Source organism: Liolophura sinensis, chromosome 7 (assembly GCF_032854445.1).
Source record: "Liolophura sinensis isolate JHLJ2023 chromosome 7, CUHK_Ljap_v2, whole genome shotgun sequence".
Classification (NCBI taxonomy): Eukaryota; Metazoa; Mollusca; class Polyplacophora; order Chitonida; family Chitonidae; genus Liolophura; species Liolophura sinensis.
Genome location: NC_088301.1, coordinates 12,884,387 through 12,956,475, shown reverse-complemented (window position 1 = coordinate 12,956,475; position 72,089 = coordinate 12,884,387). Strand labels below are relative to the sequence as shown.

General features: G+C 40.0%; 2 protein-coding genes and 1 long non-coding RNA gene across 4 annotated transcripts; all 3 read left to right on the top strand.

The window, feature by feature from the left end:
- Nucleotides 1-21,523: 21,523 nt before the first annotated feature.
- Nucleotides 21,524-31,958, top strand: LOC135471570 (uncharacterized). 2 transcript variants are annotated; one of them, XM_064750851.1, is made up of 3 exons: nt 21,524-21,657; nt 30,648-30,880; nt 31,329-31,958. In XM_064750851.1, the coding sequence occupies exons 2-3, from the start codon at nt 30,791-30,793 to the stop codon at nt 31,812-31,814; spliced, it is 576 nt and encodes a 191-aa protein (XP_064606921.1). In that variant the 5' UTR covers nt 21,524-21,657; nt 30,648-30,790; the 3' UTR covers nt 31,815-31,958. The 2 variants fall into 2 exon arrangements, with proteins under 2 accessions (XP_064606921.1, XP_064606922.1); XM_064750852.1 differs by lacking the exon at nt 21,524-21,657 and adding an exon at nt 30,070-30,308.
- Nucleotides 31,959-52,315: 20,357 nt separating this feature from the next.
- Nucleotides 52,316-54,853, top strand: LOC135469627 (uncharacterized). Its single transcript, XR_010444343.1, has 3 exons — nt 52,316-52,405; nt 52,827-52,964; nt 54,644-54,853. It is a non-coding gene; the product is annotated as an uncharacterized LOC135469627 (long non-coding RNA).
- A 9,837-nt stretch (nt 54,854-64,690) lies between these two features.
- LOC135470655 (zinc finger protein 862-like) lies at nt 64,691-67,374 on the top strand. Its single transcript, XM_064749689.1, has 2 exons — nt 64,691-65,028; nt 65,280-67,374. The coding sequence occupies exons 1-2, from the start codon at nt 64,691-64,693 to the stop codon at nt 67,372-67,374; spliced, it is 2,433 nt and encodes an 810-aa protein (XP_064605759.1).
- Nucleotides 67,375-72,089: the final 4,715 nt, after the last annotated feature.

Sequence of the window (72,089 nt, the reverse complement as noted above, 5' to 3'; positions counted from 1 at the left end):
CAGCAATAACCCAATGGAACTATAATGGCTGTTCTCGCAAGTTCAAAACATTAACAATTTAGCAGTATTTTTCTCTCTTGTAATGTTAGTTTGCTTGGGATTGTAAACATTACCCTCATTTTATGTTGAAATATTTTCGATACAGAGACAGTTGTAACTATTGTTTTCTTTTCTTTAAATGTATTTCTTCCTCAGAGGAAAATGTATCCATCCTTTTTATGCAGTTATGCTTTTTATCCAGTTTTGTAGGGACACATTTTACACCCGTGGATATAGAACATGTGTTGTTCAGCTAGTTATAGTATGCCAATGAATTCCATAATAAAATTATCTCGAAGTATCAAAGTACTCACAAGTACTCTAATGACAATTAGACGTAGTAATTTAATGACAATTGAGTAAATCATTAATGTTTGTTTGGCGTTTCTTTGACTTTGCTGTCACAATCAAGTAAGTTTTGTTGTCTGGCAAAATCTCGCAAGAGTATCTGTTGGTGACTAATCGAAATCCTAAATATCCTCATCCGCTTTGGTGAAGCGTTTGTAATTGCTTACAAGTGTGGTTTAGAGAAAAAATAGTTCGTTAGCAGTGCCCAGAGGACATAACGTGTAACAGTGTACTAATTAAAATGCAAGGTATTAGCCTATATGCTTCAGCACACTGAACCAGATAAACCCCTGTTTTTCTTTACTAATGCGATAAAGGAATCTCTCAGCTGAAATGAATATTTAATTTTTCTGCTTGTAAGACACTTTTACTGCTGGTTTGACAGAATTGGGTTTGCCACACCGCAGTATTTATACCAGGGACGCCGAAATAATAATTTACGTGTAAAGACCAATAGAATTCACAAGTTAATCAAGACAAACTAAAATTAGGAGTAAACGTATATATGCGAGAAGATGCTCTATCATAAGTTTGATCGGATACACTCTGGTGTCGTCTTATTCGCAATACAAGATCACAAAATGGATTCACAGACAAGCAGACAGCGTGTATACAAGCTGGAACCAGCGCTCCAGAATGTGGCAGCGTAAAACGTGAATGTCATAAATTATCTAGAGACAGCTTTATCCTGGTGGGAGTAAAGTTTAACAGATATGGCTAATATGTAATATGTCTCGACGCCTGTCGTACCATACTTAAGCGCCGTAGCTTAACATGCACTCCTTGTCAACTTAGTGAAAAGTGGCTGATGTTATACACTTTACTACAGGGTGTGTTCCCATACACTTCTGGAAAGGGCCGGGAAAATGTGATACTGATGTAACAACCCATCATATATGACACTTCAAAGAGGCTAGTTTTTACCAGGATGTCTAACCGACGATGAAAAATGATAATGTTGTTTGTTTGTCAATAACATCTATTTATACGCATTCCGGTCAAAGGGGTCATTGCCATTTGCCTCGGCCACGTGATGTCGAGATGTAAGTGCGTTTCTCAAGGTATAGCTATCTAATAGTACTATCGAACAGGTGGAGATACTGTGAAGACCTTACGTTCCAAACTTATGGCCACAAGCAAGAATTTAGGTCTTCTCTTTGGCGTACAAAGGATACAAGCATAAAGAATAATACCAGAGCGACGTTAAGATAGTTGGCAGATGGTCACACGAAACTGAGGAAAATCTGGCCTCTTGTTAGTTTAGCTCATAGGCGCCCCCTTGACCTTTGGCATGAAGTTAAGCAGAATTAGGTAGGGAAAAATGCAGTGATGCTGGTTGCCATTTATCTGACCGCGTTGGTCCAGAATTACTCAAAAGGATGTGTTGTCACATGAAAACATCTCGGGAACCAGGCTTCGGGGATGCTAATCAACCAGCAAAATCAGCAGGTGTGTCTTGCACTTGTTGATCTTCGGGTTCTTGAAGTTTCCACCTCCTTACATTAAGTTCAATATTTTTTAAATTTTTAATATTTATTATAGGGATACAACTCAAAAAGCTTATTGCGCAATATAAGTAAATGATTAAGAGTTAACTTGACGTCAGAGATGTCTTTATTTCGAACACGTGTCAGGTTGGTTCCTGCCCGTTCTGGTGCGGTTTCTTGCTAGAAGAAAAAAATACAAGAAGACTTCATAAAACCTTTAACTTTATATATGTAATCAACATCTAATAAAGTGGCCCTACTGTGTCTGCGATCGTCATGTTTTGGATTTGCCGGAGACAAGACTATTTTTGTATCTCGCCACAAATTTTATTTACCAACTAGTCACAATGCATGTGACAGATAACTTTGCTTAAAATATCTTTAGCGTTATGTAGCCTTATTCTACCAAACAGCATATTGCTTGCTTGAAATAATGCCATAAAACTGCATGAAAAGCTACTATTTCAAAAAAAAAACCCCAAAGTAGCAAGCCTTTATTATGTTGGTTCTACTTCCATCCTGTCACTAATAAGGTAAGACTCTTTTGATACTCCGGTTTCTTCCACCACAAAAGTGGCAGCCATTGTATCAGTAAAAAATTCTTGACAGCAATCAAATAGATAAGAAACTACCTTACAACACTCTTCATAAGTATGACTCTTTTTCAGACATATTAAACACTTTTGCATATACTATAATCTGTTATAAATAAATACGTGTGAATAAGTTTGAACGCTCGGGTCCCTTGAAAGATATTGTTGGGAGAGAAACTCCTTTTGTATAACTTTATGAGGTAATAAAAAAGATCGTCATTGTCAAAGAAACTTGACAAATAATATACAACGGAAAAATATATACCGGATGAAAAATTGTGGAAAGATTTTAAGGCGACGTGATTGTTTAATCCGGGTAGAAAGAAAAATTCTAGTGGGATTATAAAAACAATGCATCAGGGCAAGATAACTGTCAAATTTTTACTTTAAGCAGATTGCTTACACACCCATAAGACCGGTTGCAAGCATTTTTTCACACCACAAGAAGAAGTTTTGAGGCATACGTTACGTGTATATGATAGGCACATATATTTATAGTAATTTTCATAGAATTTTGTGGTCGGGTAGAAAAGCAATCTTGTCAGGGGAAGACACGAATTGACAGATTTTATGTCTTCAAACGCTTGTAGCTGTCACAGTATTTCCTGTAGGAGGGACAAAATCCAGACAAGGTTAAAATGTCGGAGGTCTTTTAAGGAGGTGCCAATCATTTTATCTCCAAGGCAACTGGAACTTGCTCGGATTATTACGATATAATTAATAACCGGGCCATGTGTTACGTCTGCTGTGATAAATGTAAGCTACCACTGCAAATACCTTGTCATTTGCCAGGCAACTAGAAGAGATAAGATAAAAACAAGACGACAAAGGCTAACGCTGAAAATCTACACTTGGAAACTTTTGAAATGTTTATCTCGTCTGTCACTGACATTTGATTTTCTTTCAATGCAATTGCTAAGGTATCATTTCGGTGTGTATATGAAGTCAGTTTATGACAGTTTGGTTTCTCTGTTACCACTTAAAAACTTGATGTTACGGTGGACGTGAGCTTTTACTAATCCCCGTGTTTGCAGTTATCACTCTACCATCCCCTCTATCAAACTCATCCCGCCACTTTCAGCCCCTCATACAGGAGATACTTCCAAGTGCAGAGCAAGAATGCAACATTAATCTCCATAGAAATTCAGCGAGACGTATAACATAGGGATTAGCTTATTTGTCAGTATACATGACCTAGATGTCCTTAATCAGCTGCAGTGACACAGCACATCCCTAGGAATATCTAGGGATTAAATCAAGTGTCCAAAATCTCTACTCATTATCAGCAATAGTTACTCATGGTGACGTCCTTTTGTGCGTTGACATAGTCGATTTACGACACGGGAGTCCTCATCAGTGGTTTTGTAGATATAATAGTCTCCATAATCGATGGCTTTTCTAAAATAATTTAGTCGATTTTGTAGGTAATACAGTGAATTAAAATCATTTTTGCGGAAGATTTCCAATATTGTATACAACAGCTTATGTTATCTGGCCCTCACGTGCCGTAAAATGATGTGCCGTCAAGGAGCAAAGGAACGTCGTCATGATGACATAACGTCGAAACCCGACATTCCCGCATATTGGAGGCACTAAACAGGTAACCCGTCACACATTATAGCAGAATATATAAAACACCAACCTAACTGTGCTATCGCCGAGTGGTTTTTACAAAGGACATGCATTCGATTTTCGGCGTCTCCGTCGTTATACACGAGAACTGTCAACACGGCAAATCCATGACTCGATCAATTAAATCAGCCAAAACATGTGTCAGTTATATTAGTCGGGTCTTCCCCTCCCCTTCTCTAGAATCATGCACACGGACAGATTGGTGGAACATACGTCAGTAAGCGTTTACATATTCTAAGTAAGGGGCTTATTTATAAATATTTCAAATTCTCTTCCCACATATTTTTGTGATTTTTCGAACGAGCTAGACAGCTTATACACAACGCATTCACGACAGGACAAAGATTAAGCGCTGCTGCGCGTTGTTGCCTTTGTAAGCCTGCACAAAGGCCAGTGATCCTGCTATGTAACCATTATACGCCCTAAGTTTGAGCGACGTCCGCTGAATATTCCCGCAACTGTACATTACTGCGGTTGTGGTTATTATACTATGGGGACATACTACTTATGTAACATACGTATAGAGTGTATATGCGGTGTGGTTAAGGAGAGCCTGTTAAAATGACACACAAATCTGTGGGTACACAGGCTTACTGTGAACTTCCAGTAACCTGGGACTTTCTATATTCAGTCAATATAGGACAGGTCCTATGCATGGAGAGGTAGCCTGATTTGTCACCTTGATTCTATATCATATCGAGAAGAAGAAACTATCGCGACTTGTCACAGCTGCCCAAACACTGTATAAGAGCCATATCACCAGGTGTTCTGAGTAGCCCTTTTTCAAAAGCGTTCAAACACCTTTAGTGACAACAAGATTAAATGCTCAGTATTACGAGGCAAACGCGTCAGTAAATTATAACCCAGAGCCTTTTTGATGTATGCCCTCGGAATCATACTCCATATGTCTCACACAAACCGGTGTGTTACATTCCAAATGACCCCAGTTCTCTGCACATTGTCTGTTCGCGGAGATATTGGATGAAATACTGCTCTAGGTGACTGGGTGAGGTGCTACTCTCGCACTGATCGGAGATATACAACTGAATTATTTTGAACATACTATATGTAAAAAACAAATATGCTGATATCATGTTGACTGTGTTATATAGGCTGTCTGGATGTATAATAGACGTCAAAACAGACATTTGTATACCAATTATCAAAAACAGTGGACGTTCCGGGTCTATAATCGCATGCAACACGTATTTTCAACAAGGTTCGACACAAACAAGCTAACCACTAAGACAGTAAAGTGAGAGACCAGGAAGGATTGCGTGTAAAGAGAAGCAATGAGGGGGCCTCCGTGACCGAAGGGTTTATCACGCACGAGGCTTCTCACGAATGCGGCCGCTGTGAGTTCAAGTCCAGCTCATGCAGGCTTCCTCTCCGGCCGTACGTGGGAAGGCCCTCCAGCAACCTGCAAATGGTCTTGGGTTTTATCCAACCATTATCCTTGCAATGTCGTATAAGTGAAATGTTCTTGAGTACGGCGTAAAGCAACAGTAAAATAAATATTTGTATAAATAAGAAGCAATGAGCAGAATGAGGCAGGGAAATAACTGCTATAGTCTATTTCTTTTAGCGAGTTGTTTATATTCAGCTGTCTGTAAAACCAGTCATATTTGCTACCAAAATTGCCTTTAGTTAATGACGCGTAACAACACGAGCTCTTAAAGCCCATAAGCTATGTTTGGACGACAAGAACCGAAACCAGTGTCATGCTGTATATTGGGCGCAGTTCAACATGTTTTGAAGGAGAGCGACACCAGTCGACACTGAAATCGACTTACCTCTAAATCCTGTTACTGACGCCGGCATAATTGATATTGTTTACAGGTTTTAATGCAATATAACCTTAATAAACAAATTTCATTTTATCTCTTGTAGTATGTGATCTAACAGTAGTATAGATTTAGAGATGGGTGTCAGGAATTTAAAGCGACGAAGTTGTCCTGACCGATTGTCGGTGCAGCCATCGTAAAACATTACTTAAAAAAATTACTTTGCACGTCTATTGTTCAGGATGCAACTTGCTTTTTATAATAATTATGATGTCCCGGAGGCAATGAGTTCTTGGTGTCGAAACTAAGCTTATGGAGTTTAACATTATGAATTAGAAAAAGTATTCTAACTGCATTTTCTTTGTAGTAATATGGAATGAGTGAGCGCGCCATACTTAAAAATATGGACGTTCAACATATCAATGTGCAAAGCTTATGTCAGGTGTCATTGACTAAAGGCAATTTTGACTTTAGGCGACTCGCCTACAGGCTATAACGTCTAATGCAAGATGTTGAGCCCTGGGCGATATTTTAAAATCTGTCTGCCAGTATGGAACACACGTAACCTTGGCACTGTTTTCCCTATCCAGTAGGTCATTGCACACGTTTTCCATTTGTTTTTGAAATCTCGACATCGTGCATTACTCTCTATGATGTAAGTCTTTCATTATTGTGTATTCCTGCATAGACCAGACTTCTACTGGTGTACTGAGCATCCCTGAGGCCTGGTCGCTTTTCACTGTTTTATTGCTATTGTATGTTAAATGTTATGACAACACAGCATTGTGAGTAATTCTAGACCAGTGACGTCTAATAAATTGCAGTTAACGTCACTGTATATTGTTTTTTACCTAATTCTGCGCAGGTCGTGGTTCTAGGCGTGTAGCTTGCTACTATTTAAGCATTTATATGAACAGTTAGAATAAGACACTAACTGAGGTAGACTGACCAGAGGCTGTATTTCACTGGTTGCGTCTTTGCCAATTTGCCAGCTATCACACCGTCGTGGCTGCTCTGGTTTTACCCTCTTTGCTGTAAGTGTTTATATTACATTTATAACTGGGCCATTGTAGAACATACATGCTTCTTGTGATATACTATCATGGAATGTTTATGTCTACCTTGACATGCCTTAGAAAATACGATGCAAACATTTCAAATGTCATAGTAGTTGGGCTACAGAGGGCTTATTACTAAGTCCTTGATGTGGGACAGATGTAATGCCAATGTATTTCGAACTTAAAATCATGCCCATTGGCTACATTGCAAAGATAATTTGAGCAACACTAGGGTGGGTGTATGTATATGTGTCATGTACATGTGTGTTTTGTTTTATGGTACCCTTTTCATATTGTCTATTTGTGACTAAGCTGTTGATGCGGGGAGATCATAAGGACAGGTTTAGCTAAGTACATAGCTGCGATTATATCATCCTTACATACCTTGTGCGAGTTCTAACTATGTGCTAATAGCCCGAATACCTTCCAGCATGTAAAACTGCCCTGCTGTTTGTTACCGCTATCACCAGCTGCTTTAGCAAAGGATACTGGATGGGCGGACATGAATTGGGTTATCTTGTATGACTCGTTGAATTCTATGTAGTGTATACGCTTTTCTATACAAATTCGCGAGCTGGTCTTATAACTGAAAGTTTTATGGCATTTCTGTCATCGTCCTAGTTTAGTATATAAACCATAGTCGAGGTGAACGACATGGCATTGGAGTTACACACGCATCATACTTAAACCAATCAGAGAGCTTCGTTTTCACTGGGTTACCTTTGACCCTGTGACCTTTCTCAGAGTATTTTGCCAAACCCTTGCACTGAAGGTTAACTTTAGTAAGCTACTTTGCGTGGCAATAAATCAGAATAGTGTAAAGAGGAAAAAGAAAAGGAACACTGATCATATATTCATATATGTAAGTCATATTTATAGCGGGTGAATTTACACTGAACGGGCAAATAAGTGGTAAACACAAGCTGAACAGTTTTTGTTGAAAGCTGAGCGTATCAAATTTATATTTGTCTGCAATGCAGATTGATTTCTTAACCATTTTTTATAAGCTGAATGTTTTTGTCTAGCATTGGCAAAAATGCGTTACTTTTATGATGGCGAAATTCTACACTGAATTTTTCAAGTTTGAATTGATGCCCAAAATCAGTCTGTGAAAGGGAACCTTTTGAGGTTGTGAGAAATCTTTTAGCTTCATGTAATGTGTTATCCCGCAAAATTTCGTATTATCTCGCGTTACCCGGTATCCACCGGACAGCCCTGTTACGGAACAGTACAAATTTGAAACAGAAACCACAGCTTGAATATGACGTCAATGAACTTGACACTCAGACACTTTACTCCTGTCCAGTTGAAACAAACATAATTTATTTTCTTATCTGATTGTTGTTTTTTTACGCCGTACTCAAGAATATTTCACTTATATGACAGCGGTCAGCATTATGAAAAAAAGGAAGGTAAACAAAAATTCAACCAAACTCTACTATATTCTCGTTTAGTACTTAGTGCTGTTGATGTAATGTGAATACTTAACAGTTCCGTTACAAGGCTGAGCTCTAGACTCTATATTTAGCAGGCCACTCGCGTTTGCATGTTACGCGTGTCTGTGTTAACTCATCTATACGTTACGGGTTTCCATGTTACGCGTTTTGGCGCTTTTTTCGAATTGTGACAGATGTGTTCCACAAGAAAAACACTTATGCGACTTTCATTAAACCAAAGCCACTAAGAACATGCATGCTTAACAAGATTAATAAAATCGTGTCTGGTAATTCTCCATTTCTTCATATACTAAGCCACGGTAAAAGTTGATATTCATGACTATGTTATCTTACATAATGCCTTTCACACTCGCCCATTGCTTCAAAACTTTGCAGTGTGTGCCTCAATCAGTTTGACCATGATTGCCTACTTTGTGTATTTGCTGTCTCCTGATAAATTCTACATACATTCTACATACATAAATGAATGTGCAATTCGCGCAGTATTAAACTTATGAAACGTATTGGTATCGCAGATTTATAGGGAATTTCACACGATGCTGTTTAATACCGTCAACACTTTTTAAGGTGTATCCAGTTGACCAGAAAGTTTGTCCTATATTTCTTCTATAGAGTTCTTCTTAGGACGTCAACTCCAACATTTGACGTTCTGCACAGCACTAGGATCACTGCATATCACGCCTAGTGGAACATGTCTCGTGTTAATTCCGCTACATATGCTCGAGGATTTGTATTGTTTTAATGTTATTGTATGTGAAATCTGATGACAGTACAGCATTTTGAGTATTTCTAGACCATGCGAATTGTTACTATTTATGCATTTACATGAACAGTTAGAATAAAACCCTGACTGAGGTAAACCGACAAGAGAGCGGATATGTGTGACCATTTGCCAGTTATCACACTGGTCGTCACTGCTCTGGTTTTACTCTCTGTGCTGTACGTCTTTAATTATATCAGTTTGTGTCACAATGATTAATCGAGCACAACGAATATCGAGCGTACAAATATACGGAACGTTTCTTGTAAGTAACTTCGTATCTAAACCCAGCTTCATAAAAATATATAGGTACCTCAGGGTCTATACACATCACAGGATGTACACATATCGGAGGCTGTATAAGCTTTATGTGCTGTATGACTCTTACAGCTTGTATAAGTTTATACGCGCCATAGGCTACATAAGCATCAAGCATATATCGGCATCACTGATTAAAAGAAGTACACTGCATTAAGCTTTCTCTATCTTTAAGTACCAAGGGGTGCAAACCCCTCGCGCAATATTAGGAGCACAATGGTCCGAGCTCCTTAGTACAGAGTTGCAATTAAATACTTACCGAGATACATCTCCTCTGCATTTGACCTGGACGGTAATTTTGCTTCAGTGCTGTCCGGTCAGTTGGTGTTATTTTTTCTTTTGACTCGCTAATTGAGTAGATACACACGCAGGGTCTCAGTGTAATGGAGAGTGTATACATAGGGTTGGGTGTGGTTAGTAAGGGTCTGGGTGTGGCAATTTGCTTTCAGGGTTAGATTTTCCTAAGCCCCTGACATCCCTCTTGAGATATCCTCTTTTTCATTCTTAAACCGACAGACCTGTCAACTTCAGATTTTTGTCAAGTGATTCTTGTCCAGTTCTATATCACTGTGTTCGCCCACGCTTCAGAAAAGTGCTGCCATCTCACACACACAACAACAACAACAACGTTTTTTTCAGTTTTTCTGGAGGATTAGGTAGTCATGTCTCTTGATCTGCTTGACATTTTCATGACATTTTAAGTGCATCGTGTTGTATTCAAAATGCAATTGAGATACATACTTTTTATTATCAATAACTTACGAGCTAACATGGTACACGGTTTGAATACTGATTACATCCTAGCCCACTGGTACATGTGGGCTAAAACCATTTCTGCAAAGTCTTTGGACAATGAAAATAATTCTTTATTGACGTGGTGTGTTGTTTTTGATCTTATAACACTAAGTGAGTATGGCTTTGGTATTTGTGGCTCGGCTGACATTAGAAATGCAAAAATAGGCATTCCAAAGAAGCTATTAGACAATATTTGTGGGCTCGTATACGCCAAAACGTGAAAACATTGGCCATGTATTAGTAGATATCTTCTGACAGATGCCTGGTTTCCGTTGTCAGGCACAGTGATACACCAGTTGCCCTCCGTAGTTTAGGTTGCGTGTTTAAGGAGCCTATATTCTGGGTGGTAGTGCCACGTGCTCAAGGGAGGGCGGCTTGTCCCGACGTCGAGAGCATGGGACTTGAAAGCTTCAGCGCGTCCTTAACACCTTCACGCTAAATTTACCACAATTAAGTGGATTGTGAGCCAGATTAAGGATTTGGTGCCTCAGCAGGCTAAAATAGAACGTATACATGCGTCTACGTCAGCGCTATCCATTAAGTGGACATTGCGCATGCCTATACAAGAGTTCAACCCAGAACGTATACAAAGCCGGCAACCCAAAATAGAGTTACCATGGGGTTTCAAACAACTTAGAATACCTAAAGTATCAGAACAATTTCAACATTCTTGGTGTTGTATGGAAGACATTTGGTGACCGGGATAACGTTACCATTGGACAACAACAACGTAAAACACGATACCCATTTATCGTTTGTAGGTAGAAAGAAACAACTATTTCACAACATAGTTTGTAGCACTCATGTTACATTGGCCTACAGTTAAATATAGCCGTTCTGAATTCTAGTGGTCCTCTGCCGTAGTCATTTGAACCAGGATTAATTGGCGAGGAGATAAACATATTATAAACTTATTTGGAGGTTTCATAGCGAAGCTATATCGATACATTAAGGCCATGTCTGGTTTAAACTTGTTCGTCATGCTCCACGGTGCATCATACAACCATGCACTGCAAAAAAGAAAAATAAAACACTATGATCAAACATTCAAAAGGAACAATTTGCTATTTGGAAATAGAAGGTTTAAAGATCAGTAAAAATAATAATGTCTATTTTTTCCGGAATGTAAGCTTAAAGGTAATACTTCAACATTATATATTTCTGACAGCGGTTATACTACAGCTGTGCCAATTACCCCAAGGTAGTAAGTACTGCCAGGTATGAGGTAGGGAGTATAGGTTGACAGTAACAGACCTTCAACCCGGGCTGTAGACAGTCGCGTGTAGTTGTTTTCTCCCAGGCTCTAAAGCTATCAAAAACATGTCGTAGTAGTTGTTATGCGGTGAAATTCTTTTCTTAGTCAGTTTTTTTTCTTCTGCTGTATAAGGACGAAGAAGACAAGGTGTCAGCCCTTTATTTGATTGACAAGTGCTTCTTTCTTAGAAGTTGATGTTTCATTGGAAGATGATGTCGCGAAGGGTTGAACCTACCAGTTAAGAAGCCCATCTTTGCTCGAGTTGACATACCTGAAATACTTATGATCCTGCCCCAGGCACAACTCCAGTTTAGTCGACAGGGCTGAACGATTTTATTTGGCGAGTTTCAATGGTCATTCCGTAATTGATTGCCACAGTAGATCGTGTTGGTCACATGTTAGTGTGTGACGTTGCTCTATACTTACCCCGGACAAACCATATGTCTTCGATCTTAATACAGGGACTTCCATGCGCCCACCCCTTTTGACAGGTCAGATGTAAACAGATTAACCAGAAGTTTTGATAACCAGGGAGAGTTACGCGTGAACACTGCCTCTTCACTCACTGGAATCTACCGGGCTTACTTTCTTACCGCAGACGTCAAGATTGGACTGTAGCAGGTGGAGGTAATTCAGACACTAGTTTATCACACTTATTATTCAAGTTAATTCGGTAGAAACAGGCCGGACCTCTGTGATCTGCGAGTGTTGTGCGTGTGTGTATGTGGGTTTTTTTTATACATTCCATCATAAAGCTCTTAACACTGCTTCTCGGGTATCCAGTTTTATCGGCCTATTGAAATGGTTACCTTTTAGAGACAAAAATAGCCCATAACAGATCCTGTGATAAACCAGTGATTTGTTTTATAATACGTTGATGAAAATATAACAGAGCGGTGTCATGGCCTGCACGACTGTAAAAACTTTTGACAATTACATCTAGCTTATTTTAAGTTCAAAGCGTATTTTCCCCCGCTACAGTTAATAAAAACAAACTTTCTTATTTGTATTTTCTTCGTGTTTGATAATGTTTTGTTGTCAAGCTCTCATTATACACTTAAGTTGCGAAAACTTTGCAAACTATTTTGTAGAGGGCTGCTCGATAACTTGCGGTATGGAAAGGACGCCATGGCGTTCAAATGTCTCATTCAGCTCGTCTCACATACTTTTAAAGGTGAAGTGTTTGTGGAAGCAAAGATATAAGCCAAACGGGTCCTCTCTTACCGGGCCTCATCATTAGCTGGGAACAGGCGTCTTTCACTCTGTCCCCATCTCCTTATAGTGGATGAGCAGAGGCGGGCTTCTTGGGGACAAGTACACCCTATTTCTTTACCCAATGTTTGTGATCATTAATTCTCCTAGTGTGGTATTTAACGAGTGCGCTAGACGCATTATATACACATATATAGTCACGGCCAAGGTATTTGTGTCGATGAATAGGGAAAGTATTAGCCTGATATAGGATGCTATATAAAAGTCCCTACATTGGAGTATGCATGTATGCGCTTTGGATAGCAGATTTTCTGATATATATTTTTCTACTGCTATATCCCCCCAATACTGCCATCGTTTGCCACAAGAAACTGACTATGTCAAAATTTGTGGTCCAGTTGAAGCCAGATTTTGGGAGAGTCTAGAGACTCGAGGGCCCCTCCTGTGATCGCGCCTGTCTCAAGGGACCCGCTTTCTCGGGACACAGCGAGTTGGACTGAAAGTCGTATAAGTGCTCGTGTAGTCGGTTAGTAATCATAACGGGTTTAACATGGCTGTTATTTGTGGAATCTGAGAAAGTAGCAACTGCGATAGAACAGTCGGGGGCAATCGTCAACACCGGTTACTGGGGACTGATTCCTGAGAAATTTCAATTTAAACTGACATTGCACACGAGGGCTACGAGGTGGGGACACAGCAGCTCAGCTGATCTGGGTGCCTTTGGGTGTCAGTGGTCGTGTCAGGGAAACATACCGTCTCTTTACCCACACGGAAAGACCTATCATACCCAGCCTCACTCTTAACCTGGACGCCGCAGGATACTTAAACTACACGACAGGTGATTAATCAACACTAATTAAAAGAATTAATTAATTCAGAGGTAAGTGGTCATCCGCTAATTTAGCAACTGTTCTGTAAGAAAAATGTTTCGAAAATATGTTGCTTTTTGGATTTATGTGAAGTTTAATGGAACTATTTATAGCCTTCAGTGGCACAAAGGCTGTTGGAATTGGTTGATAGTGACTATGCTGATGAACGGTTCGTATTGAGAGATGAACATGTCTTGGCCGACATGTTTTAAGTGACATATATCATCGCAAGGTAGATCGGAGATTGTCACCTCACCGCACTGAGCCATGTCACCTTCTACTATCATGACTAGTAAACGTTAACTTGATACTTTAAACAGGAAACTGCTGAGGCTATAATTTTGTCACCGATCCCTCGGTACTCTTTTGAAAACGACAACTTTTACATTTGGTCATAGGATCTAGATATCTGTGGCAAATGAGATACAATCGCTCCTCCTATTCCAGGGCGAGAATCCTCCATTATTCGGAGTATTCTATTTCAATGTTAACCCGGTACAAAAGACCGTTTAGAGCGTATTACCATGTCACTATTCCAAGCCGCTGACTGCCACATTCCATCAACATTTCAGTTAAATCCGTTTGATTTGGAACACGCAAGTTGTTTGAGTTGTTAACGCCAAGAGCATTGACGCAATCAGGGGCAAATACAATAATATTCAGACAGTTCAGAACTGTGTTATTGTCCGTTTCCCGCCAAAATTCTCAATCAGTATTTAAACTTTTTGATGTATTTGGAAAATTAACTTCAGAAAAGAACAATTACCAATGCACAAAACTACTCAAGTAAAAGTGGTAACTTTAATTGTTATACTGATTCACCTGTGCTCTCATGACCTTTGTGGAAAAAGCTGTTTATGTAAAAAATTAAAATAGCTTTCTTGCCTGTCTTTTACTTGCGTTCATTGAAATATCATATTATCGATACTCATGTTTGTGATTTGGGGATCTGAAAATAACAAACTTCGTTTATTGTAAGCTAATGAATAGATTGTCAATATTTATGGGTACAGTACGTTTTCTCCCTGGGGTAGAGAAGAATACGAGGAAGTTTGGCGAGAACTTCAGATTAGGGACGTGTACTGCTCCAGTTCTGTGTGTATAACAGCGTCATACACCAGCTGTCTCAGTCACTAAAGCTTGAAGACTGGCCGGCCGTCACTAATACAGTTAAAGGGTCGGTGGTAAACTAGCTTACACCGATAAGACTAGGTGGCCTAGCTTTGAGACTGTTTTCAGTGAGTTTTCAAACTGTGTGGCAAGGTTTCTCACTATATTTTCCTGTCTCCTAGCTGGCTTATGTGACAGGGGCATTTTACATCAGTATTTCTGGCAGTAATAAGAACGTAATGATGAAGATAAATATTGCATTTCTAACAGTAAAACGGGTTTACGAGTGTCATGTGAAACAAGTGGCCATATAGTAATGCCAGATCAGTTTCAGGCGATAGTATGTTTAGCTATAAACAGAGAGGAGACTACAGGACGAGGCCAGCGACCTCTATGTGTGTAGTACATTACTTTATGTGGCATTTCCCGCGGGTCAGGAGGAATTGTATATTGGTTGGTACCGATCTTATGGACGATGATCTAACACTGATGAAACACACAGGAAAAGCGAGTTCGGTTTCTCCGTGATACGGGCCAGGGCGTTTCTGACTGTGAAGGTCGGCTCGTTTGCCTGACCCACGTAACACTGGCCTCTATGTCGTAACAAGTTCTTCCTCACGAAATAGCTTATCACCAGCGGACTATCGTGACACACACACTGCACGTTGGAATAACGGCCACAGCGCTGGGAGAATTCCCCCAAAACGGCATCCCGACTCCCACACATTATGATCACAGCCTGAAGAAAGAGAACGCTTCTTAGTGCATTTTTTTTTAAAAAAGGAAGAAAATGAAAAAACTTACCAAGTGAAAAAAATGAGAAGTCATGGATGGAAAGTACTTGACGTGCACATTCCTGGCTCAGTATTAAAGTAGATTAAATGTATGAACACAAAAAAGGGGTAGAGTGGTTCGTACACCTCCTCTTGTTTTCTGTTTTCATCTGACGTAAGTTCACAAGTGCAAACCCCATGTGGCAAATATATCCCGGTGAGTGACCCATGCAATTTTCGGAGTGGCCGATTCATCCCACTTCGTGGCCCATGTATTTCATGGAGTGACCTATATATATATATCCCGCCTAGTGACGCATGTGCGGAGTAGCCCTTGCATCCCACTGTCCAATGGATGTATTTCTTGAGTTGCCCTTAGATATCCCTTAGATAAGTTTACAAGTGCAAAACCCCATGTGGCAAATATATCCCGGTGAGTGACCCATGCAATTTTCGGAGTGGCCGATTCATCCCACTTCGTGGCCCATGTATTTCATGGAGTGATCTATATATATATATATATATATATATTCCGCCTAGTGACTCATGTGCGGAGTAGCCCTTGCATCCCTCTTTCCAATGGATGTATTTTCTTGAGTTTGCCCTTAGATATCCCTAAAGGCCCATGTTTTTTGCGGAGTAACCCTTGTATCACACTGAGTATATTTTCCTGAGGTGCCCTTAGATACCACTGGATGACCGATGTTTTTGCGGAGTAGCCCTTGTATTCCATTGACAAAGGGATGTATTTTTTAGATACCCACTGGACGACCGTTTGTATTTTGCGGAGTAGTCGTTCTATCCCATTGACCCGTGATGCATTTTGGCTTAGTGGTCCTTAAATGCCAGTGAATAACATGTGTATTACCGGAGTCCATCTGAAATTCAAGTAACTGTTGCATGACCTCGTTAATGGCGTGGTCATTTCAGAAAGGCTACTTGAAGAGATTGTTATATCCTACAGAGTAGCAAGTATCCTGTGAAGTGGTTACTGTACTTTACAGAGTGGCAAATGTATCCCTCGTAGTGGTTACAGAGTAGCAAGTGTATCCCGCGGGGGGGGGGGAGGGGGGGGGGGGGTTACTGTACCTTACAGAAATGCCATTTCATCCCTTACAGAGTGGTCAGTTTATCCCGCGGAGTGGTTACAGTGCCATACAGAAATGCCACCGTATCCCGCGGGGTGGTTACTGTATCTGTCAGAAATGTCATTGTACCTTACACAGTGGCCACTGTATCACTTTGAATTGTTACTGGATCCCACAGATTGGCCACTGTATCCAGCGAGCGTAAGTGATGCCTCTGACATTTGCATGGATATAAGACTAATTCCCTTAGAACAAAATGGACAATAAGTCAGATTTTACCGGTAACTGTCACTATTACCGGTAAGTATCGTTGCTGCTTTGGTTTTACTCTTCACTTTGTTGACGTTTATACTTAATTCATACGAAGTGATTCTGAGGTTCCATGTTTTTCTCATTGACAGTATAGAAGAGAAATCTGCACGACCAACATCTCATCCAAGTGATGGATGAACCAAGTGAATTGCTTTAATTGCCAAAAATGATTGCTTGAAACAATTACTGCATGAATCATTTGTGTAAATTAATGTGTTAAACATAGACAGACAGTAGATTTTGACAGCTAATGACATCCGTTCTGATCGTAAATGTGTGATAAACTTTTACTGCGTACCCGCTTTGTAGGTTATCGTGCCAAGCAGACAAACTTTACGATGATCTATGTATTAAATTTTATTCATGCTTACTGGGGATAGTTAAGTGCGCGATAACTGTCCTCAGTTACTTTGACTTTAGTAGTGTATTAGCTTAAGTGCCTGCCTTCCAACCGATGGGACACACAAAGCACTGGTTCAAAACCAGCCTTGGACACGAAATTTGTAGATTTTCCTCCCTCTGACTGCTGGTGGCGTTTGGTCAACGAACCTCGTATGACACTTTTTAACTTGTCTTCCACCAATGTGAAGCATGTGCATATAGGTACGGTCACACCTGGGAAATGTACTCATTAATATGCGAATGGTCAGTGATTTATCTGGGGCACGCTGGGTTTTTGTGTGCATAAAGTTGACCACCATCTTATCAGCGGAAACGTCTTGTGTTTGGCATTAAAAAGAATCAAATAAAATAAACAACTAAATACGCATTTAGTGTAAAGAAGAATATAAAATTTCAGAGCGCGAACCTCATCAGTTAAAAAATTAATTTATTTCTTTGATTGGTGTTTTTCTCCGTACTCAAGAATACTTCACATATACATACGATGGCGGCCAGCATTATGGTGGGAGGAAACCCATGACCATACTCACCTAGGACTGGAAAGGAAGACACCAGGAGCTGAACTTGAACTCACACGACCGCACTGGTGAGAGGCTGCGGATTCTTTGCGTGGCGCTGGCACGCTAACCACATCGACCATCACTATAACAATTTTAGTAACCGACAATTCTCATCATTGTGGGCAAGACGCTGTCTTAGAAGGGCATGCCACAATGGTATGTAATCATTTCCTAAATTAATTACCATGATAGTAAATGAACAAAAAAAAAATGGTTCTAAAACGTTATATCATTTAAATGGATACCGGCACCTATACAACTTGTTTAACTTGACCAAAGTCATTACGCTCCAGTTTTGTGCGAAGATATGTCACAACCTGTCAAATACTTCCAGACTTAAGTCAGGCGATTCGCATGATTAAATGTCCAATATTGCAAGGTATCTGTGATGGGAATCAATAGTGCGAGCTTTGCGTGGCGGCATAGAGGCAGTTACATATGTCCAGTATAAATTGTACCAGGTCTCTGTGAGATGGGCAAGATCACTGGCTATACAATACATGTGATTTTGCCATTTTGTTTGGGACCATTGTGATCAAAAATTCTCTGAGTAGCTTTGGGTTTTATCTAAAACAGCCTCAATGATTCAGGCGGTTTTTTTACCAATGGGAAGTAAACGTACAGAATAGAGAATAAAACCAGGGCAAAAACGACAGTGTGATAGTTGGCAAATGGTCACTCGTAACCGGTGAAATACGGCCTCTTGTCAGTTTACCTCAGTCAGGGTTTTGTTCTAACTGTTCACTAGTAGCAATTTATAGGCCCTCTAGCACCATTGCTTAATCCGAAGTAGGTAAAAAAATGCAGCGATGTTAACTGCAATTTATTAGACGCCACTGGTCTAAAAATACTCCAGATGCTGTGTCTTCATCAAATTTAACATACAATCACATTAAGACAGTGCAAGGGCAACAGGCTCGGCGATGATTAGTTCATCAGCAGATCCTGGTTATGCAGGAACACAATATAGTTAAAGACGCACAGCACTGAGAGTAAGACGGTTATAAAGCACAAACATCCCAGTATTTTTACACATTCATATGCTATGTATAGCCATGGATGAAAGCACTGAACACCGTTATTGTTACTACACGTCAATGTCTACTGTACAATCGCGTATTTTAGGGATTTAGAATTTGTCACAATTTGTGTAAATTTGTATACCTATACTTTAAACATACTGCTGTTTTCGTGATACTTATTCAAAACTTTACCCTGATTTACCCTGTACTTCTCTGAGTGTTAAGATTATTGTCAAATGTACACAAAGGGAGATAATTACTTGTGTCATGTCTGCCACTGGCATCTGCGATAAGATTCTGTTTTGGACAAGGTATTTGGCCTTGAGATATAGTGTGGCTCACTCACGGGGTCATCTGGTACTGGTGGCTTCCCCAGCAGGAACAGAGATTTCCCGTTAGGTGGAGCTCTAGCCGTTGGAATGCGAGGTCAAAGGTTCGGATACGCGCAGAGCTGACAGGTCATCAGTGGACCTGGTTTAATCTACTGTCCCGTTGTAAAAGTGATGCCGTGTGCCCCGAGCCTGTTGCTGGAGAGTGTCACTGTTGGGCCTGCAATCAGCCTCAAGGTAACGCCCCACACACCATTACACCGCCACCTTACCTTTAAACGCTGGACGTTGAGCTTGTTTCCCCGATTGCGGCATGTTCTATGGCGTCGTGATGGTGCTAGGCCTAATCTCTTCAACAGGCTGTCGGTGCACAGCGCGAAGCTTTTGGCATTAGGACTTTTTCTGAGCTGAGAAACATGGAGAAAAAAACAATGGAGTCATTGTCGCGTACAAGAAGACGGATCTTTCACAGCGACAACTCAAAAGGGCTTGTCCAAGAAAAGGCAACTATTTTTAGTCGAGACTAGCTCGGGACGACGCTGTGAGAATTCCGCAATTTCCGCTTTGTTTAAAACCGGGTTTGCGTGGGCGGGCAATTACTAGCTGGTTAGAGTTGCTTTCATCTCCAGTTGTAAAGGACGCCGCAGAATATTTCCGAAATTAAAAGAAGAACCTTTGAGCATCGATGCATGGTCTTTATAACACGGTTAGTGTTCAATGGGATGTGTAGTATTGTTAACTTTTCATGACTAAGGAGCTCACAGGCAAACAGGTTTCTCATTGATAATCTGGCAGACACATAGACACGGTTGCTTTGAGATTCGACTGGACGTCATCAGTAGTTCCTGTCATCTTCCGGTCTATTTCGGGAATACCTGGCTTCAACGCCCTGCCTTTTTGTTGTAATTTACTAATTGCTAGATGCCACTGCAGTCCAGGGCAATTCGACACGGATACCGTCAACTGCCAGCTATCCGCTCTGGTTGGGCTTGGCATGTAATCAGTGCATTGCTGGCTTCCATCTCTATATACCCCGCTAGACGGGTGACGAATAGTACAACTGCATTCATTCAAAAGCGTATAACATTTGTTTCTGGAAACATTGTCTGACAATGCCAACTCCTACTCGTAGTTATCTATAGAATCTGCGCACATTTTTCTATCAAGGGTTAAGAGTAGACAGGCTGTGATTCGTCTATATATAACACTGATGAGGCTGCAACATGCGTGTCCGATAAATTGTCCGTCTTTTTTCAAATCTCGGGTTAATTCGAATGTATAAGTGGGTTTGTAAAGCTTTGCAGGCCAATCAGGTATAGGTCAAATATACTATGTACTATTTAATGTTTCTAAAATCTGTCCGTTTTATTTAAATAAACTAGTAAAAAAGGAAAATAAAAAATGAGAACATCTGAGTAACTCTATGAGGTATGACTATGTAAACTTTGCTGGTTTTAATTACATTGTGTTTAATCCCTGTGGGAGGTGAGAAGTGTCACTTTCATTATCTCCCACTTAAATAACATGAAATATTTGGCGAGGGCGTATCAGACATAACTTTAGGTTTTGTCAATATTTTTTACAAATACAGCCATACATGAACCAATGCTGTTCTTGATTTGAAGACCTGTCAGTTCTTTACCGTGTATGGACATCTATATTTTATATTGTGGCCTGATATCTGAGACTGGGTATGACGAAAAGAGTCTTTGAACAATTTGTGTGGTAAATTCCGAAATGCACGTGAAAGCATGTTCTCCAATGGAGGATTATTATATTGTCTCTAAAGCCTCTATTATCTTTTAATTACCTGTTGCAGGTTGAGCACACACATACTGCACGGACTATGGAGTTACAGTGAGAGGATTGATACGATATTTGGATTTACCTACGAGTCGGTGGCTTTATTACGAGAAGGTTGGCCGAAGAATTTCGGAAAGGGTCTCCCTTGATGTCGATGGTTGTTACACCCTGGTTCTATTTGTCGAGGTCAGGTGACCACGTCAGTGCTGCTACTCCTACATGCTGGATTTGCTTATCCTAATGTATTCCCGCCTTGATGACGGAAATAAATTGTGCGACGACTGGATTAAAAGTCGCCTATAGTGTTCGGAGTTTGTCGCCGTCTTGACCATACTGGATGGCTAATATACAGTTCTGTTCAACTGGATCAGAGTCTGTGTTTCAATACCACTCGTGCAATTTGAGCTCAACACCTTGCGTTTTGTGAATTGTCACAGTGAAGGTGATATATGTGTGTATGTATATGTATATATGTATATATATATATACATATATATATATATGTATGTACGTCGATGTAACTACGATTGGTCTGATTGTTGCCAGAAAGTCTGGAAAACTACAAAATACGGAGGGAGAAATTAACCCGGTGTGTGTAGAACGAACAATACTGTGTCGTAAAGGAAAAGCTGAATTGAAAAACAGCATCGGGTAAGTACGGAGTTACATTTGAAAACTTTGTCTTTTTGTTACATTTGTTTGTAGAATGCTGTATAAACCTCTACTACTGGCCGGGCGGACTCCACATCTGTCTCCGCACATGCCTTCTTACCTAAACCGCCTTACAGGTCAAAACACCTATCAGAATTCCTTCTCAGCTTGTATCAAATTTCGTTAGAATATACATTGAGTAAATGCTCTCACAATGTCTTATTCATTATGTTGACACAGACACAGCGTTATGGCGGTGATCTTGAACTCACCAGCTCCTCTTAAAACATCTTTTATCGCATGTTTGCACGGAGAACTCAGCCAGTTTACACTAGGTTTACATCTCATTTAACTGCATAAAAAGCAATGTCGCGCTGGGATAACATTTGTAATACTTTTAAATCAACTTGTTTCTTTTTTCTAAAGTTATGCAGTTATGTTTCCTTACACTACGAGTGAAATTACAAATAATGGCACTGGTTGTTACGTTTCTGTTTTATTATGTTTTTTTTTTAAATGTGGTTTTAAAAATTTCAAATTCACCAATTGTTTCCAGTTGTTTTGATCCGGGAACAGTTGTTCCTTCATTTTTCGCAGCAGATAATATTGATAAATCGCCTGTTAACATGCTCCTTTATACACTTTATTATCAAGAAAGCCAAAAACACTTTCTCAGGAGATATCCATTGAGTAAGCTGTGAATTACCTTTAAGCCCTGTGCCTCTGATTTACGACATAGTAGCCCTTACCACGTATTCAGCGGCTACACTTAAATATCTCAGTTGCGCTTTCATGTGAGAAGTCTTTGAACTCAATGTTCTACATGCGTTACAGTCAATCAAAGTAACAATGTTCAAATACGTTTTGTAAACGATGCTCTACACTTAGCTGGAACTTGTGTCATCTATCCCGTCCTGGCAACGCTGACAATGTATAGAATCGAAAATCCACCAAAACTGCCTTTCATTTTGAGTTATATATAAATTATCCTTATAAGCTACTGCCTTGAGATAAGGATGGAGATGTTATTAAGGGTCACTGCTTGTACATAGATAAACAGTGAATAGATTAAATACGCCCTAGTATTCACCACGGGCGACGTTAAATGCCGACGTTAAAACTGATAAACTTATAGCAATACCGTATGTTAACTGGAGACATTACACGCTTGTTACAAACACTGTGACAATATATATATATATATATATATATATATATATATACACACACACACACACACACACACACATTGGTGACCATGGGAATGCTCGCTTTTAATTTACGTTTCATGTTACTGATAAGATTCATCGGCATGCATCTGACGTCACCAATTCCATTCCAAGAATGTCAGTAGGCACTGGGGCAATTTCATTTCATCAGCATTAAAAGTTAACCCTCGTCCGTGCCCGTGCAACTCTACGCTCCATATATTACAAGTCATGTGACAACTAGGTAAATTTTGAATAAATTTATAGCTGTTTTGCTCGGGTTATTATTTTATCAAAGGAGACATTACTACTTTATCTAAGTAGTCATATACCTGTGGAGTTTGAATAACGGAGCACGTGTGCACTCGCTTTGAGTCAACCCGATGGCAACACTGGTTCTCAGGTGTTTTCGCATCAATGTATTTGGCAGTGTGTATTTAAAATAGCGCCAAGGTTTGTTTGGGTTTGGTGATACTCACACCTGTACCAACACGTGATCGGATAAAGACAACTGAGTAAAGCTATCTGATCAGTAATTTACATTGAGGAATATTACGACCAAAAGCTGTTGAAATGAGTGTACTGTATGTAGTAAATGCGGGCAACACCATGTAATTTTGCCCTATAGTTTCGAGTGCTCATCAGGAAAGTCTTCGAATGTTGCCGTTTCTTGGGATCACGTATGTTCGCCTGATGTGAAAGTGCATTTTATTTTCTACACCGCATGGGTTGGACACCATTGTTTTTCTGTGTGGATTGGATGGGTGGTGGGGTGGGCGGGATGGTGTTTAAAGAAGCTACTGTTTCTCTGCACTTCCTGCCATATAGATAGACTTTAAAGTTCTTGTACGCACATACTTAAACGTTACACAACAGAACGGTAAAAGTAACTTTCAACTGTTACCTCGGAGAAGTTGTTTGGAAAAAAATCAGCAGCTAATAAGTAATGGTTAGAAGATCTTGCTTTTTAATCGCTGGGACACTCACATGAATAGAGAAGTGTAGATTGACATGTTCTTTCTCGTAGAGCCTTGTTAAAAATATGCGGACGACGACTCTCGTGAGACTTATGTCTGCAGTCTGGCAGTCTACACCTTCAACATAGTGTGTATATCTGTGCGTCACGTGTGGGAAAGATCAGGCTATAAATGCTAAAAACTATTCAGTTGAATCCCATTAAACTGTGTATGCGTGTGCGTGGAGATGCACTCGTGGTCGTACAGCTGTTGGCTCGGTTTAGTGCTAAACCCGGCCGAATGGTATCTTTTGGTCACGTGAATGTCTAATCTTTCACTGTTACCGTTTAAAACAATTTTTGCGCATGCACTGGATAAATAGACTTGATTACACACGTATTCAAACAGTTCATGACAATTTGATAACATGCCAGAAATGTGTTGAAATCAGATTGTGTTTTAAAGAGTCTCATACTTCGTCGTTGTTTTATTGTTTTTGCTACTGGAGAAAAACGTAGGCTTTGTCACTTGTCACTTGTTCAATGGGCAGTGAGCGGGCCGAACCTGGGCTTGCTTGTAAGGTTAAGGCCCAGAGTCAGAAGGTTTGTTAGAAACCCGACGAAGGGCGCTGTTGTACTTCAAGAACTCTGGTTTTCACCATTTATAAACTCGATCGTCATTTAATGTTAAAACTTCTGGAGAAGGCCTGGGATAATAAAAGCCAATCAAATACATAAATATATAAAAAAAAGTTTGCCAGTGTATGTACAGGTGATAAAAATTTCAAAGACAGTATGGCGTAAATAGTTGGCGGTTAGCGGTCATCAGACCATCTTGAATTCTTTGTGCAATACATTACAAATCAAGCTATATATTTTTTCCGAGGAAAAATTCATTACATTTAAAGTTACTTGAAGCTCTAGAGTGTCAACGTTGTGAAGTGCATCGTGCGTGTTGTTGGGTGCTTATATTGGATTAGCGGGAATGATGAGCGAACTAGTCTTTCCACGCACACCTAGCGTCGATATTGATCTGTTGTTAAACCGATGTCAAAGAGCAGAGTTCAGATTTATGTGTAAAGGTCAGTGATGACGTTAGGTTAAGAATTCCACCTCAGGCAAAGGGATGACGGGTATGGGACGGGACCGCATACTCTCAGTCCAGTCTATACAGCCATACTTCAGAGGAACGCCACAGCAAGTCCACTGTGGAGAAATCGATTCCCCTAAAAGTTTAAGGAATTTTATCTATCAAATAAAACTTTCTTAATGTTTATAGCTATCAGATGGCACCCCATGCTGTCTTTGCATCATGGTATTTATCTTAAGGGATTTTGGTCCACATACATGCCTAAAGAATGTCTTTCAGCATGTAAATATGCAGGAACCAAGTTTGAGAATTTCATAAGTAGATCTTGTCATACTCAAGATAACCTACGCAGACAGAAGATCACTATGCTTTTTGAGAGCTATATTAGTTTGTCAAAATTATATCACTTGTCAAAAACCATGGGCTGGTTATATGGTGTTTATCAAAAAACCTTTAGCGTGCTATATCGCATAGTTTGCGCCTGGGACGCGCGAAATAGGAATTTACTGTAAATTGTTGAGAGACAAGAATGCAACACAGTTCATAATTAGCTGTCGTAAAAGGCACGCTGGTTACATAGCTATATATGATAAGCCCTGTTATACTTGTTAGACTGGGTTCGCCGGTACGTCAAGAGCTACATACTGATTATCACATTTGAGGGGGTAGCGCTTAGACGAAGCCGCGCTTCGTAGTAATCTAGCTTACATCTTGCCTAACCTGTTGCGTGTATTTCCGCCATTATTTCTGTGTACCCTTTCACAGCGTATTCTAAAAACCTGTTGTTGATATCTTTTATAACACTGCACTGGAGTACTGTACTAACTACTCTAATGGTCTCACGCAAAGCTTTCACTCAGGACAAATCCGAAAATTCAAACCTCTCAAAACCACAAGATCAAAACCGACTTGATGTTCTTTAAAACAGCCTTAAAATGATATTGCAGACATAAACTGTTTATTGACTGGTTGGGTTTTGTACTCATACCACACTTTTCTGCGGCTCATTTAAAAAAAAAAAAACTCATCTGGAACATGCCTTTATTAGACCAGGCTGTGTAGAACATGGGTAGTTCTCACCATGTTTTATGTGCTGTCGGAATTGGGCAATTCATATTACTTATGGAAAGCATGTGGTGGTAAATTTGTAGTAATGCTGTGGTATATGACCATAGCCTTGTGTAGGCCTATCTTTCTAAATGTTTCAAGACGCGGAGGAATTTAACATTCAAATGATTAGTTTATCGAAATACAAGCGGAGCTTCCCATGCGTGCCTTTTTGAATTCACTCTCTTAGTAATAATCAGTGAATTATGCGCTCCAAACGGCCTTATAAAGTGTCACAGAAGCCGATATCTCAGCCCCTGGAGAGTACCTGATGCAGCCATGCCTGAAATGTCACATGCTACGTTGCTTACGCGGTGTGTACACACGAGAAGGTCGATAAACCCACAAAATCGGACACGATGTCGAGTGGTTGCGCAGGCGATGCCAAGACAACAACCCGAACTTCTAATCCAATTCATCCAATTCTCTGATCGGGTCAGGTTAGTTAATTTATGTAGGAGTCAAGAGCTCTTGAATCGCACTATAAAACTCACAAAACTGTAACGAAAGGTTGAGAACTAACCCATCGATGAGAAATATTTTGCTTGGCATTTGTGTGGCATTTTACATTTTCGCCCACCAGCATATGGCTGTTCAAAATAACAAAAAGCAGAAGTCGAGTTCATGCATTCTTTGGCTAGATTCAATTCAACAATACGTTTTTACAAGTCAGCGTAAAACATTTTTGTTTATTATGTGTCTTTTACGCCACATGTGAACGTATTTCACCTTTCCTGTCAGAGACCTCAGGTGCAGACATGAATCAGAACCAACGTATGTCGCAAAGCTCTGGAATTATCGCCTAACGATACGCTGCAGCTCACACAGCGAGAACTGGGTTCGAACGGGTGACCTCATTGGCGGTCCCTATCCTGGCAGTTTTATAAATAATTATTTCTCTCACAAAATCAAGTCTTACATCGCACATTAGTTTACTCAAAGACGTAATAAGATACCTAAAAGATTACCTACACAAATTAAGATGGTACGCGGAACTCAAGAATAGTGACATGATGTTCGTGGCAACTATAACCTGTGCTAAATCGTACTCCTTAATTATCATATACATACATGTCCAACTGTGTTGACAACATAAAAGTACAATTGCGGTTGTAGACAAACCATTAGGAAAGCTTGGCAGTCTTTGTTGGGCCGATTTAACCTTCCAGCGCAGAATGGGTGTCTTCGTACGCGATTTTCTCCATTTTGTCAGACGTATAATAGTGTTTGTCATGCGGTTTTCTGACTGACTGACGATAAACCCATGTCCCACTTAGATACTTACTAGTCGTGTGAGAGCTCATAAGATCTGTACAATTGTCAAGCAGATGATTGTGATCAACGATTGGGTGCCTGGGGCCTAAGCTATTCTTATTCTCATCCCCCCGGGCAGAATCTGACGGCCCGTGACATGTCAACCTACTGATGACCGACGCGGTATTGTCCATATTTGACTGATCGCCATTTGACCACTGTCCAGCCCATGTCCCTCTAACCATGACTACAGAGTTGAAATAAATGCATCAAACTTTCTGACACTTTGTCCAGAGCTGCAGCCAGCCTTTTTTATGCTCTGACACAGTTAAACACGGCTTAAAACTGTGTCGCAGTTCGATGCTTTGAGTCTCTCTCCACCGACACAGGTACTCATGTAGATCGGCCTTGTATCATCTTGGGAGTTGGGGTGGTAACGAGTCCTTGTTTCACAGAATCCATGTGCTTTTAGATATATTGTATCTGACTTCTCGCTCTTTATTATATAACTAATGAGCGAATCAATCAATCACGGCAGAAATGATAAAAGATTTCTTGCTCGGCCGTCAATAAAGGTAGAAAAAGTAAATGATAAGATGCTCTAAAACTGAGGTCGTTTTGTGATATATTGTCTTTGCTGCAGTGCAATACTATAAACAACTCTGCGCCCAAGCATAGTTACATGTTCACCAAACCGCCCAATCATGCGTAACACTGTCTTACGAATGACCCTACATGGAATAGAATCGGGATCTGTAGGTACGAATCGGGGGCTCTGATCACTCTCTTGTCAATATTGTAGCAAGGCCTGTTGAATTTTTCCGAAAAAATGTAAACCGCCCAAAAGGTTACATAGCTGCTTTTTTCTTTTATATTTGTTTTCATATTTCAGGTACTGTTGTTTCATAGTGTTATTACTTTTATTGGTGCTGAACGTCATACATACATTTTGCACTTATATTATGGTAATAAGTTATATAGAAGATGTAAATCGGTGCACCTGGTGTGAACTACCACTTGTAAATCGGTGCACCTGGTGTAAACTACCACTTGTAAATCGGTGCACCTGGTGTAAACTACCACTTGTAAATCGGTGCACCTGGTGTAAACTACCACTTGTAAATCGTTGCACCTAATGTGAACTACCACTTGTAAATCGGTGCACCTGGTGTAAACTACCACTTGTAAATCGGTGCACCTGGTGTGAACTACCACTTGTAAATCGGTGCACCTAGTGGAAACTACCACTTGTAAATCGTTGCACCTAATGTGAACTACCACTTGTAAATCGGTGCACCTGGTGTAAACTACCACTTGTAAATCGGTGCACCTGGTGTGAACTACCACTTGTAAATCGGTGCACCTGGTGTAAACTACCACTTGTCGTCAGGTACAGGAGAAACCTTTCTGATTTAAAGTGATTGTAACGTACCAAGGAAGCTTTCCCCATTGTTGTCATCTATCCACAAAATTACACGGGTTTCCTCACTACCTTCCATGAGCGCTATGCTGTATGTAGAGGTGTGGTGTTTGTCACCAGTAGGTGTGGCGATCGCCACAAGCAATCACGCCCTCTATGTATTTTAAAAGCACAAAGTTTGCTAACGCCACGCGTAAGTTCAGGTTTATCTGTAACCGTGTCAGGGATAATCCAAATACCAATGGTAATTTCACGCGCAGATGTTGCAAATAGAATCTCGTCTCGTGCGTCAACTGGAGCTCTCCAACGGTTGACCAGATACTGTCAACACAGCGGATCGTACGCACTTAACGTATATGCCTGGAACATGCACAGAGCAAGGTAGACTGTGGCTGAGAGTTATACAGTCTAATGAATGGCTAAATTATTTAGGATGGCGGAGTCAGCTCACTCTGGGTGACGTAGTGAGAAATTCTATGTATGTAGGCGGAAGATACATAACAAGCATTTATCAGCTGATCGTGTATTTTGACCACTGCGGCTTCAGGATGTGCAGCAGTGTGCACGGATTTTATTAGCAAATTTATAGTCCGGTAATGGTTCAAGGGAGATAACTTTACGATGCTTAACCCTGCATGAGACCGTTGATCGGAGAAGTCAGTAAACTTTACTTTGTTACAGGTATCGCTATTTCTCATTTTCCCTCCGCTATTTTCTATGACGTCATTCTGCACAAGCCTTTACAATTTTGTCCAATTAATTACAAGTTGGTTAGCTTTGATGTTAGCGTTTGTATTACCTGTGAGTAATTGTTAATGGTATTGACTTTTACAAACTGCGTCATCCCGTCACCCATCCTTGCTCCGGCTTTTTAACTGACACCACAAAATATCGCTAACCAATTATGACAGAACCTAAATATAGCTAAATCTGAATAGCTGGGGAGATAGCAGCCGATATGGATTGTGTCTTTTAATGTTAAGTATGCAAACACAATGGCTGATTGATTTCGGCTCGAAGCAGTGGCACATTTTGACTTCAACTCAGGTGGCCAAAGGGTACTGGACTAGACCGATATTTACATAAACATTGATTCTGTTCTTATTGGTTTCGTCCCGGCAAGCTCTTGTGGGCTGTAGCATTATTGCCTGACTAGAACTCCGGAAATGGGGCATTTGAGGCGATACAGTTCAAAGGCAGGCTAACTCTGCTATGAAAAGCCAGCCGCAAAAAGAGACCAAAAAGCGCCAGCAATGAGACCTGCTCTCGTAAATAGGGGAGCTTTAAAATATGCTATCTGTTTGATATACGTGAGGTCCAAAAGACCGTTTTCCCTAGGTTTGCTGCTATTTCCAGAGCAGGTGTGAAATATGTGACTTTATATAGAGAAGGACCCATATTCATTTCTTAGCATCTGTGTGGGTTAATTGGAACATTATAGCGCGGGATAACATGAAATCGTGCTGTCAAGTGAGAAACGACGATTGAATCCACTGAAATCTTTTCTGCCTGTGTGGAACAGTACTGGACGCGAGTGGGCGTTCAAGAAGATTTTGTTAGACTCTCACATGAGGAGCTCACCTGGTCATGTCGCTTTATCTTTAACTATCACCGCATGTAAGGCTGTGGGTTTATTACTCTTTAAAACGAAGCGTAACTAGAGCAACACTAGAGTAACAAGAGGGAAAAAAGAAATCATTCTCGTCAAAAAACTTGTTTACTTTCTGTACTTAAGTATTTGTTAGTAATGGTTTAGTCGGTACTGAAATGCTCAGCTGGCCAGTTCCGGAAGTGAAAGGCTTACACGAATAAGCCTACTTGGTTCTCATGAAAACGGTTTCTTCGGGCAAGTACATTCATACAGGGGGTGCAACGGGTTCCCCGGACAGAGAACTATCTTCTCATTTCAGACATCTCCTAAACAATAATTAACCGTTGGTATGTTGGATTTTGTAGGTGGACCGCCGATTGGAAAGTCCTGAAAGTTAACTTCAGTCAGAGGGAATAAAGAGAAGTTGGTTCCTTTCAGTCGTCCTCGAAGACAGGGCGATGTCCGGCGACTGGTCCTGCGTATTGGTCACAAAGCAGTCAGTCCTAGAATGAAGGCGCGTCCCCTGGCAAATCGAGCCTGCTTACAACGCTCTACAGCGCCAACGCGTGAGATGTGTGTTTTTTGGGCGAGTACCCAGGTAAGTCCTTTTCATTTATTTAAGTATTTTACTTGACAATATACAGGTTTCTTTGAACTATGAAATACAAGATACAATGTGACGGTAACTGTCTTTCTATTTTATTTTGTCACCCACACATTCTCATCGAATTACCTCTCTGAATAGCCCTTTGAAATGAAATATATATATATATATATATATATATATATATATATATATATATATATATATATATCTTGCATCATTTACAGTTTAACCTTATACGTCTCTGTCGTACAGGAGGAATAATATAAAATACGGCGTAAAACATCAATGAAAAATGTAAATAGCTGTCATACTGGGAAGACTTGATACCATGTCATTTGATTTGAACTTAATATGCTTAATTTTACAAAGGTGTTATATTTAACTGCATGAATGTCATACGTACACAACCTTTAACAAACAAATTGGTTTCTGCTTACAGATACAGAGATTGAAGAAAACGCTGGTCATTTTATTTTACGTGTACATGCTGAGTTCTGTGGTTCTGGCCGTCCCTCGGCCTTCAGGGCCCGTCGTGTCCGAGGATATGGGCCGACAAGTGATAACATTTTATAACAAACCATGTATTCCTGTAGACCCAAAGCTGCTTCATCAGCGCATGGGCCCAGCCTTCGACTCGGAACGAATGGCAATGGACGAGGAGTCGATGAAACGATCTGCGCTAAAAGCGCGGTCATCAGATCTTACCGAGGAAGAGGAGGGTAATGATGTAAATGATGAGGACTATAATGAGGAAGAGGACGATGACGAGGGACTCGTCGATGAAACAGAATCTCAGGAATCAGTGACTTATTATTCAGCCAGTGATAGACGATGGGCACGCCGGTATCATCGAAGTTCCCGCGTCGGTGGTATCGCCCCAAGGAGACTTTTACAATGTCAGAAACAAACGAAAGGCGCCCTTTGAACTCTGCGGTCAACAAGCGTAAAATACGAAAGTCATTGAAGTCTATATTAAAACGCTTAGAGCGCAAACAGAGGAAAAGGCGAAACCTCATGAAAGACAGTTCCTCGTTTTACTTTCATCCTCCGTGGGAATGTGAAATGAAAGTGATATGGAAGCCATTGGATCCAGAATATTTCCCACGTTATCTACGAACTGGTGAATGTCAGACTAAAACGTGTGTATTAAATTTATACGAATGTATTCCTAAGTTATATCCTGTAAAAATACTGAGAAGGGACCCAAATAGATGTAATCCGATTCCTTCGTACGGCGTCAACACAACGTACGAAGAACGCTGGTTTTTCGAACGCAAGCACGTGACTGTGTGTTGCGAATGTGGACGGCGCGTGAGGCCTTCACGACGACGAACATAGAAATACTACTGACCTCAGGCCCGTGTGTGGCCACCCAACTACTCAGTGGGGCCAATTCGACGTGAATAAACTCCGCCACTATATGGCGCTGACCTGTGTGTCGCGCTCGACGAACATGATGACGTCATGATGACGTCTTTGTCTGGGATTTATGACTTCCACTTAACGATGCGACCGGCAGAACGCTGGAAAGGCCGCGAAATGAACAACAAACTACGACCACTGTGCTTGTCAGGACAGGATAGTCTGGGTAAATTATTTGTGACTGAACACAATTCGTTTTGACAAGGGCTGCAATAAACTATTATTTCAGCCCGAGAAAAGAAATACTGACAAGCTCGTTAGCTCGTGATGTTACTTCACATGACATATGGGTGATTTTCGTTGATACCGCTTTGAATGGCAATTCATGAATATCGTATCCAATTGTGAATATAATATTGGACGACTCGTGCCATGTCTTCACATACTAATTTTTATTTTTGACAAGGCATTAAAGACACGGCTGGGCTGGGTTGCGTTTCTAATGTTCGCCCTTGGTGTATCTGCCAGACACTTGGGCGGACAAATACTGATAGTGGACGCTCAATAAATTGCCAGTTCTGCTTAGGTGCTAATTTGCATTATAAGCTATTTATTATCATATGTGTACGTCACGTTGTTTTATTTATTCTTCATTCTCCAATGTAACCAAAGACATGCCATAACAATACAAGCCTACGACAAATAAAAGGTACACGTATCATCTATCAAACATCATTATTACTGCTTTTCACCTTTGTTTCGATCACGCGCAGAGCTGGAAACGGGAAGTCTGCTACTGTTTGACCGCCTTATGTTACGAAGTACTCTCTTATAATTAATATCTTAATTAAAACTAACAGCGTCTCACGAACTGTCAGCGCACAATTACATAACGATAATCCGTTCTGTTTAAACTGCCCAAAAGCAGCTTGAAGAGAGACGGTAAATAAAAGTTCGGCCGAGAAATGCCACCTTTTTAAGTACTTGGTGGGCGGCATGGCTGAACTCACCCGACACGGTGCAGATGCATGCAGTAGTTATGGGATGAAGTATCTCATCAATAGCGTGTTCAAATTCGATCAATGTTATGTATTATCGGATTGGGAGTATTAAATACTGTAGTGATATTTGTTGCCGAGTCGATGCACGGAGATCAGGCTGGGGATCTGGCTATTAATTTCCACATTATGTAGCATAGAGGAGACCAGGACGCCGTGGAAAACTTTGGTAGATTTAGCAAATCGTCTAGCTCAGAACGAATGATGTGGTAGGTCCACATTTTTTTCTTGCTGTGTAGAAAATAGAATTTTCTTGAGGCTTGAAACAGAATGACTGGTATTGCCACAGTTTTTTTTTCTATCGTTAACGTTCTTGTAGCCTTTTACGACAGGCAGTAGTCAGAAATCTATTTGGACAATATATAAGGAAGTCTGACCAGCCGTTAGATGGAAAACACTTTCTTCGACAAAATAAAATTGTTACGGGTGATAACAAGTAAAATGTTATAAATCAGACAACTGAAACTTTAAATGAAGTCCAATACAATGCAAAATCGTAACTGCTTGTAGTCAGAAGCAATATAAAGGTATATTGTGAAGTGTCGTTACGTATTTGCTCAAGCCATTCCCTGGTCCCTCCTTCTGTTGATTTATATATTTATTTATGGAGTTATTTGATTGGAGCTTTACGCCTTTCTCTCGAATATATCACTTACAGAACGGAGGCCCGCATTATAGTGTGAAGAAACCGGCTAGTGTCTAGGGGCAACCCACGACAACTCGCAGCATGCTATCAGACGCACGGCCGGAGATTTGCTTCTGATAAATCATGCATCTCTGAATATTAAACTGAGGAGTGTTGCGTAAAAGTGTATAAAATTTTAAGCTACATGCAGAGTAAGTCATTGGGATATGTTGGTAGACCTCACGAGGCGTGGGTTCAATCCCGGCCTTGGACAGGACATTTGTGTATTCTCTTGTTCTCTCTGTTTGGGGTTATCAAGAATAACGATGAACTCTCGAGGACCTTTCTATGGCCGTTTGTGCAGTTTAATGATGGTTGAGGACCAGCCGTCGTGCCCCAATATGATGTGCATATCTGGACCTCAAACATGCTAACGTTCCCGAGAAATTTGCCAAAGCTTGGCGCTTTACTCCGGGCACCGTGGTTTTCTCTACTTATAAGACTGAGCGATATCGACTACGTGCTAAAATCTTACATTTACAAAGATTACATTCTTTGAAATGGCACCAAACAAACAAATAGATCGGATACCAGGCATGTCCTAACATTAAATAGTATTTTTTGGTGCAGCGTATAACGCCAATTAAATAAATAAGTAAATAATACGAAGTAAATTGCACTGTAATCTGTACTGAATGTAATTCTGGACCTAAGTCTTATTACCATTTAAATCCACTGGGTCCAGACCTGCACACCGTCCATGTTTCAGGCGTTGCTCTATGCTAAACAATGGGCTCAGTTATAATGGAAAGCTAATCCAAACGCTGCAGTAAATCCTCTCGTAAGCACGTGATAAATTCATAATAATTATTACCTGAAACAGTGATACTATAATAAGTTTCATTTTAAAATACAAAGCTGCTTAAGATTTCTAAACCGTCCAATTTGAAGCTTTACACCAGATTTAAAAGTTAAAGAAAATATAGGCATCTCCTTGCGTCGTCTATGACAATGGCAAATCTTGAATTCATCTTTAACCATTTCGCTTTTGATAATTGTCTGGACAAGTTGGTGATTTTGATACAAAGACACTCAACGGCAGTTGTCATTTTCTTTGTCGTAAGTAATGATGTTGAGCAATGTCGACTTAGTACATTCGTGTTTAGGCTTGAACATAACGATTTCGCTGTCATCTACGGGAAGTATTCCTGAGTAGGGAGTAAAACACTAGTGGAATAATAAATAAAAAATAAATAAATAAACATAATGATTTTTCATTGTATGTTCCACGTTTCCTGTTTGCTTGTTTTCTTGTTAGTTTGTGTCGTCTTTAACACCAAGCATTCATCTGATATAATGACCTCAGATTTACACTGCTGTCCCTTTGGAACATCAAGTACTGGACATGACACTCAGTGTTTCTAAGACACGAGGTATTGGCTCAGGGAATTGGTGTATCCCTGTGAACTCTCTGTTCGGAGGGTGTCAATAATAACAATAAACGGTCGACGACTCTCCAAAGGACTTATCTGCCATTTAACGCTTGTTGAAGACTACGAGCCTTCAGCAATATGGTGTGCATGTCTGTGCATCACATGTGGGAAATTTCCCCAGTGATTTGCCCAAAATCGGTCGTTTAACCCAGGGTATTCCGTTTTTCTCTATCCATTAAATTACCACCAACGAAGTGAAAAGCATGAAACCACACTGCAGTTGAACATTTCAGTATTTCATTAGCCCATCCCCAGGACTGTAATTTTTGTGGTAAAATAAATTGCAGGAAATGGTTTCATTTTTCGGCCAAAACCATTGTAAGCAGCCGGTTTTGCCGGTGTAAGCAGCCGGTTTTGAGTTAAAATCAAGATGCACTAGTTGCGGTTTCTTTTAGTACTTTTATTTGTGTTTTAAGCCGAGTTCAAGAATAGTCCATTTAGATAACCGCTGTCAGGTTCGTGCGTGCAAGGGGTAAGCCGTGTAGAGCCCCGTGGAGATCAGGTCACCCGGGAGCTAACCGCTGGAAAAGCCTCTTGGGTCCCAAAGCCGAACGAAGAGGAAATGGAAGCGAATGTGTGATCTCTGTAGTAAAACCACATGTATAATTTGGGATTATGCCTATAAAATAGCTGTTTGTAAAAAATAGATGTATCCATAGTATAGAACTAACAGTTCTAAGCAACACCTTTTTTGCGAGGTTGTATAACCAACATATCGCAGGTCAAAGTAACTAAAAATGCTAATGGACATTGAGAAAATCGAAATTGCCGCCATGCTATCATGTGCAGCCAATGACGTGCAAGTTCGTTCAAGTCTAGTTTCCGCTGTAACGCTGTTTTGACATACACACGTATAGACTGAAGCTTGTAAGGCAGGAATGACAAGAGTGTCCATGCAGGCAGGTTTCCATGAAGGCGATATGTATTTGAGCCCACAAGTTATGCCTATATATTTTAATTCTGATATTTTTATTATGTTTGTCTAAACCTTGTTTAATAATGTTCAATAACGTGTGATTAAAATCCCCCTCTCTCCTCCACTATCCTCTGTGTATGGTCACGAAAATGATCACGCGCCTTATTGCATCGCGTGGATTTTCAGTCATCTATTCGGCCATGTGAGAACTTATATGCCAAGTGGAAAATCTTTTCACCTTAATTGCTTTCACCCACGTGATAACTATTTTCACACTGGTGCAACACTTAGAAACCTTAAAAAAAAAACAAATGTGGTAAAACCATAAGTCTTCAAATTTTTGGGGCAGATATTAGTAGTGCTGAAAGTAAAATATTACATTTCTTCACCAGCCTTTTGGAAAAGTAAAGATATGAATATATTGTTCTTCAGATAGTCTAACCGTGTGAGAAAAAGGAACTCAATATTCCTGCTACATATACCTATAAATTAGTTAAAATGAGCGAGCAGGTGTTCAAAAATTAGAAGAAATAGAGTACTCTGATTATTAATGCTACATCATGTTTGACAACAATTCAAACGCTGTTCTGAGTTAGGTACGAGATCACATACCACATTTCAGTCATTCCTTCCTGACACGATGCTAGGACACACGAGGTGAGGAGTCAAGCAAGGCCTAGGTTATTGAATTTGTAGATTCTCCTATTCTAATACCGCTCGTGGAGCTGTGGTGACTGTCGACAACACTGGTTGTTTGCGCAGCTTAACGTTCGTTGAAGACTACTTATAACGTCTACCAGTATAGTAGAGTATTGTTGTAACTCCAACAAAAGATACATGGCGATGCATGATTCTATATTTCGTTTTTATTTAAACTATTTTCAAGACTGACCTAACAATATGGTGCGCATGTCTGTACATCGCACGTCAAAAAGGCCATCACTAACCTGCCAAAAGTCGGTGGTTTACTCCAGACACACCTCCGTCCTCATCAAAATAAAAATAACCGCGGCCAATGAACCAATCATTCGTGCGTATGGCGTTAAACAAAAATTAAATAAATAAATAAATATAAACAAACAAATATGTTATTCTAATCATACATTTGTACATCCCTATATTACTATCTATTCGTTCCATCAAACATACACACTGTCAAGGTTAGTCTTATTCGTGTTGGCCAAAAGGACGATTTTATATTTATGATATTATATATTTTTATTTAATTATCTATTGGAATACTTTTCAAAGTAGTACTGACAATTTTTCTCTGCTACAACGACTCTCAGGTTTACGTACATTATTTATGTATTTGATTTCATTGGTGTTTTACGCCGTACTCAAGAATATTTCACATTATACAACGGCGGCCACGGGCCTCTTCCACAAAACTAAGTCACATTACTTGTAACTTTTTCGCAAAAGGCGTTGTTCAGGTTACAGTGTCAAAAGGTGGCGTCATTTACGACAGGAGTTACGAAAAATTGAATTCCGAAGTTTTTGTGAAAGTGGCTTCAGCGTTATGCTGGGAGAAAACCGGGTAGAGCACGGAGGAAACCCACGATCATCAGACTTGCCGGAGAGATGGCCAGCATGAGCTGGATTCGAACTCACTTCATAATACAAATGAATTATGCGATTAATGCATTTGCTGAGTATGTCCAAATGTGCCAAACATGAGGCTGTTCAAAAACTCTTAACTTTCGTGACAGAATAGCTAAGATTTAAGGCGTATGTTGTTGGGGTAAGTTGCAATAATTTCCATGGGGTAAAAAGCGGCATGTTTTCTACATGTAAGCCAAATCAAAGTTCTGTGGAATTTCCACTTTCATCTAATTCGCTTGCGATTCAGCCTATGATGGTTAGTGACGTTACCAAAATAATCAATGGACCAGTGGCCGACATGTGGCGTCTGACACATGGTTTCAACGTACACAGAGAACAACCTAAGAGGGCCTGAATGACTGTTACCTTGTGTATGGAAGTTTGAGCAAACAGTCATACAGTGTAATAATCGTGATCCTTATGTTTCCACCGGCCACTGACGCAAAAATTGTTCACTGATTCTACCACTGCAAACTGACGCAATCATCGTTCACTGATTCTACCACCTCAAAATGACGTAATCGTCGTTCACTGATTCTATTACTGTTCAATGAAGCAATTATCGTTCACTGATTCTAATACCGTTCGATGATGCAATCATCATTCACTGATTCTACTACCGCTCAATAATGCAATCATCGTTCACTGATTCTACTACCGCTCAATGACGCAATCATCGTTCACTGATTCTACTACCGCTCAATGACGCAATCATCGTTCACTGATTCTACTACCGCTCAATGACGCAATTATCGTTCACTGATTCTACTACCGTTCAATGATGCAATCATCGTTCACTGATTCTACTACCGTTCAATGACGCAATTATCGTTCACTGATTCTTCTACTACCATTCAATGAAGCAAATATCGTTCACTGATTCTACTACCGTTCAATGATGCAATTATCGCTCACTGATTCTACCATCGTCTACTGACACTCCCACCATCCCGTATAATCTCCCATCACTCCCATTGCTCCTGATGTAACCATCGCCCCTGGTGTTTCAGTCACCCACTGACGCTCCCACCATTACGTATATTCTGCCATGGCCCCCATTCACTTATTGATCCTGATGTAACAATCGTACCTGATGCTTCTATCGCCTAAAGATGTTACCATCGCCCATTGATCCAATCGCACTTACTGATTTTACTATCAGCGTCCCTTGATGCCTACTTCCCCAACGATGCTCTCAAAGAACCCTGATGGAATGGGGGTGGGGGTGAGGGTGGTGGTGGGCGTAGAATGCTCTGATAATTTTACTCCACTTATAAAGCAGACATTTGCTGCGTGGCGTTATTTAAGACAGGCTATTTTAAGCTCACTCTGTGTTGTTTGTAGATCTGTTGCCAGCTCAGTTTTATTGTTTTTGTTCCAATCTCATGAATGTCATCTGAACCAATCATATTCATGTCTGTATGAGAAACAAATCACATTTTATACATAAAAATACAAAGTGACACAAGCTTTCCGGCCTTTTAGAAAAAAAATGCCTTTACTTTGATGTAAATAACTTTTATAATTATATTGTTACAAGACATAAACGGATGTCCTCTGCCTACGACTTGTTAAATTAGAAGAACACGGGATAGTGTTTTTCTCTGCAGTTCATTGTGAATAGCTCGACTTGTTATTTCCTTACCTGTTTTAGCAGAAATCAACGGGACGTCTGTATGTGTTTAGACTACCTTGCTGACTTGGAACAGATATAAGTGGTTTTAATTGTACATTTTGTTTTTCTCTCACATCGTTAATTGTGGACGAACTCTTGCCATTCATAAAGTCCGTCTTTATAATTTCGTGAATGTTGATAAATTTGCCGAATGCTGGATGAATTCTGAAAATACTGAAACTTGAAAATTCCAAGGAGAACCACAACATCCAAGATAGTGGCATTTTATTTAAGCGTCGTCCTTAAGATCGGCCTCCTGTGTGTGTGTGTGTGTGTGTGTGTGTGTGTGTGTGTGTGTCTGTCTGTCTGTGTGTTATAACGACAGTCTACCATTACTGATTGTGATCAATAAACCTTATTCTAATACGGATTCAACCACAGCGAATGATTGTTAATATGGTTTGTTTTGAGACATTACAGGTAAATTCCGTACAAGCAACCCGTTTATTACAAAAAAGTGCTTTAAACGTTATGCAGTGGAAAACTGTGAGGAAAAGATTTTGATTGGTGTTTTACGCCGTACTCACTGTGCATAAATTTATTGCAGAATCAAAGAGATTTTAAATCGATGTGTATCATTTAAATCATATAAATAGTCTTACCGTCCACAGTTACAGTATTAATCATTTGTTAAGAGGCTAAGTTTTACTCACGGTCTTCATAATGCAAAACATCAGGGGGAAAATGGCTACGCTTCAATCGACTTGTGTCTTTCATAATATGGAACCGAAACTCAAACCAGGGAACAGTTTTTTCCTTTTATTTCGGCGACCCACTCATATATAACAGCTGCTGCTTCACTTACACACCATGAAGTTCAGAACACATTTCAGAATTAATAGAGGTTATAGAGTACTATCTGCCCAGAAAGCAATAATGATATTTCTTAGATTATTTCTATAGTTAAGAGCATTGTGTTGTCGTTCACCTCCGCTTCTGTGCGGTAACTGGCAGGTGAAAATGTACACAGCACTCGTTTAGGCCTGAGTACGGCGTAAATCACCAATCCGTCAAGTTTCAGTCTACATGAAACATACATCCTTACCGTTCTTCACAACTAACCCAGGAATTTTGTATATGACGAACAGCTCTGCAAGTCGCACTGCATGTATGTCTGTTGGTCGATGAGTCGGTCACGGGGTCGACGAGTCATTCTGTTGACATCCTGTCTTTTAACATGGGGAATTCACTTAACGTAGGATGATATTAACATGACAGTAAAAAATTCGAGTGAGCGCAATGTAGAGTTAGTAATTACGGCGTATTTTTTAAAACAAGAAAAAAGAAGAAATCTAAGATTTTTTCTTTAAAAGAAGGGTGCAAGCGGTTTATTGCAAAATCGCTTCTACCATACTGAAGAATAAGTAGGCGCGTAAACCCCCAGAACTGTGCTTAACAAAACCTTGATGTAACGCAAACAGCTATAGTGCATTGTCACAAATGGGTGGTGATGGGTGGTTTATGTTTGTGAAGCTTCCTGGAGAGGGCATTCCAGTGAAACCGGCACTAACCAATCCCATGTAAGCAATCAATGCATGTTATGTCGCAAAACTGGAATCACTAAACTTGTGCTTGAAGCTTGAGAACAACACCTAATTGATACGAGTGTTCAAGGACATTTCCAGTGTCAGTATATACACATTTTATTTCGGCATTAATACGCGACAAATACGATAGGAGAAGGAGAAAAAACATAGTCGGATCATTGGCACTTCAGACATTTTATTTTATGGATAAATCGAACAGCCTACCTTGCGCTCAACTTGAACTCATGATTGTCTCAGTGATAATGATAATGTGTGCTCTTGTTCATGTGTGATAATGACAAGGAGTGCTCTTCTTCATGTGTGATAATGACAAGGTGTTCTTTTGTTCATGTGTGATGACAAGGTGTGCTCTTGTTCATGTGTGATAATGACAAGGTGTGCTCTTGTTCATGTGTGATAATGACAAGGTGCGCTCTTGTTCATGTGTGATAATGACGAGGTGTGCTCTTGTTCATGTGTGATAATGACGATGTGTGCTCTTGGTTACGTGCAAATATCTATTAGGATGTTTTCCTTATCCAGGTAAATGTCAAAGAGGAACAGCGCCATTTGCATTCTAATCTGACGTCAATCTATTGGCGTCATATGCATATACCGAAATGTTAATGCCGACTGTTTTCTGCGGAAAATAATCTATGATCACACACTTCCGGAGAGCTCTGAGTAAGTGGTCATTAACACAGCCAATGTAATATAAATTAAGCGACTGTGTCTCGATTGTGTTTGGTTATGAGCCGTCGAACTGGTGATGCTATCGATGGCCGGGCGTTGATGTATTTGCCCGGTGTGCGGATTACCAGGTTCAATGTTGCACCGACATCCATAAACGATCGTATCGGTGCTGATATTGATTGGGTACTAATTTAGCCTCACCGTCTCTAAATTAAGAGCGCCATTTGTTGTGGCGGATTGATAATTGCCATGCCGTGCCCTGTAATTTCACCGCAATCTCCATGGTTCAGCCTAAAGCGTATATGCTCATGTAACGGTAATCGTCCCAGGAAATTCAATTCATAAGCTCTTTTATAGACTGATATATAATTAGAAAACATATTTTGATATTTTTTTCTTCTGAAAGGGTAGAGTGAATGGCCCGGGTTGCCGCCCACGCCGTGGTCTGGATGCTGTTTGAAGCATGGTTACCCAAATGCTGGCTTAGGGAAGCAGATCTGAGCAACTAACAAGCATCCGGTACGTCTGCTGGACCGGGTGTGTGTTACTGGCTATTGTGCACGGTCTCGATATGAAAACATCGCTGGAAATTGTCAATTCAGATCAGAGTTTCGGCTACAATGGTCTACGTATTTATGTGGCGTGGGCGTGCAACCGGCCTTAAAGCATTTCCTTGTTGCAGGGATCGTTTCTATTCAAGTTGTCCCAAGTTTGGATGGTCTTGCTTTGACGGACAGAGGAGCTTGGGAACGTTGCTTTATACCGTATTGATGAGTTGACCTTTCGCTTCCAAGAAGGCTGAATTGGCATTATTTAAAAGACCTTAGCCCCTTAACGCGACTATTTTCCCCTTTGAATACTGTTCAGGCCCGGCGTAGAATTAAACCGAAAGTGCAATCTGACGCAAAAGTTGTCTGTGTCTCCCAGTGTACTGGTCAGAATCTTTGAGAAAAATGGTAGACGCGACATGTGCTTTTGTCTTCCGACTGAGGGCTCTAGAGGGCACTTGCCACTTAAACTGTCCCCTAATTCAACGTCCTGTTCCCGCCGATTTAGCTCAGCCTGGTGTATTCCAGTAATCCAGGTTTAAGTGCGGAAATCATCTAGCCCGGCGGCCGAAAGTATCGATCTTTCTTGTCCATCTGCAATAGGCGGGGGAGGTTTTAGCAAATGAACTCAGCACGAACAAATATATTCAGAAGTCACCAAAAGTTAGTTCTACTGTCTGTTAACAGTTCGTAAGTGGCTGGTCTTTATCGTGGCAACGCAGTGATCGCTTCTCGTTACAATATATAATACATACATACATACGTACCTACATACATACATACACGATTTGTGTTGATAAGTATGACGTAAAACCCCAAGCATACATCCTTACACACACTTTGGTGTTGTTAAGTATGACGTAAAATGTCCAGCATATATACATACACACATGCATACATACATACATACATAGTTTGTGTTGTTAAGTGTGAGGTAAAACTCCAAGCATATATACATACATAGACAATTTGTGTTGTTAAGCATGTCGTAAAACCCCATGCATATATACATACATAGTTTGTGTTGTTAAGCATGTCGTAAAACTCCAAGCATATATACATACACAGACAATTTGTGTTGTTAGGCATGTCGTAAAACCCCAAGCATACATAGACATAGATGTAAAACACAAACCATATTGTATGTGTTGTTAAGTATGTCGTAATGTGACAAGCAGAGTTATTTCCCTTGCGGAAGGTAATGTCAGGGTCATGTAACGTCATGGGGTGCAGCCATTTTCTCGGGAAGAACAACATGTGGTCCGTGGTCACTGTCGCAACATAACCGAAAACGTCGGGTTTTCTGGTTGTTATAGCCGCTGTCACGGTGAGTAGGCATTGCATGAGCCAGATCTGTTAATCTGCGGCTCTAAATGATAGTGTAATCGCTCCATATTTGGTTATTGTACACTGTGATCAGCACACGTGCGCTTATAGTTTTGCAGCACGCTACCCACGGGTTTGATTTGTGAAATAAATTTAGATGTCGATGGGTTTTATGTACAGAAACTCATGTTTCACTGGCAGTTGTTAATAATTGCCGACACCCCGTGAGGTGTTTGGAAGGAAGTACCTCCTGTGATTTTTATAGTTTTCTAATTGCTTGTTGCCCGCTGCAGTGCTCAGACAGGGTGCATTACACTTGCACCCGGTGACCTGTACCTTGCGTAATACTTGCGCAAGTCACAAACTATGTGGTCTGTCAATGATATTAGACTCAATATAGTATTGGTTTAATTATGGACGAAAACTCTCCGTCCATTTCCCTTTTGTCAGCATTTATTGTTAGTTTTGTATTTTCTTCATGTTTTGTTCTGATAATTCTCTTTTATTATTTATTCATAGTCTGTATCTTGTTAAATACGTACATGTACATGGCGTTGTTGTTGTATGCAGCTGATAGTAGACTTGTTCACAGGCCCAGTATGTTAAGTACGATGCATCCATATGAACACCTCTTGACAGTTTGAATCATTCCTTGGCAGATTTTAAGGTAAATATCATTGCGTATTTGTAATAAAGCTATTTGTAGGTATTGAGCGTCTACCTCTTAGGCGACATTACTGTGTACATTATAGGCTTTACGCAGTACTGTGGATGAGCACTGTAACCATTATAATTACTGAAGTATATACTGCCATTCAGCTACTTTGGTGTAGATATATGGTGTGTTTGATGTCATATGATGAAGAAGTGTTTATTCGGGTGTATTCATGGAATATCCGTAATATCCGAAAGTTGTACTTGCACTGTAAGCAATTGCTACCCGAATTTACATCTGACTATCCACACAAGCCAAGGTTTGTTTAGTAGTGTTATATGCAGTAGGTTATCAATAACCATGTATGTATACGTACACGTAAGAAATAGCATCTACCTATATGGACTTGGAACGGGGGTGTATTATGTGTGTGTATTGGTGGACACAGAGATGTTGCATATACACAAACATGCAGACAAGTAGTAAATAACTACACCAGACCGCATGTTTCGTCCAATCTAGTTAATGTATGTTTCCTTTGGATTTTTTTTATTGTTTAGGTGTTTTCCTAATAAAGGCTACAAAAACACCTCAAACAGAGTGGCTTCTGCCTTGCTGTGTTACAGTAAAACCCCAAGCATGCATACATACATACATACATACATACATACATACATACACACACTTTGGTGTTAACTATGACGCCAAACCCCAAGCATATATATAATATATACATACATTGACAATTTGTGTTATTAAGTATGACGTTAAACCTTAAGCATATATATATTCACATACAATTTGAGATTGAGTAATGCAAGAAATAAGAAGGGAGGAAACAGAGCATATTTAGTTGCCAGTCTATGACAATCTTCCCAGATGACTTTGTGTTCACTACCCTTGTGTCTGTTGTGGTGATTCACTAGAATGTTCTTCATTCTTCATTTTAATGTGATGATGTTCTTTCACTACAAGTACCTGAATACATTTAGATGAGTGCACCCATAAAATTTAGCACAAAAATATGCACACCACATAACTCAGGACACAGAGCAACAGTATTGTTGGCCCACCAACTGGGATTTCCCCGAAATTCATCCGTCTTGGCTGTTCTTGGTATCTTGGTGGCGAAAATCATGGTCGTTGGTCCTTATATGCGAGTTTATACAGGCCAGCGCGACCATTTACCTTTAATTCGAATGCACCATGTAAGTCAAAATATGTAATATATATGTACAATTGAAGAGCAGGTCACCTATACTTTAAAGGCCTGTGGTTTTCTCTGAATTCTCACGCTTCTATAACCCGCGTGAATGCACGACAACTGTTAAATTGTCCCAGGAATGAGTTAAATTAAATCTAATCGTTAAGTCAATTCATATACCACTCCAAGACCACTGGCGAATCATAAAGAAGCGTTCTAAGTCTTTGATCATAATTACTCTTGAGTACGGCCTTAAACACTAATGAATCAATCAACCATTCTATCAATCCTTGATTTCCTGCAAATAAATTTCCTTACAAAACACCAATTATTCAACAAATCAATCAATCGCTGTTCAAATATGGCAATCAGTGTGAAACAGGGATGTTTATGTGATCTTTTGGTGAAGATTTCCCAACAGAAGAATCCCCAAAACACCAGATCCTCGTTCTCCCGACAAAATAAAACATTCGCAATGTATGAATCTATAAATTACAGCGTGCATATTTATTTAGCAACAATTTTCTGCACGGAGGCAATTGAAATAGAAAGAATAGCAAGGTATTGTAGGGTATAAAGATTTTCGCTGTTAGTTCGTCATTTTGAAATATATATGCTTGCTTGCTAAGAAAATAATGGAAATTTGGGCAGGTATATGAGATTTATTGATGAAAGTTTAGACAGGTAGTGAAGAGGCTGCTAGTAACACTCCGTTGACGCTCCTAGGTACCCATTTCAGCTGATGGCATAGGAAAGTCCAGATTTAGAAGGTAAATTTAATATATGAAAGTAATGCCCAATGTTTGTTGGTCACGGAATGATTGGGGCTGAAACGCAGCACTAAGTGCTAACATCGTTGTTTATGGAAAAGTAATATTGGTCTGAGGTCAAATATAACACGAACATGGCGGCCACTAATACTTTGTTCTTAAATTGTGTGTACCATTATTGTTCTTAAGCAAAATAGCAAACAAAATCTTTAATGCAATCAAACGATACCTTGAAATCTGTATAGAGTCAACATCACTTGGAAATTTCCTTCCCACTGTATAATCTGGATGGATAAGGTGTTATGGTGCTGAAGATTGAAGGAACTAATTGTTACTGGATAAAATGCATTTCATTCTGTCTACTGAAAATGACGTAGAGGTGTTTGGCACAGCTTGAGCAATAGTTCGATCAGTACAAAACGGACATATGCTCGCATGATTTACACCCAGGGAAATCTGATGTGGAATTGAAATACAGGGAAATTTTTAGTGATTGAATATAAGAAAATAATACATTTAGTCATGATAGTTCAAACACATAACAATTTGGTGGAAGACTTTAGGTATTTAAATGCTCCAGTGAAAGCTATCCCACCAAGTTAGCCACCAGACATTTTAGAGCAAAAGTGGAAAAGAAAAACCAGAAAATGTGAATATGCGATTACATCTCTACACCACATTGAAGGTGTGGTTGCAGACTGAAGGACTCTTATTTTATATTAATTTTGAGTTATTAATAACAGGCATTAACAAAGAGTATCGCATAGCTATGGATGTAAAGCGTTATAACTGAAGGAGGGCTACAGATGACTTTTGCAGAGTATCATCATGTTCAAGAATATGTCACTGATACGATGGCGGTCAGTCTCATCTGTGGTTGAGACCCAGGGTAAACATAAACCTGTGGCAAGTTGCTGACCGACCACTACTGACGTACAGATATTCACAGCATCTACCGGTAGAAGACAGGTTGTCTTTAACGAACGTTACCCTAAGCAAATCGCCATCCAAGCGCCGTCGCCCTCACAAATCCCTTTTCCAAGGTCGGTATGGGCCCGCATCTGATGTGTCGTGGTGATTGATAAACAGGCGCCTCTAAACACTAGATCATGGCCCACTGATTTGTGGCGCCAAAACTCCTGTTCGTCAATCTGCATTTGGATTTCTACTCGAAACAATGCACTGGAATTCAGCTGTTGGGCAACTTTTTTCCTATGAAAATGTGCATGGGAGTGACCTTCCCAAAACGCCGAACAGCCTTCCAAATCGATATTTTGCACGGTCTGTTCACTTCGACAGTGTCATCACAACTTGCACGGTGAAGTCAGATCGGTTGTGTCATCACATCTTGCGACGTGAAATCTCATCGATTGTCATCACAACTTGCACGGTGAATCTATGCTTCGAAACACACATTCGTATACCAGCCGTCATCCAATAAGGACGCCGCAGGTCAATAGTAACAAGGCCAATTCTTAAAACGACGTAAAACACAGATTACAAAAGAACTGAGAAAGTATATGTACGAAAATAGGACGCAATCATGCAAAGAGAAGCAGTCAGCAGTTTTCAGTGTGGGAAAAACTGAGTGGAATAAGTATTCAAATCTAAAATATCAGTTGTCGATAACAAAAAATTGATTGCAGCTGTTCATGTGTGCATCGTGGCAATCTAATTCGGAACAATAAATAGGCAGCCCCTGGCCCCGGATTAAGCTGAATTAGACGCAATCATTGCCCATATGTACATACAAGAGAATGATACTCACTTAAGAAACTTGGAGTGACGGTGTTTGATGGAATAACCTTGACACACAAGTTTTTGCAGTAATAACATGAGACGTTGATTGAAATCGTCGCATAAAACGCGGGATCTAACAAGGCGAGATATGCACACGCCATGTGCAGGACAATTCGGTATATTGCTGTCCAGATAGTTTACAGTTTCGTCTCTCTTATCATGAAGTCTGCGAGACAGGAAACCGTTTCAGATAAGATGTCCCATCTGAGAGTCTCTAGTTTCCTTTAAATCTCGCGAAGGTGGGAAAATAACTTTCACAGCCTTTGCTATGTATAGATTGTGTAAATATAGATCATCAATATAACGTTAGTGAACCTGCTGAAGATCACTCCTTAATAGTTTTCTACATATAGTCGTATTCATATGAGAACAGGTCGGCCACAAGGGGTAGAACTTGTACCCATCGGAATACCCATACACTGTTGATATATGGCTTCCACGAATTTCACATAGATTTATTAATGAGAAATTCAAGTAACTCAATGAACGTTGCTTGAAACCACAGACTCTCCAGATGGTACATCTTATCTGGACCTATATATTTATGCAAAGACCAAAACGGATTCCTCTCTTGCAGACTGTACGACAAGAGGGATAGTTTCAATTTGGACATTGTAAATCATCCTTACTTGACAAAGGGTTCCTGCATATGACATGAACTTATCTCGCCATGTAGCATTTGTTAGGTCATGCGTGTTACGTGACGATTTCAATCAACGCCACAAGTTATTACTGCAAAAACTAGTGTGTCAAGTTATCATCAAACGCCTTCACTCCAAGTTTCTTAAGTTTTACAATGAGTACAATTCTCTTGTAAGTAAATATGGACAGTGTTCAGAATCTGTGGCGCTCTGCTTCACGATTGTGTCTAATTCAGCTTAACCCGGGGCTAGAGGTTGGATATTCATCATGTTGGATTAGATCGCCTATGAACAGATAGATAGATTAGATATATGAACAGTTTCAATCAAAGCGCAACAGATACATATTTTGTTATCGACAACTTATATTCTAGCATGGTATAAGATTTGAATACTCAGTTGCCTAGAACATACCTTGCGTCTTTCCTACATCACTGAAAACTGTTGACTGCTTCTCTTTGTACGAATCCATCTTATTGTCGTATTTTATATACTTTCTTAGTTCTTTGGTAATTTATGTTTTGGGAATTGGCCTTTTGATCATTGACCCGGAACGTCCTTATTGGTTGACGGCTGGTATACGAATATCTGTTTCGACGCATAGACCCATGTACGTTGTGGAGAAGAAGGCTTTGCTGTCACCGACTTGAACATAGCGGTGACCGGTTGAATTAAATTAGTGATGAAATTTGATGTATTAAATCCGTGTGAGGAATAGTAGTATAGAGAGTAGAGAAATCCCAAGTAGATATGTCCTGTAGGTGTATTAGAGCGTCTAGATGGTTAGATTTTTTACGTATCCACATATAGTTGGCGCCTTAAATTTTTTCCAACTGGACAACGGTAGTCTCTAAAAATAATGGTGTATAAATTTGCACATACACAGTGACAGGTGGTACACACATATATGTACACAAGTCACTGTGGACGTGTGGCATGAATTACACAATTTGTGTACTGCTGGTACACAAAATTATGTGGAAGGATATGCATATTTGCCACAACACTGTGTACCACTAGTGCACACAAGTTTTTAGAGAGTACGTGCTCCTCCACAAAAACTGTTAGTACTAATCCTTGCAGAAAATTATAATATTTTTAGAGGCTTCGTCCGCAGGTACAGTAACGTATATTCTTTGCAGATCAAAAAGTACCGTTCTCACGGTGGGATCCTTCAGAACTCGCTTGGTTGTCACATGAGCATTAGTATTGGTATAGTACCTTGTACCATGAAGTCACATTGGCTGTATCATCACAGCCTGCTGGATGAAGTTACATCGGTTGTGTCATCACAGTTTGTACGATGGAGCCACATGGGCCGTGTCATCAGTTTGCACAGTGAAGTCACATCGGTTGCTATCAAAGCTTGCACGGTGAGCTCATAACGGATGTATCATCACAGCTTGCACGCTGAAGTCACATCGATTACGTCATCACAGATTCCTTGGTTGTCGGGATTTGTTTTATCCTAGGAGATTGGTAATAAATAAATGACTTGTGTTCACTTGTACATGGCTAAAAACTGTAGACTGCGTCTCTTGTTAATTAAAACAACAGTTTTGTGATTGTAAATTCAATGTATGGAGTCTAGTGTTAAGGCTTGTACTGGAAGTGATATCTCTAATTATTTCTGGATGTCCATCGGAAAACGGGTCGCCTATGAATATCGGATGTGACGCTAAGAGTGAGTGAGTGAGTGCTTGGGGTTTAACGTCGTGCACAACAATTTTTCAGTTATATGACAACAAAGGAATCCTTAGGGTGTATGTAATGTACCTCCTTGTGGCAGGACGGATTTCCACCGCTCCTTTATCTAGTGCTGTTGTCGATGATTGGTTTAGTAATTTTTGTACCAATTAAAATAATCACATTGTGAACCCAATTTAACAAATGAAACCGGTGAAACCGAGAGAAACCCACGGAAAATGCATTGTATGATGATCGATTAAAAGAGGGCACTCGGATAAAGGAATAACACTTGCATTGGCTGTTAACACGTTTTTGCCACCTATTTTTTAAAATGACTTTTGGCTCACATAACTTTGTTCAGGGCATTATGCTAACAAAGGGGAGATAACCTCTACGTCTCTACATCAAAGTGACTGTTTTGCATTTGTCTTCCTTGGCAAGTAATAACAAAATATAGTTAGAGCGAAATGTGACAGAACCAACATTTAATGATATCGTGGATAAAGTACTAAAATTCTCTGGTGTCGCACTAGCATTGTCCCAGAACAACGTTCAACACAAACTACCAATGAACTACCAAAGGAAGTATATAAAGTATGAAATCACTCAAGGACGGAATCATACAAAAAGAAGCAGTTGTTTATGATGTTAGAAAGATACACGGTATGTTCTAGGCAAATGAGTGAAACCAGTATTCAAATCGTGTACGTTGCTGTTATAAAAATTGTCGATAATAAAATCTGTACCTCAACTGCAGATGTCGGTATATCGTGACGATATATTCAAAACTATGAATGTAAAGCTCCTATCATGCCTCAGTCATGATGCATACAACATGTCAAACATTTTCACATTAAATAAGCAACTGTAGACCTATTCAACACCTATGGAAAGTGAAACACGTGTGCGTTAACAAGCTATGAAAATTGAAACACGTGTCCGTTAACAAGCTATGGAAAGTGAAACACGTGTGCGTTAACGATATATAGAAAGTGAAACACGTGCTTTAACAAGATATGGAAAATGAAACACGTATGCGTTAACAAAATGTAGAAAGTGAAACACGTGTGCGTGAACAAAATGTAGAAGGTGAAACACGTGTGCGTGAACAAGATATAGAAAGTGAAACGCGTGTGCGTTAATGATTCCACAGTAAAGAAAACATAAGTAAGACGGTAGTTTCCGTACAGTTTGTCCTGGGTTACGACAGGTATTGAATCAGAATCATTTTGCGAAAAAGTGTTACAACAGTGTTATTTGTGGCTGTACATGTAAGTGATATGAGAAATGATGTCAAATCAGCAACCGGTGGAAATGACATCGAAATATTCGTTTTGTGCAACGTCCAAAATCGGTCTCTGTAAATTGACTATGGCATAGAATAACAATTTATATCATCTTTGCTCTTTTACCCTTCTATTGAAGCACATTTTGTAACTTGAGAAACTCTCAAATATTAACGAAAATATTGAACTTTTAAGTCGAATGTATTAGTCACTTTTATTTACTCCCTATATTGACAACAATATGTGTTGAAATCAGGGTTGATGTTTTGTTTGTTACATATGATAGGATGATATGACGTACACCCACCAGGTGTGTGTACAGTGGTAGAACACATTCGACATGGCATAGAATTAAATATGATTAAGGCGTACATCATAGAGAGTAAGACCAGAGCAGCGATGTCAGTGCGACACCAGTGAAATACGGCCTCTTGTCAGTACTTCATCCACGATATCATTAAATGTTGGTTCTGTCACATTTCGCTTTGAGGAATACTATACATATATTGTTACATATTTTGTTACTACCTGCCAAGGGAGACAACTGCAAAACAGTCACTTTGATGTAGAGACGTAGAGGTCTAGTGTTAAGGCTAGGAACGCCTATCTTGGTTGGCTGCTATGAAAAAGTCACAGTTCATCCCGTGAGTCTGATTTTTAACACAAGATCTGATCATTAAACTCCATTCCTGTACATGCAAAATGCGACGTATAACAAAAATAATTTACAATCCTCCTTTCTTTTTGACCCTGTGAATTATCCTTCCATGGATAGCAATACACAAAAGAGTCCTGCACACATATATGTAGGCGAGTACGTCTCATCCTAGAGCATTTGTTAGATCTCGTGTGAAGATTCCAATCAACGACACAAGTTAATGCTGCAAAAATACGTGTCTCAAGGATTTTCAATTTTCACCCTAATTTTTAAAAAGTTTTACAATGTGTGCAGTTATCTTTCATGTCAACATACATTTTTGTATGCTTAACGTTGTACTTAGCAATTTTTCAGTCATATGACGACAAGGAAGGTCTGTAAACATATAATGTGTGTTCTTGTGGCAGGGCGAGTCCATGCCGACAAAGTGCTGCTGTAACTGAAGGATCGTGCCGAAGACACCAGACACATTATACTCACAACGGATCAACCAGTGATGTTCCCTTGTCCTAACCTCTCAGCGCTGAGCGTCAAGCGATGCAGCAGTAAGTACCATTTTGAAAGTCTTTCGGTATGACCCAACCCCGGTTCGAGCTTACCTAAATATGGTTGGAGTGCCCAGTATCTCTAGGAATGCTGCTTTCTTAATTGTATCAAATTCCTGCAAACCCTGGGGTAGGGGTTATATATTAATTGTGTGGTTTCCTCCCACAATAAGGCTGACCGCCGTCGTATAAGTGAAATATTCTTGAGTACGGCGTAAAAACACCAATCAAACAAATAAATAGACAAATGTAATCGTGTTATCCGATTATTAACACACAGCGTCCATTATGCTTGGGCTACAATGATCTCAATTTTAAAAAAATTGTTGTTATGATTATGTGCCGGAGAATGCAGGGCCCGTATTCATAAAGATTCTTAAGCATTTCTTAACGCTAAAAAATTCTTAAACCCACTAAAATTCATAAAAAGCTAAAAAATACTTAAGTGCCATTCATAAAAAAACTTAACTGTTAAGAAATTCTTAAATTCTAAGTGTGCCTATGACCACTTTTATCTTTTCTTAAATTCTTAAGTATTTCTTAAACAACAACAACAACATGGCGGCCGCTCAACCAAATCGACGCCACTTTAAGGAAAGAAGAGATTGTTTGAACGAATACAATGATAGGGAGCTCTTAGAAAGGTTTCGTCTGGATGCTGCAGGGATTCGGTATATCGAATCACTAGTTAGGGATGACGTTGTAAGTGGATCGAATAGAAACTGTGTACTTACTCCAATGCAGAAAGTGTTGATTACTCTTCGTTTTTTCGCAACTGGGAAAATGCAGCTGTGCAGTGGTGATGACATGGGAATCTCACATCCGACTGTATCTAGAGCTATCACAGCTACTGTAAGAAGTCTATCTTCAAACCGACTACTTGCTCAGTTCATTCGTTTTTCACTGACAGCTCGTGAAATCCGTGAACAAGAAGCGTTCTACGCTGCTGTCCAGTTTCCAGGAAATGTTGGGGCTATTGATGGGACACACGTACAAATCACCGCTCCTAGCACATGTGAAAATGAATTTGTCAATCGGCACCATTACCACAGTATTAACGTTCAAATAAATTGTTGTGGATGCGAATTACAACATTCTCGACATTGTCGCAAAATGGCCAGGACCAACACATGACGCTCGAATTCTGGCTGAAAGTGGACTGATACAGCTTTTTGAAAAAAACCACGCACCCATCTACACTCATCTGATCGGAGATAGCGGGTACCCATCTAAACGCTGGCTTCTTACCCATTTCCTCAGGCTACAACCCGGCCCTCCAACAAATTACAACAGGTTTTAAAATATCACCTAACTGAGCTTTGTATCGCGAACATTGAGTTGTTTCCCTTGATATTCATTAGCGGCGCATACTTTTCTGTATTTGGTAATTGATGGGAATTTTTTTTTTGAAAAAAAAAATACGTCCTCATTTCAAACACTTGAGTTTTTACAAATTTGCATAATTGCTGACATGTAAACATTGTAAGAGTTCATCGCAAAAATTTGATGAAGACATAAATCCTTCCTCACACAGGGGGGATAACCGGTATAGTGGTTAAATTGGACCTTCTCATAATCCTGATATTCTGAGATCGAATCTCACATGTGTAAAGTTGTATTTTTGCAAGTTTTTTTTTAAACTCTGGATAAAATGATTTGTTCATTTTGTTGCGTTTTAGGTTCCACAAACGGACACGTAGTGTAGTTGAAAGGGGTATAGGCCAGTTGAAGAGAAGATTTCATGTATTGCGTGGAGAAATAAGGATGTCACCAGACAAAGCCTGCCAAATAATTTTGGCATGCGCCGTTCTGCATAATATCTGCAAATTGAGACAAATACCTCATCCAGTTAATGAAGAGGAGGTTGAAAATAATGGAGTTGATCAACAAGGGGATAGTGTCATTGCCCCAGATGCCAATGTTGAAGGCGTTCGATACAGAGAGCAATTTGCCAAAACACATTTTTGAATTTATTATTGACTGATCGGCCTGTTGACTATGACTTCTCCCTCTTTCACTCAATCTCATGCTGCATGTTCTTTGTCAAAACATTGTATTCAAAATAAGCCTCTGTTTTTGTTTAGTCCACCTACCCCATTATCATACTAGTGATATATTAAACTGTTATTCCTGAACACATCCAGTCGAATGAATATGTAAGTGCTCTCTCTATCTTTTTTTTTTCTGCGAATAAATAAACACAATAGTTGATACTTCACTAAAAGAGAAAAAAAACTTACGTTTACTAAATATGAGCAATGGAATATACTTGAGTTTGATTCCACTGCTTGCCTTGCGTACTGCTTCACGATATCCCAGCCACGTAATGGCAGCCAGTTTATATCCAAGGCAAGCAACACTGGATCACATCACTTGTTCAGTTAATGTTAATTGCCCGAGCTTGGTCAATACTAGATGACAATACTTCCTGCAGTTTCAGTACGTACTGACGGTTCCACAGTCAGTACATCAATTATCTGAAACTGTATTGCATATCTGACACCATTTCTTTTTTAGTCATTTTAATATCAGGTCTAAATTGTACTATCCTTATGTTACGATTTCAAGTGTTAAGATTGCAAGTGTTGTAATCCAAGGACACCAAAGCTAAGTGACAAGTTACTGTCTGACTTTTGTCAGACATTATCTGCAAGAAAATGGCAGAATCCAGGTTTACACTCATATCCTCACAGCTGAAGCACTATGATCTTGACAAGAGAGCTTAAGGCTAAGACTCAGCTAAATTCCCCCCGGGGTATTTTAGCTGTACAATTATACTTCAAAAATGCTAATAATATCTTTTATTACAATTATTCAAATAGATATTTGTTTACATATAGAGGGCCAATATTTCAGGAGCTGTGTTGCTTCCTATCAGCATTCATTAGTACCTGACAGGAAAAATAAATTTATTCCTTAAGCCCATGGTAAATTAATACACCCTTTATTGCACGTTAAATTAATATAACACAGAAGAGAAAGAAAGCCAAACTGAACAAACCTGAAGTGAAAGAGACTCACCAGACATACATGGCTGAATACAAGTACATTTTGATGGGCAAGTTGGAAAAGAAAAATATTACAGGGAAGTAGTAACAGACATGCTAAATGCCTTTATCACAAACATCAAGGATCTGAGGAAGAAATGCAGAAAAAGTGGCACGATATTTTCATTCAATTTATTCTTCTTGCTTTCTTTTTTTCAATTTCATTTCATAATACTGAATCTGAAGTTTGAGTTTTTTGATCTCAAGGTCCTGAACAATCTCGGTCTTGCTTGGGTTTGGAAGTGGATTCTGTGCTTTATGCTGAACCACTGGTGCGACAGGTGAAGGTACCTTCACTAGAGCCTGTAGGTGGGTGATGTCCTCTGCCTGACTGGCACTAGGGCGAGCATCCAAATATGTGATGGGCAAAGGTGCTGGTGGAAAGTATGGCATGTCAGTTGTGCTGAAATATAAACATTGTTCTCCCCTAGAATGGACATCACCACCTCAGCTATAGCACACTAATGGCTTTATTGATGGTCCTCCACCTGTAAAATAAAATTGTATATGTCCAAATAATAAGATCTTTCATTGTATTTGATCTCAAATCATTTTAGACTTACAGCTGATGATGCAATCAATGATCTTGACAATAGGTTTTGTTATAAATAAAGATTATGTTTCAAAGTAACAATTATGTACTACCTGTCAACTTGCAAAAAAAAAATTAATATGAAAAATACTTTGAACTTTAAATTCAGTGAAAGTTGACATTGAGTTGTTTAGAAATAAAAAACAATAATACAAATAGGCTAATGGGGCACAGATAGTCTCTGGGTCAAAGTTTGAAATATGAACACATGAGAAGATAAAAAGTGTGCAAGCGCTGGGGAAGGTTAAATGGTCTGTTTGCTAGGTGAATATGGTGCATAAATCACTGTTTACGTAACACACAGAAAGTGATTTGTTTTGATTTATTTTATTTATTTGATTGGTGTTTACGCTCATTCAAGAAAATTTCACTTATACGTCGGCGGTCAGCATTATGGTGGGTGGAAACCGGGCAGAGCCCGGGGGAAACCCAAGACCATCCACAGGTTGCTGGCAGACCTTCCCACGTACGGCCAGAGAGGAAGCCAGCATGAGCTGGACTTGAACTCACAGCGACCGCATTGGTGAGAGGCTCCCAGGTCATTACGCCGCCCTAGCGCGCTAACCAACTGAACCACGGAGGCCGCATTATTTGTTTTATGCCATACTTAACACCATCTTGGTTATTAGATTAATCCTCACATATTCTAAAATTTCATTTATACACGTAATTCATTATGGCATGAATCGAAATATAGATCTATTTGAATGAGTCTTTGTCTGTGGTAGTGCTCAGTATAAAAATGCTACCTAGTTCATTGATAATTTTACATCTAGTCTCCACAGTTTGGAAGTCTACATATATTAGAGAAGTACCTACATTTGCATTTTAAATTCAATAAATCAGTTTCCCTCGTACATAAATATTCTTAAGCTTAATAAATGAACTGCTTTCACTCACTTTACAAAAATCTAGTCAGTAAAGGCCAAGTTCAGCATCCTAATTTAATGTGTCGTTCACTTTAATAATTTGCAATATTATTTTTTCCAGTGCACTACACTCCATACACCCTCAACTTCAAGTAAGAACTATGGTTTTAATTACACTCTGTGCCATTTTTGTTTTAGTACAATGTTTAAATCCTAGTCAATGTTTAGCTGCATTTATGAGAGATAATCGAGCCGACAGCTCTCGATTTCCGGGTACAAACAGTTGAATTGGATTAGTTTTCAAAGGCAGTTTCGACGGTTGATTATTTCCAAAATAACTACCGAAACTAAAGTTTAGCGAGACTTGGTCCAATCCTATAAATATTAAATACCGTTACACTATTCCAATTAAATATTTTACATAAAACAATTTAAGTTTACGTACCCGTCGCACACGGCGCTTTCTTGTAGGCCGAGATTTCCGATTTGGTTTGCGAGAAAATATTGTGCCACTTTTTCTCCACTTCTTGTGACCGCTTAATGGCTGTGAACGATGCATTCAACCTGTCCGTCACTAACTTCCATGTAGTTTTTTTCTTTTCTGAAGTCAATCCTGGACCCAGTTTGCCCCTCAGTATGTCTTTGTATTGTGCCATGTAATGGCGAGGCTCAAACACTCGTCGTTTGATCAGTTCGGCTTTTTTTCCCTTTTTACCTCCATGTCAGATTGTGTTTACATCGAACTGTCGGCTGCTGCTCACGTGAGATTATGATGTACCAAAAATATCTTTATTATTAGAGACCTCTCTCGTTGCTACGGGACACGCGTTTGAGAAAAACTTATCTTTTAAGTATTTTCTTCTCTAAGAATCGTATTAAGAAATTTTATGAATGCATTCTTAAATATTTTCTTAGCTAAGAGTAACTTCCATACTTAAGTATAAATTCTTAGCTGAATCTTAAGAATCTTTATAAATACGGGCCCTGGCATTTAACGGAGTTCCCTTTTATAACTACTTTTGGAACTGAACACTGATGACGCCGATTGTAAGTGACAAGATATAGGCCTACAAAATGTTGTGCTCATGTTATATTCTTATTTGTCTAGTTGTTCGAGTAATCTTCAAAAGTTTTTCGTTATTTCACTTCATAAAATGTTGATCATTCATTTAGTTAGTCGGTTGGCGGTTTACAACAAAGGCACGAATATTTCTTTTGTGGTGCGGTTATTGGGTACAAAAAAGGACACATGAGAAAACAAAGCGCATCAACAGTTACCTTACAAAATGTGTATTGCTTGTTGATTTTCAAAGCAATTTTGAAAGTAAATAAGAACATTTATCTGAAGAATATTTCCCAACATTAGATATATAAACGGTTGCAATCAAAACCGCATTTATAGAAAGATTTTACTTATAAACCAGCGTGCCACACGAATCCGCCCTAATTTGTTAACTGATACAGGTTCTTAGTATTTTTTGTTGAACGTTGTTTTAGACCATGGTCTTGCGACTAATGCATAGATTCAAGTTGTGCTTTCACACTTGGGCTTTTTTAGAATGTCGTGCTTTTATGCTCTCTTTAAAGGGAGGGAACTCCCTGAACTACGCTAATCTCTTCAACTTGATAGTGAACGTGACTGCTGGCCAGTAAGTAAAGTTACACAAACCCATTCAGTTTCTCTATTAGTTATACAACCATTCTGTAAATTTTAAACCAAAATGTATATCACCAAACATTTGTTAGTTACATTTATACCACCACATGTAGCTTGCACGTTTAGTACGACATATCATAATTCAGCATAGCAAAAACACGCACCATTAACTTAAAACTATTAGTGATGTGTACAAATCCTGGGTGAAAAGTTTATTAAATACATATATATCTCTAGCAGCTTTTGTTCTGTGTTACCAGTTTATAATATTTGCGTGACAGAATCACCTAATCAGCGTTGAAATGGATCCCTACTTTGGATATATGAACAGCTGCAATCAAAGCGCAGCGCAGATATATATTTTGATCACCGTAACAACTTGTGAACTCGCATGGTCCACTATTTGGATAATAATGAAGTTTACATGGCATGAATCTTCATTGTGTCTTCCGGCATCATGGAAAACTGTTGACTGCTTCTTTTTATATTAGGCCGTCTTAATGTCTTAGTTTGTCTTCATACTTTAATGGTTCGTGTTAAACGTTGACTTGGAAATAGATCTCGAGATGCATCCCTTTTAGCGGATAAGTGGTGTAAGAATACGACACCTAAACTCTACCCATTCTGCTGAGGTTTCTCCACCTATTGGTACATGTGCCACGTCAAAAGTCAGTAAAACTTTTCTGAGTGCTTCATAAAACACTATCTAAACACATAAAGCCAACGACGACAGTGGGATTCTTAGTAAACGGTCACCCGAAACAATTTAAATGGAACCTCTTGACAATGTTTGTCAAAATGCGTAAAGGCAGACAACATTAGAAAGAAGTATATATGAGATGATAGACCACTGAAAACTGTCCAGGAAAATAGCTGGATTTATTTTTCCAGAACACTACACTGGTCTGTTGTGACCCAAAAGGTATCTTTGACGTTACATCCATACTTTTTGCCTGAAATAATTCGTTTCAAGGTCAAATTGGCGAATGCATTCATAGATCTATATGTATATGCATTCAGTGGTTCAAAAGTGGTCAAAAAAGGCCATCACAAAATCCTATGATTTAAACGCATTTTGGTAGGTTAGAAAAGGTGGTGGAAAAAATACAATAAAAATATTCTTTTTATGGACAGTGTTTAATACTCTTTCATCTGACATATACTTCACGTTCATCTGACATATACTTCACAGCAACCTGTGGATGGTCGTAGGTTTCCCTTGGGATCTGCATGGTTTCCTCCCACCATAATTCTGGTCGCCATCGTACAAGTGAAATATTCTTTTGTACGGCGTAAAACATAAATCATATAAAAAACCCACACACAAATAAATAATGAGGTGTCCGAGTCAACACTGGCAAAGATCAGTTTCTAATTAGTAAGAAAGAAGATAAAGTATGAAATCAGCACGAATTCATATAAAGAGAAGCACTTAACAGTTTTCACTGAGGACAGAAATGACAGATACCTCATTGAATTGCCACGTACGTAATCGGAAATCTTCTAACTGTCATGCACATGCGTATTACCAGAATATCCCATTTTCTAGATTATGATTTCATTACATTTTTTGGACATATTTTGACCCTGGGTTGTAAGATCATCTCTTGCGTCGTGTACTTTGTGTGAAGTAGAGAAATAAATACACCAGTTGGGTATCAGTTGTGAATGTTATAAAAATTGATGGGGCCACTTGCCCAAAGGAATCGTAAGCCTAAGTTGATAGTAGGCTTAACATACAACTTACACCACTTTAAACGAAGGGATTTTAACCTACAATGATCATACCTTACAATCACATATTACAATTGAATCTGTTCACAGCTTAGCTGCTGAGTAATTATGACAGTTATTGGCTGGTTCATTTTCAGTTCCCCATTATCTATGAGTCAGATTTGATGTACATTCGCGATCGTAACTACAAAATGTTACAATTCCTTTGTGCAAGCGCGTGCCTTACCTTTAGCATAAATTTTAAACATTGTAGGGTTTACAACAGATTGGAGATAAGATCTATTTGTGTAAACAGGCCCACTACTATTAGGTTCAGGTGTTGGCCCAGCACACTAGCATGATGCAGTTGAGCTGATACAAATCCACTTTCAAGCGCTGAGCGCACACTTCCTGATTCAAAGAAAAATACACTTGGAATAGCGTGTTTTTTATTTTCAGTCTTTAATATGGTGCATTTACTGGTTAAGCTTGGATTTTTTACTCTTGACCCACTGTCAACGAACTTTGTGACCTCTGCGAAATCGATGAAAGAGAATTAAAATAATTTGTGTTCTGTGATACATAAAACCTTCCGCTTTTACTAGAACTAAAGTAAACCACATGCATGGACAGTTCATAAAATGCATACTTTTCTAATTATTCAATAAATACTTTATGGCGTAATCAATAAAATTTCCCTCTTTAGGTCATAGTGTTTGTGTGGGTGGTAGGATGCGTGATTATATATGAGCAGGTGGAATGTGGAGACCTGTTGGGAATGAATTAGGACTGAGGTGGCGAAGTGCTATTGGTGGTGTAAAATCTATACAAACGGCAATTATTCTAAGTTTAGATACTGAGGAATAAACGCCATTGAGTACACAAATGACAAATTTATGATATCCTTGCATTACGTATATGCAATGATTATCAGGAGGCATATGTGCGTATTATATAGGGTTTTGTGGTCTTGCAATGGATTTCCCAGTGAGCAGCTTTGGTAACATATGTGCAAGTCCCCAAGAACATCCATATTGCATTTATTAGCCCATATGTAATACACGTCAGCATTGAACAGATGTCACCTTAGCCCGATATACCTTTTAACTCTTTGGTAATGGAGAACGATTAAAAAGTAGTTCAGGCCTAATCTTTATATATATGTAATAGTTCATTTCTGTATTTCTCATGATGTTTAGTGGGCAAATTGGTGACGATTAATGACTCATGTTTTGCATAAGTTCAATGGCTAATTCAGTAGCGGCTGTATAGTGAAAGGTTCCATGATCAGGTTTGATTCGCACTGAAGTAAAATCAGTTATCTTTTTGCACGTGGTTAATTCTCAGTGAACTCATTTAAACCTGGATTGTATTGTTTTATCTCATTTATTTATTAAGATAAATAATGACAATCAGCATGAACGCTTTAGATTCAGCGACCAGCGAGGGTCCCATATAGAATATCCTCAGTTAAACTGATCGTAAATTGAACTTGTTAGATAGAAATATTCTCACAAGTTTCTCTCTAAGTTTCTGGCGTTTGAGCTTGCTTATTTACTACTTTAAATGTCTCTACCGGCTATTAACATATACACTTTCAAGACCGTAATCCCCGATATTGTTCAGAAGATCATAGTATCTATTCATCTGATTGGTGTTTTACGCCGTTCTCAAGAATATTTAAACGACGGCGACCAGAATTATGGCGCATGGGAGGAAATCGCACAGAGAGTAGGAAAGAAAAATCATAGTAATGAAATGACGTGTTGATTCCACACGATTTTATGTCATGTACTTTGGCGTCCATATCAAACATTCACACAACCACAGTCACATGTATGTACAGTTTGGGAGTAAAAGTATACATTCTCACTATATTTATTTGTTTGATTGATGTTTTACGCCGTAATCAAGAATATTTCACTTATACGAAGGCTGCCGGCAGTTTGGTGAGAAAAAAACGGACAGAGCCCGGGGGAAAACCCACGATCATCCGCAGGTTGCTGGAAGGCCTTCCATTCTCATTCGAAAGCCTCCGTTATAAAGACTTTTGGCACAAAAGCTTGGAGTTTTCAAAGATTTTTAGACTTGTGATCCTGCAAAGAGGAAATGATATCGGATTGCCGCGTTTGGGGTAGGTAACTCTCCAACAGATATATAGGCAGACATTTTGAATGTTGTGTCACAATCATCATACAAGTTACATAACTTAGAAGTACCGCTGGTGACTATGATCGTTACGGACGACCAATAGTCAACACCCATGAACACCAATCAACAAGAAGGACAGAAACCCTAGTTAAAGATTTATTTATTTGGTTGGTTTTTACCCAGCACTCAAGAATATTTCACTTATACAACGGCGACCAACATTATTGTGGGAGGAAACCCACGACCATCCGCAGGTTACTGCTATACCTTCCCAAATACGACCGGAGAGGAAGAAAGCATGAGCTGGGCTTGAACTCATAGCGAACGCATTGGTGAGAGGCTCCTGGGCCATTACGCTGCGCGCTAGTCAACTGAGCCAAGGAGGCCCCCAGAAACCCTAGTGCGTGGGTCAGGAAAGCCATTATACGCCGATGTTTATTTAACAATAATAATTTAATATGTTTGAATTAATATACGATATTAATATACCCACGACCCGCAGGTTGTTGCAGACATTTCCACGCGCGGCCGCAGAGGAAGCCAGAATGAGCTGGACTTGAGCTCACAGCGATCGCATTGTTGAGGCTCCAGGATCATTGCTCCGTCTTGGCACGCTGACATCCTCGGCGACTGAGGCCCCCAAAACAGCCCTCGACATAAGAGGAGATCGAACCGACCGATCACGTGTCGATCACCTCATTCGAAAAAAGGGGGACCGAAACGTCGGTTACCATAAAAGCCACAGGGGACCGATAAATAATTTCGGCAGATTAGGAGTGAACGTGTACGTAGTGTCTGCCGCTGCCGAAAATGCAACCGCTCAGTCAAAGGGGAGCTTGTCGCAGTGCGGCGCGAAGGGAAATGCATGCATGCGCTATGAGCCGTGGGTCAGGACGCAAAAGACATTTGGTCATCACAAAAATAAAACAGTTAATTGGGTCACTGTCCAAGCGCGGCGCACAGAAGGTGTAGTTTAACGTTCACTGATACCCATGTATCTTTACCAACCAGAAGTTTAGGGTCCAACAACACTGACAGGCATGCATATGCTGTGATCTGGACGATTCCAATTATTGGAAACTAAAGGGGTGGTGAGGTTGTTCCAATACGCGTGTGTTGTACTTCGATCTAGGAATTTCATAACTGTCAATGAAAACTTTGAAGAGAATACGTACTTGTATCATATATCACAAGGCCAATCTTAAAATGCATTGCATGGATTATTTTGCTTGAATTGGCTTGCAAACCTAAACTCAAAGGTCCCTTGTTCTGCTGCTGTCTAGAAATCTGGTGCCGCGTCTCTTTCAGGCGATTAAAACAATGCCAGCTAAGTTTTTGTCTTCATATTCATATCTGTCCATCTCTTATTCTATTGATATCGGTTCTGCTGGAAAGACAATGTACATGTATGTATTAATAGAATGCAATATATGTGTACATGTGTCCGTTTACTCGATCGCAAAACAAGGTAATCAAAACAAGGTTAAAGTCCATGGCATTCCACCGTTGGGTCAACGGTCGCCAGAAATAATAGCCAATCGTTTTAACTGCTAATTAGAATATTGACAGAGGCGCCGCGCTGTAGATGTTTGTCACAGTCCAGAGCGGAATATTGGCGCTACGTCGAGCAGAATCTTTTGAGGAGCTGACGAATATTGCTTAGATTTTAATCGTTATTTGTGTATAAATATGTTTTGATGGCTACCAAAAAGCCAGAGACTGTCCATCAAAAAACCTTCGAAAAGTGGCCTTTCAAGGAAGAGTTCAGAGTTTTGGCAACTGACAGTGATGGTAATATCACTAAACTGCAGTGCAAAATATGTGCGGACAACTTGGCAGCTATCAGGGCAGAGGCGGCAAGGCGAAATGTGAAAGGTGCAGCGTTTAATGGCATTGTGAACCTGGCAGACGGTGTTGAGTGCGTCCACCGAGGAAACTTATCTCGTCATATCAAACCTGGTGGACTGCATGACTGGGCCAAGCAAAGATTTGGCAAATCACCCGTGGCATCAACGAGCAGTGCTCCACAGGCAGGGTACGTACCATTTAAAGACATTAAATTTAAAGTTTAAAATAAATGTAACTGTATAGGAAAATGATACACACTGATGTAATAATGTAGAATATAATAATAACTTGTTAAATATAATCACGAAAATATTTAAAATATAGGTGCCGTATGCATATAGTTACACTGGTGTGCATGTGTTGTTCATCGTATATAGATTATAATTTGTAATGTTTAAGCTCGAGTTTCTAAATGATTTTCTCTCCCTTTTGTTTAAGGCCTCCCAGTGGATCTGGTCAACGCCGCATTGATATTCTTATCGACCAAACTTCAAGCACAGCATATAGGCACCTATTCAACACCGCCCTTTGCATTGTCCGGCATGAAAGGCCGTTTTCTGACTTTCGTAGTCTTGTTACGCTACAGCGCAAGAATGGAATCAAACTGTTAAGCGGAAAAGACACTGACAAATGTTGTCGCCAGTTCGTTTCTATAATGGCCGCAATACTCCGACAGGACATTGCAAAAATGCTGCTCCGCTCCAACTTCTTCTCGGGCCTTATGGACGGCTCCCAGGCCAGGAAGACGGGTTCAGAAAAGGAGCTAATCTATGCAAAAATTGCAGTGAACGGATGCACTGTAGAGCTCCTTGTAAAGTGCCAGGATATGGCCGAGATCGGAGGGGAAGATGCTCGAAGTTTAAAGCAGGCCTACGATCAGGCATTTTTGGATTCCTGTGAGGTGCCGAAGGAAAGGCATGACAAACTGATGGTGAGCATCTGCACTGACGGCGCCAGTGTAAACATGGGGAAATATAATGGCGCATGTACCCAACTGAAGGCTGAACGAGAGTGGCTGCTCGTGGTACATTGTTCAAACCATCGTCTGGAGTTGGCCATTAAAGATGCCTTTGCCTCTGACAAATCGTTCGAAGAAGTGGACGAAATCATGACACAAATGTATTATCACTTCAGAAACAGTGGCAAAGCCAAACGAATATTCACAGCGACAGCAATCGCATTGGGCGTTACTTGCGTCGCTTTCACGAAGGCGCACGGGACGAGATTTCAAAATCACAAGTACAGGGCATGCAAGGCCATGGTGATTAACTTTTTGCCCCTCTGCTTGTATTGTGAAAATATGATAGAAACACCAGGCGCGTGCAAGACAGAAACGGTAGCAAAACTCCGTGGATACCTACGAAAGTTCTTGTCATACTCCTATCTCAGCAGTCTTAACTTCTACATGCAAGTCCTGAGGGTCACAGCTCAAATGTCATACGTCCTGCAAACCCCAACGTCACTAATAACAGACGTCATTGAATCGATTTCAGAGGCAAAAACCAACCTTCGTGAATTGACGGCAACTGAAGAAGACTTGCCGTTCGATACGGAAGGGACAGCCGAGAGTGACAGTGTGAAACTATCGGCCAAAGCAACAAACTTGCCAGCGACGCTTGCCTTCAAGGAAAAACTAAACGAAAAACAAAAGAGACAGGTCGAAAAATACTGCACTATTGTGAAACAGGACTACGACATCAAGTTTGTGCGCCAAGGAAAAGCAAATGTCCGGAGAGTTAAAGAGACTCTGATCCCAGCAATATCTGAAGCTATTGATGCGAGATTTGCTCCTTTCCTCTCTGAACAAGAAATCTATGCATCTGTTCAAATAGCTGACCACAGATGCTGGGACTTCGAAGAAAAGACATTTGGTCTTGACAAAATCCAGAAGCTGAGTGAGCATTTTCAAGAGCCGCTGGGGTATCATGAGTACGACATGAAAAAGGCCCAATCGGAGTTCAGACAGCTGAAGGCCGTTGTTGCTGCGAAGTACAGAAAATTCCGCAACCCCTTGCAGCTGTGGAAAACAGTCTTTCAGCATTATGTCTCTAAGTATCCCAACATCCTACTGCTGATAGAATTGTGCCTTTGTTTTGCTTGGAGTTCTGCAACGGTGGAACGCGGTTTCAGTGTTTGCGGCCGGACCTTGACAGATGCCAGAACGTCCATGAGCAAGGGTACACTGGATGACCTGCTTGTACTCAGGATAAACTTGCCATCGCTCGAAAAACTGGACAGCGAGTATGAAACAAGCCTGGTGGATAGAGCAGTGTCACAGTATCTGTCAACACCAAGAAGAAAAAGTGGAAAGGCGAAGCAAGTCGCCAAATCTGGAGGTTCTAGCGAGCCTGGACCAGCCATAATGCCCACTCCATTCTCATCCAGCCGAAATCCTCTGTTAGAGGATGACAGTCATCTGTATATTTCAGAAACTGATAGTGACGCAGACAGTGTGTCTGATGATTCAGAAATAAGCGATGTCGAATCAGTGGAAATGCCGATGGAATTCGAAGAGGAGATTCTGAGTGATTAAAAACAAGATCGCCTACATAAAAGTGTAAAACTTTAGCTAGGTGCCATTAAATTTAGTTCTTTGCCTTGCACTGACTTTGTTGATTGACTGTTACATAATCATGGCTGAACTTTTCACGTCAACACGTTATTACTTCAACAGGAAAGAATGACTTTTGTGCAGATCTCGTTTATTTGGTTTTGAATTTTTAACGTTTTGCTTTGAACTAAAATATTTCTACAACATACATGTATAATATATATGATAATGTGTGTGGACGTCGTATCATTCTTGCACATTGATTACTTATTTAAACTCATTTTTTTACCTTTTATCGCAAACTTAAATACATGCATATAATATATATATATATAACGTTTGTAACGAAGTCGTGTGTGTGATGACATACACCTCGGGGGACCTGGCATTTCAATGCAATAACGTCTTATATGTTATGTCTTTTACATTAAAACCATTTAAGTATGATTGTGTGGTTTTGTTACATATTCAACTGCGCCTGTATTAAAGACAAACGTACAGAAGGCTATTTTTCAAAGACTTGCGCCAGCATTGGTTCTTTCGTGGTATGTTAACATACAATTACAACTCCAAACGGTAACAACGCGAAGTAACGAAAACTCCGGCCGATATGAGTCATTTGAAAAATAGTTTTTGCAAAAATAGGTATAGCAACGGATACGCCAGGTAGATATGTCATGCATATTTATCCTCATTGTAGAAAAGTCAATGTTCTCCTTCACCTCCTATCTTGCCAAAATACTGACTGCGAATCCACATGGCGTGAGTGAAATGTTTGTAGACATCGCCATGATCTACATGCATCAATCAATCCTTGTATTTAAATTCAATAATTACGTTCTATAACTTATGCGTATATACCGCAGGCTGGTAGTCATAAGTCTGCTTTAGACAGATCGCATAACAAGTTAGGAATACGAAACTTTCAATTTTGAGTGGTTAAATTTCACCGTGGCAGTCCCCGCCTGTAACTGATTGACTGGAAGTGTGGGCGAGTCCAAAAGCATGCTAGCGTAGGGGGTTTTCGACTCGAACTAATGTCATTATTATTTAATGCTTGGTTCCGCTGATTTTCTGTGGTAGCAGCAATCGGGACACGTCATGTTTTGTAGAAATAGTGAATTGAGAATATTCAAGCAACATTTACAAGTTGTATCATTACTTTTCGAAAGACATTTCTTTACGCAACTTCAAAACTTACCCACCCCGTGTGACCCTCTCGCAGCAGTCAGCTTTGCGCGGGAACGTGCTGGAGACATTATGCCTTCCAGAGCAGGATTTGTATTATTTCATTACCTGCTTGGAGTACTGGGTACGTTTATTTCTAATACAAATACAACAATAATGTGATCAGTAGTGACAATGATAAATTCTTCATTTTTTACACGATCAGTACGTCAAACACCATAGACATTGCTCCAATCAATTCGCCAGTTAAACCCACCACTCGGACTTCGCTGCGATTGCCAGTGGGTTTCATGGACGGCGTACCAGCGACTGCAGCGAGACTGGGACTAGTTACTTCTGAAAACAGACGGGAAGCCCTCTAACAAAATTAAATAATGCAGAGCATACATATATATCATTGTGTACATGAACTTCACGGCATACCTGTATATTACAAGGAACAATTTTGGTTCTCGAAACCTACGTAATCGATACAGGGGATCGATCGGTTACCAAAGAATTTGGGGGAGATCAAATGTCCGATCACCTGAACGTTAGGTCGGGGGATCGATTTCTCGATCACCATAATTATCCTTATGTCGAGGGCTGCAATTCTCCTACACAGAAGACTTCAGGTCTAGTTTTTAGGCAAAATGGAGTCGCCCACAGTGGATTTTGGCGCTGACTTTATTTATAATTTATCAACTTCAGGTACATTTTAGATTTTTTTATGGCATGCACCTGCGAGGAAGTGCATACTCTTTTCAATGGTATTTGTTTGATATTTAAATTTTCTTCTCCTTTAAACATAGTGACAGATTTCTGAAAACTGTTGTCAGAAATAGTAAATCATATAGACAAACTGGATTACAAAATGCATAGGATATCAAACAATCTATGTTAGGAAAAGCGTTCTATTATAATAGTCATTAGTTGGTCAAAAGTGTATTAAAGTTCAGCTAGGCTTGACTCATAACACCAGTATCACCCGTAAGCAAAGTAAATGACACTTTAGTCTGGCCCAAATTTAACAAGGTTTAATAAGTCAAGTTTACACTTTTGAGTGAGTGAGTGCTTGGGGTTTAACGTCGAGCTCAACAATTTTTCAGTCATATGACGACGAAGGCATCCTTAGGGTGTATGTAATGTACCTCCTTGTTGCAGGACGGATTTCCGCCGCTCTTTTACCTAGTGCTGCTTCACTGAGACGACTTACCGAAGGCAAATAAGCCGCCCCGCCCGAGCCATTATACAGATAGGCGTCAACCAGTCGTTGCACTACCCCCCTTCATGATGAATGTCAAGCGAGGAAGTTACAACTTTCTCTTTTAAAGTCTTAGGTGTGACTCGATCCAGGATTGATTCTGGATCTACCGCTCCCCAAGCGGTATACTTTTGAACCACTGGGCCCTGGACATAAGATTTTTTTCTTCATTTTTGATTGGTGTTTTACGCCGTACTCAAGAATATTTCACTTATACGACGGCGGCCAGCATTGTGGTGGGCGGAAACAGGGCAGAGCCCGGGGGAAACCCACGACCATCCGCAGGTTGCTGTCAGACCTTCCCACATACGGCCGAAGAGGAAGCCAGCACTGGACATAAGAATAAACAGTGCAACAAACGTAAGTTCCCCCCAAAAACGTTGTTTGATATCTCCCGTGATATGTACCAGGTCGCAATGAAATTTTTCACACACTATCCCAGTGAAAATCCTGAAAATCCGTCGATTTTGAAAATTTGATAAAAGGAATCAACCAGATTTTTGAACGGCAATTCTTTATTTTATCACAGAATTCGATCATTTTCACTCGATGACCTGTGATTGTCAATATCGTTTGTAGCCGCCGCGAGATTGTATCGCATTTCGACAACGCGCTCGCATTGTGCTGATGAGGCGTGGGATCCGACGTTGAGGGATGGCTAACCACTCTTCCTGAAGGAGGCGTCTCACATCGTTAAGAGTGGACTCCATCCCAGCTCGACGATAGACCGATTGTTTCAACTGATCCCGAAGATGTTCGATGGGGTTGAGATCCGGAAAACACGCGGGCCACTAGATCCGGTCAATGCCTTCAGTTTGTAAGAAATCATTTATAATCCCTGCACGATATGGACGCGCATTGTCGTCCATGAAGACAAATCCATCTCCAACGGCGGCTACGTAGGGCAAAACATGCGGTCTGAGAACTTGAGCAACGTAGTCAGCAGCCTACAAGTTTCCCTCAATAGGAACCAGATCGGCCTTGCCTGTGAAACTGATGCCTGCCCAGACCATTACGCTGCTACCACCAAAGGCCGTTACTGGCTGCACCCCGTCAACGGCACACACGTCTCGAAGAGTCAACGTGACGGAGACACACACGCGTTTCGTCGGTGAAAAGAACGTTGATCCATTGCCGTCTAGAAAATAAGGCTTTCTTTACCAGCCGCCTGGGAGATACTCCGACTTCTTTTAGGCGTCTCCTGATTGTTTGGGCACATAACCGTCTCTCCCCGACATCAGCATCTGCTCTAAGATGATCTCGAACCTCTGGTGCTGAAATTCAGAATGGATGTTAAGTGACATGACAAGCTAGTTGAATACACGCTAGAGTCGAAAATGGCATTCGCTTTTTTGTATGGCACACTCGAACCCTTTTACCTGATGTCGTTCTGTTCCTTAGTGCGACGTTTACGATCCGCCGATCTTGTCTTTGTGTGGTTGGCCTGGGCCTTCTTGGCAGATCCTTAACATCTCCTGATGCGAGAAACTTCGCTCGCAATTTCCGAATGGCGTTTGGTGTCACCCCCATGCGACGTGCAACCTGTTTTACAAGGGTGTTAGCCTCCAAAAGGCCAATTGCAGTCGCCCTCTGCGTACTGCATAACTGAAGCAGGGTATACCACAGTCACAGAATGTGCAACACTTGTGGACAGTAATGTGAGCGATTCAGGTCCAAAAACCTTTTATTGACCATCTCAGACCTGATTCGGACATGACCTGCGGGTCAGGAATTCTGTGATGAAATTAAAATTTGGCGGTAAAAAATCTGGTTGACTCCTTTCATCAAATTTTCAAAATCGACGGATTTTCAGTTTGCGCATGCCCGTTAGCGCACAAGTGAACCTGCGCGTTAATCCTTGATATACCGCGTCTGCGTGATACTGGGATAGTGTGTGCAAAATTTCATTGCGATCTGGTACATATCACGGGAGATATCAAGGAATGTTTTGGGGGGAACTAACTTTTGTTGCACTGTTTACATACATGCGCAAATAATACTAGGCCTATACTCTTCTTATTTCTTGTGTGTACATCTTCATATGCTGATACACATTTTGAAAATTCTTTTCATGCAATGATGCAAACCTTATTCATGAGGACTATAACATTTACACGAGACATACAGGGTTACCTAAAGCTAGCCCAAACAACGATCGAACCACATGTAATTTCAAAAAATGACGTTAAAGATAAGTTCCATACCACAGTTTGAAAAGTCTCATAGAATTTACAATGCAGACAGAGTTTCTTTGTTTCAGAAATGG

What these genes read in the sequence shown, in the direction of transcription:
- LOC135471570 (XM_064750851.1), top strand. Translation starts at nt 30,791, where the DNA reads ATGAAGGCGCGTCCCCTGGCAAATCGAGCCTGCTTACAACGCTCTACA. An exon ending in TTTTTTGGGCGAGTACCCAG is followed by an intron (nt 30,881 to 31,328) that starts GTAAGTCCTTTT and finishes TTCTGCTTACAG; the next exon opens with ATACAGAGATTGAAGAAAAC.
- LOC135470655 (XM_064749689.1), top strand. Translation starts at nt 64,691, where the DNA reads ATGGCTACCAAAAAGCCAGAGACTGTCCATCAAAAAACCTTCGAAAAG. An exon ending in AGCAGTGCTCCACAGGCAGG is followed by an intron (nt 65,029 to 65,279) that starts GTACGTACCATT and finishes CTTTTGTTTAAG; the next exon opens with GCCTCCCAGTGGATCTGGTC.